Source organism: Struthio camelus, chromosome 2 (genome assembly GCF_040807025.1).
Source record: "Struthio camelus isolate bStrCam1 chromosome 2, bStrCam1.hap1, whole genome shotgun sequence".
In the NCBI taxonomy this organism is placed as follows: domain Eukaryota; kingdom Metazoa; phylum Chordata; class Aves; order Struthioniformes; family Struthionidae; genus Struthio; species Struthio camelus.
The window spans coordinates 89,898,978-89,971,066 of NC_090943.1; the positions used below are offsets into that span (position 1 = coordinate 89,898,978).

Sequence of the window (72,089 nt, forward strand, 5' to 3'; positions counted from 1 at the left end):
TTCAGCCAAATAGATATTCTCAAAGTCTAAAAATAACCACAACGCAATTAAGAAGATTTTCTCCAGTTGTGTTATGCTGAATCATAACCTCAGATGGTATCCAATATTAATCCTCTATTTGCTTTGAATGAAAATAGATTTAGTTTCAATTTATAAAATTTCAGAAACATACATAAAATTATGGTGTATCTGAGACTTCTTATGCTTTTCTGGTACGTAGAGCTAATTCTAAATCAGCCTAATGTAGTCTACAACTTAACAAAATGTGACTTGTGGTTAAACATCTTGTAAGATCCTTGCCTGGAATAAAGGTGCTATTTAAGTTAGCAAATGAGCCTCTTGATTGATACTGTTCCCACATATCACAAGTTTTTTCACCTCAGGGGAGATTTTTCAAAAAAATTTGATATCCAAGAAATGAATACCAAAATTGTGAGAATAGCTTCTAAACTAAGAATTAAGATTAAAAAAAAAGCACAATGCATTCTTATATATGCTTACTTAATAAATGAGCCTTTAAGAGGACATTGCAGTCACATTCACATGTTTTTATTTAAAACTAGGAGATTTAGAAGCACACTTTACTAAAAAAAAGGAAAAAAAGTAAATGTCACATGTAATCACTGGACTTTGAGAACTGGAGCTAGAAAACCCCCTTACTAAATTATCATTTAGCTTGCTATATAATTATAATTATGGACAATCCTCTATGGAATCCTTAGAGTTATATTTTTTCATAGATATTTGTTTTATATGCTGCAAAGTACCTTTTATTTTTATTTTTATTACCTCCATCTAATTGCATTAAGATTAATGTAGCTTCCATATCTGGGATATTTTGTCTCAGTGATGATGGCTGATGATCCCAAGGGAGAGACATGTTTTGAACCTGATGTATCAGAATATAGATATATAAAAACATAAAAATACCTAAAGGACCAGATCCAATATCCACAGAATTGCATCCTGTCTCTGACAATGTCAGTTTGTGGTAGTTTAAGGACATGAGATAAAATTAAGGCAAGTAAAAAGTGATACCTTCCCTCAGCATATACCCAAATATTCCAAAATTGCTCTACTTTTGCATTTCTTATGAATGACTTTACATATATCTTGTGTTTAATTATTGCATTGCACGCAACTAATGCATAAGGACAGACAGAAAGGAGTTTGTTGGCTTTGTCTACATCTATACTTTTGTGAGCATTACATTATTTTGCATACTCATGTCTAATTGATATTAAACTTGTTGACCTCTCTCCCCATGGACCATTTATATGAACCACTGACATTTAACCAGTTGGTCTATTGTTGAAAGCATTGTCACTCTGAGGGTTTCTTCTGAAACTTAATCTATGCTCCTCATTAACTTCATGCATTTTTTTTTGATTTTCACGGATGTGCATAAAGATATGCTTTTACTTACAACACGTGCCATTTGTCTGGAGGTGCATCTATTTTTTATATTTTCCCCTAGGCCATATTTTCAGTTTGGGTCTGCACCCGGCTGATTCTTATACCTCAGTGTTTTTTATGTTTTTATGTTGCCTGCTTCACATACTACTTGCCTATAAATATTAGCTAGGCTTTTGCCTTTTGCATCTTCTTCTAATGCTCAGTGTCTGGATGTACTAGTTTTCAGGGACTTTTGATGAAATGATCTTAAATACTACTTTGCATTATTTCATCCATATATGCAAGGGTGTTTGTAATCCATATATGTAAGGGTTTTAACCATCAGCTTACTCCAGTTCTGGATTGGATGCCAACATTTGCAGGACCAAGAGCTAAGTATTCTAAACTTATAGCTAGAGAATAGGCTTGGGTCTGGGTCCTGTGTCCCTAAAAGGTCTTTAATATGTTAGGAGTTACTCAACCATCTGTACTTCCCCAATGTCCTCTTCTACTCTTTGATCTTTTTTCAAGAATCTCATTTAAATTAATAAAGATATCAGACCTCTTCTGCCTTTGAATGCTTAAAATGTTAACGGTAGTCAAACACTGTTTAGAAAAGTATGAAATGCAGGGATATCTTTTTGCGCCACACATTTTGGTCCATCATATCTATGAATACAATTAGTCAAACTTTTCAAGAAGTCACACCTTTAGTCCTATCTCCTTCATGATCTATCCTTTATTTGGTATGTTTTCTTGATGTAATGCCTGTATGCTTATAAATACCGCAAATGGTGGAGAATAGCAGTGGTCCCCTGAGGCTTCCACTTTTATTCTATTTCCACCTGGAGGAGGAAGACCAACTGAAGGAGATAGGAGGTAGCAATCCCCAGTTTGTGTGTACAATCAGCTGCAGCTAAGAGTGCCCTCTCCCAAAAGTATACACATCTGGTTGCAATAACCTAAATCCTACAAATGATAGGCAGGCAGTCATGCTGACTCTATTCTCCAGCAGATGCATTTGGGAGGGTAGCCTGTAGTATCCAAATTACTCCACTGAATATGCAGGGTAGCATAGATATATTGCTGCTTGTTCCTTGATTCTGCTGGGAGCAAGGAGGTTATCCTTACAATAGGCTTCTTTGAATCTACCTGTAAGAGCCATTTCTGGCATGCCTGGGTATAGTTACCCATCAACACCAGCAGTCTTTTTAAAAATCTTGGGATTGTTGATGTCATAGGGAGACTTGTGGCATTAAGTTCTGGGTTTTACATCTGTTTGAAGAGCAGACTCAAATAGCACTGAACTAGACTTTCACCTCTCCGACCTGGGTTCTCCGTCTCTAGTGGGATTTCAAAGCATCAGAGTTGCTGCAATATGTTTCTAGTAAAAGTGAGTGGTGATGATTATTTTTGGCCAATTCTAAATGCTTTGGGAAATTTCACATTGCTTAGGTTAATGCTATTCTGTGGATAGAACAATACAGTTTCCTAAGCTATCAATTTGACCCACAACCTTTCATTTAAACTAAAATAACCACAAAGTTATAAAATGTAAAATACATTAATTCTCAGAAACCCTTTTAAATAGAAAACAGTGCCCATAAGTGAAGTAAACTAACTTTGTTCTCTGGATGGAACATACTCATTTTGTGATGCAGAAGTAAGCCACCAATAAAACCAGAAGTCTGTCATATATCAAAATATTGTCTAAGTAATATTAAATTATTAAATTATAGGACCACCATGAAACAGACATGTTTCACAATGACTGTTCTGAATTATGTAGTCACCTTCTTAAATTTATTTTGCTCTCTAGCAGAGGCACATTCTTGTTCCTCTCCTTGGGTCAAATTCTACAAGGTACAGAGCATCTTTAGATGGTGCCCAGAATGGTCTATTCTTATCAAGGAAGTTGAGGGTGCTCTTTATCTCACAGCATTAGACGTTATCTAAATTAATAGCATTCCTTCTTAGTTGTTATTCTGCCTTTTTCCTCAACATGCATATTTTATTTTATGGAATCAGATTATGGCAGAGCAGTCAATTGCATGAGTAATATAAACTGAAAATTATATTCAGCAGCGGAGCTAAAGATTTACAAGGGCATTGTTTTTTTTACTGCTACTATAGGTCTGCATTTCACAATAACTATATAAAAGAATTTTACCTGAAAAACCTTAACTTGATTTTTCTTTTTCATCAGTACACGTCTATGGTGAATATAAATCATCTTAAAGTTATTCATAGAAAATTTCTCAGTTACTGCAAAACAGATCTATTTTCTTAATCTCAGTTTATTCAGATTGCTCACATTTGACATGGAAATTTAACAGTGATATTATAGTACTTTAGTACTTTAGAAATATTACACAACAGTAGTTTTATATGCCAGATTCATAAAAATAATACACTGCTCAATTATTTTCAGGAAAATGTATTTTGTCCAAACAACAACCAAGAATGGACAAAGCAGGATTTGTGGTAGCTATACTAAAGCAACCATTACTAGAAACATTTGAACTATAATAAAACTGAGTTTCTACTTGATGTGTAGCATACTATCTACCTGAAAAATATTTGATCTTAAGGATGCAGGGAGCTTGTGGCTCGAATCCTGCAAACCTTCTACCCATGTAAATATTGTTTCTAAAGAAATAGGAATAATATATTTATGTGTATAATGACCAGGTGTGTGTTTGCCTGCATTTTGATATCAAGGCTCTGAAAGATATAATGCAATTGATATTTAAATATAGATTATTTGATACTAAACTTTACCTTTTATGTAAAAATTGAGAGGATTGAAGAAGGTATTAGGTATGCCATTATGTAAATACCAAGCATGTTTGAAAAGTGTTATGGGGTGTCAGGATTTCTATGATCCATCCTAGATGTTTGGGGATGACTAATATAAACATGCAAGGCTGGTCCTTTCAGCATGACTTCAGCTTCAAGTCATATCTGTTTCTGTAGCAGTCTCTGTCACTGCTTTTTATGCCAGGAGATAATATCCTGAAATTTACATTAGTTATGTACACAGCATTACCTTTTTTAAACTCTGTATCACACTGAGACTATGTAACACGTGCTTAAAGAAAATATCTTATCTTCTTTCTGTTTGTAAATCAAATGTAAGGGAGTGGTTTCAACCTACATAGTGCATCTTTACCCTCTAAGGTCCTACACACCCTTGCCACAATTCAGAAAATAAGTTTTCCAGCAGCTCTGGAACTTCCTCCGTGTGCTAAAAGCTGAGGAGGTGCTTATATCCTCTGATGGATGCAGTTCAGAGTGCATCAGGATGCTAGAAGGGAGTGTCACAAAGATCTAATTTGGAAGACCTCTCTAGATCTGGCTGTATTGCATGTGTAGGGAGATGCTCACACGGGATACCTCAGGGGTGATGGTGAATGACTTCCTGTTGCACGATAGCAGTAGCTGCAGTAGCTCTGCAAATAAAGCGTTTTTGGGGGAGCTGCAATAGAGGGTTTTATGCCATACAACTTAATTGACATGCATTGGTGGAGGCAGGCTTCTTCAAGCTGGGCGTTATAGGGCTCTGTAAAGACCAGCTGACCTCAGACTTTCCTCACCTGCTGGCATGCTCGGAGGCCAAGTCAGCATGGTCGGTTGGGGGACCTGACTTCAAATATAGCAGCAGAGATATCATTTCTCTTCTGGGATGGCATAGAGGCAACCCATATGAAGCCTTCCTCTTCTAAATCTGCTCCTTAAAACCTAAGCTGAAAGAACAGGAGTTTCAGAACTATTGACAACTGCTAAGCACATTGATTCATGCAGCCTTCGGAGGCAGAGGGGCTTAATGAGAATTAGGATGGACGGAGACAGAGGCAAAAACTGAGCAGAGTTTTAATGCACTGGGGATTGCTACTAGATTAGCTGCTGCTACTAGATTAGCTGCTGAATCCATTGTCCTCCAGTCCCCACCTTGACTCTGTTCTCCTGTTTTCAAACAGTGAGTCATGACAAAAATCAGCCAGCAGATGAGCAGCTTTTCTTGTTTATAAATAAAAATTAAGATATTTTTAATGTATACATTAGGGTGCGTTATCTGGATGGCAATTCATTTAACAGTGAAAGAATTGGCAAATACAGACTTGGAAATAAATTTCATTATGCACTGATTGCTCTGTGCATAGTGTGCATTGTTTTACTGAAGGATGTGGTTGGTTAATAAGGACGAAAGCTACTTCTTTGTCTTGCCCTGGTTGTGGCATTCTGGGGTAGGAGAAAACTTACAGAGTAAGGAAGGAATTTCGCCTTCTCTGAAAATAGCAGTATGAGCTCACCTGAGAGAGCTATCTTGAGGGCGGGTTGTGAATAAATAGGGTTGTGAAATCCTGAAGGACACAGGGAACCTGGAGCTTCCTGAAAGGAGAACAGAGTTTGCTTGCATCACAGGTAACAAAAAGGAGACTGTTCTGGGGACTCCAAGGGAACTGTGGCATTTTTGCAACCAGTGAAACCTCTAAAAATTGTTGGACTAAAATCAAGATTGGAACAAAAGACCAACCTGCAAGACACTGTTGGCAATGGAAGATTTGTTTTAAACTGTTACGTTCAGTCCTGTTCACCCAGCTTATCTGAGTTTCCCTGTGTAAAAGATTTCACTGCTCTAATGAATTATTTTGTGTTAGCCTTAGCCTTAGAGGTTACATACCTTTTGCTACCTTTTGGGGAACTCCTTTTAGAAAAGAGGTGGTACGGTTCCAAAATTTAAAGTCCCATTACAGGTGTATAATCAGCCAAAGTGGGAGCTATTGTAATCAAATTGTGCTGACTGGAGGAAAAAAATAAAACAAGAACTTTTATTAACTTATATAAATGAAAATTCCATATAGTCATTGGTTAATGTACACACATTTACTAAGTGAAATAAAGTTTTTGGTACAAACGTGTTGTCATGGTCATAATACCTTTATCACTGTATGCCCTTGGAACCTGTGCACACTGTCAACAGCATGTGTCAGACATTTTTCCTTTGGTATCTCTGAGGATTTGAAAGTGGAAATTAATTAAAGCTTACACACAACATTTTCCCCTTGAGCTATTCAATATGTTTAAGTGGCATGATGGGGTACTATCCATTTTTCTGAAGCTGCTCATTAAATAACTCAATTTGGTTTAAACACACATCATCTTTTTTTCATTCTAGCCATAATTTCTCTCCTTGACTGCCTAACCTTATCCCATCAAGAGATGACTTATATAATTATAATTATCTCTCTATCTCCAATGAAAGGACAATACAAAAATGTGAATGTATATTGATGTCAGGGTCCATGAACATAGAAAGTTGCACTTTTTATAGATTCATCTCCAAGATAACTGCCAAGTTTAAATATCTTAGGGAATTCTATAGTATTATCACCCAAAAGGAAAAAAAAAAAACAGTTTTTAAAAAAGTTTAAATTTCCCAAGTTAGTCATTTTGTTATTTGAGTAACTTAAAGAAAAGTTTAGATTAATCATATGGTTAAAATGAAATATATTGTCAAAATTGAAGCCTTGATTAGGTAGTTTTATGCTTGTTTTCAAGAATATGCTATTATGTTGGGTATTGTACATTATTTCATTTGAATCAGAGCATTACATAGAACATATGCAAATAACTTAGCATATGCTGAGTTAAGAGTATGTGCGTTTATTTGAATATACGTATCAGCAAATTCACTAATACCAGTTCTTGATTCAGTGCAGGTCTGGTATTTTCCACATTTCTGCAAATATTCAGGACTCCGGTTTTCCATTCCTGCCAGTAAACTGAACAGTCTGTCCTATCAGTTATTTATCTTCAATAGGATGATTGCTTCTGCATAGCTATGGATGAACTGTCTGGCTGTCATTTTCTAGAGAGATGTCCTTGAACAGAGCTTATTTAATAACAGTATGGGCAGTAGCTAGAGGGATGGAGAATAAAAGAGGATAAGCATACAAACAGAATGAAGGCCTTCCATCTGAAGACAATTATTGTAGTTCTTCAGTGATAAGCTGAAGCTGTGAAGCAGCTGTATGAAGTTTTTTTATTATTATTATTTTGTTTTAAGGTGACTACTGAAATCAGGTACTACTTAAAGTGAATAAAGACACAGTTTGGATCTAGGCAAAGGTTATAGTGGAATCCATAAACAGGTTGTAGAAAATATTATTTCTCATATAAGACTTTATCCCACCACATAAGGAAAGCTGTCATGTTGTTAAATCTTGTGGTCAGATTCTGACCATCTCAATAAACCCTACTTAAACCTGCCAATGCCTAAAAAAAATATAGGCACCTAGTTACAACACAGTGACTCAGAACACTCCCCGAGACTCCTAGGCCTCGTCAATAGAGAGGAAAGCACCTCTGAGGAACAATTCAGAGGTCCTCACTGAATCATCTGTCTCTTTTTAATGCATACCTGCATAGGGCTACTCGGTATAGCTAATTAGGAAACATGATACATACTGATTGGGAAGACAACTGATGAGAGTCTCTTGTTTTTGGGTTCTCCTTTACCCCCTAGCCCAGCTGGGATTCAGAACTCCAAAGTCTCATTGGAAGAACAATATCTGCTGGCTCATGGGATAGAGTGGGTCACTTTTGGATTGGGTTGCATGAAGGTTAGTGCAATTAAATGAGAAATAGAAGCTCTTGATTTTTAGATCAAGAAACTTTGGATCTTTAGGAACTTTAGATCTTTATGGGGTGGATGAGATAGCAGAAACGGGGAGGGAAGGGTTGAATTCAGACTTTAGTTTTCCAGGATACCATTGTGTAGCCCTTATTAGAATAGGCAGGATGAGGACTATTTTCCTGTTGAAGTTCCTGCTCTGCATGTAAGTACGCATAGTTTATGTGGGCAGAGGGAGCAAGCAAAAAGGGACATGGTTCAGTAAATTATTAGTTAGGAGCATCTTAGGTTGTTATCTTTACTCTAGTTGCACTTTGTCCAATTTTTCTTCAACAGAATATGTTTAATCGATTCTCACACTCCCGGACAAGCCCTCATAGGGGAGGTCCTTTCCTCACCAATCTACAGCTTGAGACCTTTTCATACATTTTATCCCCTTTTCCCCCCGTCTTTGGCCCAATAAAATCTTGCACACTTTGATTTGTGTTACTCCATAGCAGCTTTTCAAAAGTTTTTTTCTTCCTTTTTTTTTTTCATATTTTCCTTCATTTTGGGAAATACGTTACCTAGATGTGTTATATGTTCAAGGAGATATAGTTTTCTTTAACACTCATTAATCAAGTTCTAGTTAAGATGAACTTTCAAAAAAATTAGGTGTGGGAGCCCAAAGGTGATCACTTCATTGTTTATGTTTTTTTTTTTTTTAAACTCTGCAAGCTTGGAAGAATTTAACAGTTGTTACTTAGGGCTCTCTTGAACTTCTTGTTGAATATAAATTTGTAACTATTTCTCTTTGGTTGTAAACTTCCATGTAAACATTTAACTCTTCAGATAGCTATGATTCTCATCTCATACCTCTCATGTGCCTCCATATGCCTTAGAATAATTTAGAAAATCCTCCAAAAGGCAGTTGTTTTAGTTCTGTTGACATCTCATACACATAGGTATTGTTAAGGACAAAAACAAATGCACTATCATCTGATGGATGTTAATCTTATGCTACAATATGAATCTACAAAGAAAAATTATGCTCAATTACTTCTTATAAAAGAAGAAATAATATTGTTTTCTTACAGCACGCAAAGGATGTGTTCCTGTGGTTTCATACCCAAAGGGGAAACAGGAGGAATTTCTCTTTCTCCTGACTTTTGAAAATGTTAGCTGGCACCCTATTACCATTCCAAATGGAATTTTGCCTTTATTTACCTACAGGATTTTTTCAAGCTGTAGCCTTATGGCCTTTATTCAAATCGTGAAATGGCTTTTATTTTTGTTTTAATTTCAGTGTGGTATGCACTCTGCATACCAAGTTTCAGGCCAAAGTTAATCTATATGGATAAGAGGGTTTATATTAACTTCTATATTAAAGGCATTTATGTTAATACTGCAACTGTACAAGAAAATATAGATTTTCATGGATCTTCAGAGTCTTTCATTACCAGTCTGCATCCTAGAAGATAATAATGTTGGAGGCCCGTCTGAGATAAAACAGTAACAAACAGAAAAATTATCTACCATGTTCTGTCTTTGAGAGGACTTGAATATATAGCCATTTTGCACAATATAAATGGTAGTAGACATGTGGTAATCAGTTCATTAGAACATGCATTTTCTCCCCTCTTCATCTATGTGGAATTTTTTTGACAATAAAGTCTTAATTATCCTAGAAAGAACCCTTAGCACATAGAATTGTGAAATGCAAATTCTATGCAGCTATTTCAGAGAAAGGTACATCCTTTGGTAAATATTAAAAATCAAATGGCAGCACCCAATTAAATCTAAACTGAACATATACACAGGCACATCCCTGAAAGAGAGGTAGAAATGCAGCATTGCAGGAAAAATATGGCGTATTAATACATCTCCTCTTGTAATCTTGACTTTATTGCAGTTTAGAGTTTGCCTGCAAATCAATCTGTTTGGCATTTTTATTACCATTGTGCAAATGGAAAGAGAGCAAATGAACCATTTTCTGCTTTTATTTTCTGAGTAAAGCCATGCTTTAGTTTTCCATTTGGCTGTAGTCTACCCTTCTTCTTCTTCTTCTTCTTTTTTTTTTTTTTTTTAATCACACAAACATGCAATTCTTGATATCTTTGAGACTGTAAGTATTAGTTATGGCAGGCTTCCTTTCTACGTCCCTGGAAACTGTCCTAATGCTGCACACAAACTACCAAGAGCTGAGCTGTTGTAAATAAAATTTAGTTTAAAGGGTCAGTAAATACACTGTAATGAAACACTCTACGGCAGTTCAGGAACGCTGAGTTACGGAATGTGCCTACCTGGTAGAAGGCATAAACAACTGTTATACTGCACATCCTTTACCTTATAACTATTTAGATTGAAGATTAAGAGACCTAAAGGTAAAAAGAAAACAAGAAAATGCATATAATGAGTGCTTTCTGTACGTGTTCAAGGTCAGAGCAGCATCCATATCTAGTTATTTTGATCTGTTCTGAGAGGAATGAATTTTGAACTCTTTTGTGAATATGAAATCATAATCCATTCCTTGTGCACCATGGCTGAAGCAGACAGAAAGCTTAACTGGGTGTGGTAAAATTGCTCCCTATCCACCTGGCCAAACCAATCAATATTTTCCTTTCTGGCATATTAAGAGAAATAAGCTAATAATATTCAACTTTTAATGCAGATGAAAATTATAAGCTGATGGAGTTTTACTCAGAAAATGTATGTTTGGACTAAAAGATACATTTTCAAAAAGTAAGCCACAGGACAGTAATCATTCCTGAATAGTAGTGGGTATTCACTGACTTCTACACTGCAAAATTCCCTTCTTTTTATGCTCCAAATAGTAGTAATTTAGGAAGGGCCAGATGAGAGAGTTGTAGGAGGCATAAAAGCTTTAACAGAGAATTGTTGCTACATGGTTCAGTGCTGCATTTCAGACACAGACATACTTTTCTTGTCTTCAGAAATAAGCATAGAATCACAGAATAATTTCACTTTTGAGAGGCCTCTGCAAGTCATCTAGTCCAATGCTGCTGTGTCAGGGCAGGTACAATTAGGGCAGTCACTCAGGGCCATGTCCAGTCAAGTTTTGAATATCACCACGGCTGGACACCCCATAACCTTTCTAGGCACATTCCAGTGTTTGATCACCCTCTTAGTGGATTTTTTTTTCCTTACATCTAATCAGAATTTCCCATGTTCCAGTTTGTATCTGCTGCTTTTTGTCCTATCATTGTGCACCTGTCGGAAGAGCCTACCTCCACCTTCCCTGTACTTGCTTGTACCATTAGTTGTTTGCAGACAGCAGTATTACCTCTGTTTGGCCTTCTTTCAGCCTCTCCTCACATGCCACATGTTCCAGCCCCAACTATCTTAGTGGCCGTTCGCTGGACTCGCTCCCGGAAGTCCATGTCTCTCCTTTACTGGGGAGCCCAGAACTAGACGCAGCGCTCCAAGTGGAGCCTCATCAGGGCTGAGTAGAGGAGGAGGATCACCTCTCTCCACCTGCTGGCAACGCTGCCTAATGCACCCCAGGAGACCGTTGGCTACCTTGGCCACAAGGGCACAGTGCTGGCTCATGTTTAACTTGTTGTCCACCAGGAGACCCAGGTCCTTCTCTCTACAGTGGCTTTCCAGTCAGTTGACCCCCAGACTGTATTGATGTGAGGGGTTATCCTTCCCCAGGTGCAGCGCTCTGCATTTCTTTTTATTGAACTCCATGAGGTTCCTGCCAGCTCAAAAGTTTTGATTTAGTAAGGAAGATAGCACTAGAATTATCCAACATACTGTTCCTGGCATCTTTGCCATGCTTTTTGTTAATGGTAACCATTTGTAGATCTAAACTGGGTATGGTGGAGTTGAATGTCTAGTTCTCATTCTCAGTTGTTTGTACCCAGTTGTGTTCAAAACATGTGTGCTGTATGCTTTGATTTTCTTCCCTAAATGGCAATACGGCATACGAAAAGAAATCCCAGACAATCACAGGAGCTGAGGGTAATTTCTAATATACATATATAAAGAGAATTAAAGACAGAGAGCACACAGTGCGCATACTTTAAGTCGTTTCTCAACAACAACAAAACTAATTAAATTGTTTGGATTAATTAACAAACATTATAGAGTGCTTTCAGGAAATTAAAACCTTTCTTCAGCCTCATACAAATCAAATAGCTTTTATAAGAGTTATAGGGGTTTTCTTCATCCTGCTAGTGGTGTGGTTAGGGGAATTTTTTTTTCCTTTTAGGTAAACTGTAATGAAATCCTATTGAACAAAAATTCAGAACAGTAAAAAGGTTCTCTATCCCAGAATGTGTTCTACTGTTTTCCAAATTAGGACTGGTAGAGTTACTGTTATATGATCTTTGTATTAGACAAAGCTTTGAAGTCTCATTTCAAACTTATTTTGAGTGACATCACTAAGACAAAAGACATGTCAGAAATATGCATGTGGCCAGAACAAGAAAATTAAAGTTGACTGGACTGCAATAAATCTGATATTTCCTTATTTCTGAATATCTGACCTCCGTCTCTTGATTTTCTGCTTCTATCATAAGTTTTGATTTATTAGGTAAGCATACACGCATGCAGAAGGTCACTACTTTACTTATTTTACTCAGTATTTCTGAATTTCTGATACATTCAGCTTTTAATATTTTACTGGGTATATAAACACATGACAGCATATTAAAATATCATGCCCCTAAAGGATACAAGAATTTATGCTGAACTATGTACATTTTTATAGTTTAATTTAGAACTGATTGCTGAAAGATTCTGCGGGTACCTTTTTAGAACTAAATAAATTAATAATCGTTATTTGCATCAGTGAATTCTCCTAATATTTCAGCTGCTTTTTTTTAACATTGTTGGGTTAAATATACTGTTTATAATTATATGCCCTCATTTTTTACCTTAAAGAATTCTAGATTTAAATGTCATATTTGAAGTTAGGAATTCAAGGCAGTTCATCCAAGGAAGTAACTTTTGGGCAACTGAACTTCCAGATTAGCTATTAGCCTTAGAGCAAATGAATTTATCTATCTATTTTTAGTTATCTTGTTGTTTTCATACTCTTAACAATTAATGTCATAAGTTTCCGAAGTTTTCATTCCTGACACAGGTAGGAATCTTCTTGCCCCATACATTTTCATTATTAGTTACAACTGGCTTACAATATGGGGGAAGTAAGAAGCTATAACATCAGACAAGGTCTCAGATCCACTCCAATCAAATATTTACCTGTTTTCTTGAATTGGAATTCAGAGCTGAACTTTTAAGTGATTAAAATATTGTGCTTTTTTACATCTAACTTTTTACTTCATTGTCTGATGATCTGCAACATCTAATTGTCCACTTTAGAAAAAATTAAGGTTCTGGAAAATAAAGTAATGAATAATTTTTAAATTCTTTTGGAAAATAAGATTGGCAAGCGAAAAGTTTACTCTTCAGATTCCTGGCACCAACAGACTGTAAAACAGTGCTAAAATTTACACAGTTAAAAAAAAAAAGAGAGAGAGAGAGAGAGAGAATTATGATGAGGATTAGAGGTTCAGAAGTGAACAAAGGCTATAAACATCAGGAAATATAAGGAGATAAACAAATCTGTTTGAGGGAGCCTTTCACAGAGGAAAAGCTGGAGCTGGTGAAGAGTAGGGCTTGGAAAGATTTGGAAACAGTGAATGAAACCTATCTTCAGATCTAGGCAAGGCAAAATAGCTCAAAGCCCAGCTACTGTAAGTTTCTCAGCACATAAGATGCGTCCTTAACTTTCCTGAATTGGTAGAGAGCTTCTGAAAGAGCTCATGAAGCTAATCAGACTTTTGCTTCATAGAGCACACACAACCAAAATTTCTTACCAGTGAATCAACACAAACTTCTATTCAGTTTAAGTGATATTTACTTGCCAGTATGACAAGAACATTCTCACTTTTTTCCATTCCATTTTGTTTTTCATTAAAGATCCCTTCATTAAAAAAAGGAAGAGTATCATAAACCTTCCTTTCATTTTCAGTATTTAGTCTTTATCATTAGACCATGTTTTTCCAAATATTGGATATGATATATATTTGGACCTCAGAACATTGAATTATACTTGATATGATGAAATAGGTAGTCTGAAAGAAATAATGTGTGGTAGGTTGCATTGACCTTTACAATTTTAATCCTTGTCTGCTTAATAATGCATTTTTAAAGACACTATCTAAAACCAGACACACTTAAGACACCTTTCTTTTCTGTCTTTCTCTCTCAAGCATGGCTTAGCCCTTCTACAAGTATTACAATTTAAATTACACAAAAATTCTGTAGATTATATAGGAATATTGCAAGCCTCCACCTCTGTACTTGAAGAAGAAACCTTGTTACCTTTGGGCAGGGTGTGGTCAAAGACCTAAACTTCCTAAGAAAAAGCTGTAGGTAGTCAAGTCAAACCACTTGAAAGAGGGATCACTTTTTGCATAGCCAGTGTACCTGGATTCCAAGCTCGAAAAAGGTCCTTATAAAAGAAGTTAGCTGCAAATATGAGCTATGAAAATGTTTTAAAAATCTTCTCTTCCGCAATTGTGTCTTATTATCTCTAAGATGTCTTCAATTTACTTCATAGAATCTACAGATATTTGTAAAAGGAAAACAATTTATGCTCAGAAAAGGCACCTGGTCACATAAATACTTTTTTGTGGTTAGCGTGTTACACACGCAGTAGCTGTTCCACAAATGCTGCAAAAATGGCCAAATACCATTTAGTTCTTTGTTTCTTCATGTAGTTAGAAGCAGCCAAAGTAAAGCCTAATGCTGGTAAGTAATAACACAGGTTTTGGTACACCAAGTCCAGATTAATAAGTAACTTCACACATATCGTGCAGTAATATCACAAATTGGCATAATAAGTGGCACTCAATGTCCTAAAAATAGGAATGTTTTTTTATTAAGAATGGGAGTATATTTTCTCACAGAGGTTAGGGATTGACTCCTGTTTTAGCTTTGATAATCCTCCTTCTTCCCCTATGCCCACTGAGAAGTGTTTTTCAAATATATGAAGAACAGTGCAACTTACAGTTTTCCCTATTCTTAGCATGCAAGTAATTTCTACTTTAAATGCAACTTCAACTCAGTGGATGCCTATTGTTGTAGAGATATTCTGGGAACATTTACTTACCCTAATGTCGCTCACTTCTATTTGAATCAATTGAGTAAATTAGGGCCAGTCTGTACCTGAATATAGCTGTGAATTATAACTCCTTCACTTTCCTCAAAATATGTTCTCCCACCTTTGTGCTTTTTTCTCTTGTGTCAGTTTGGACAAAGAGTAATAGCCACCTGCCTGCCATCTTTAACTCCTTCCATCTGTTTAGGAGATGAGCAGGAAATCAGCAGGGAGACAAGGTCTAAGGGAAACTCTCCTTCATGGCTAATTTGGCAGGTCTGATGGGAAAAGTAATAATGCCAGTTGTCATCTAATAGAAGGATGAGAGACTTTTTTCTTTTTTTTTCTTTTTTTTCTTTTTTTTCTTTTTTTTTCTTTTTTTATACAAATCTTTGTTTAAAGATTTGAACCAGAAAAATTATTATGATAGAATCATAGTTTTCCCCTTGTCTTGTTTCTTGCGCAGTGTAGCAACATGATGTCCCTCACCTGCGGCATTCAGCTAAGTCTATAGGTAGCTTACTTTACTGTCTTGTAGCAGATAGACATGCAGGATAAGCTAGCGTTATCTTTACTTTCCTCATTTATCTTAAGACACTTTTTTCTGCAGATCATCCAGCCTGGCAACGTTTAAGGTTGTCATGTGCCCCAGGAGTAGCAGCAATGGGATGACCTCTCCTGCAACTTGTTATAGAGGAAAGTCAGCTCGACAGTAAGTGCAAGAAGATGAAAGGACAACCCCTGAACAGAAGCTTATCAGTTGCTCCTAGACATTAGAGGAGTTAAAAAAAGTATCTTTCCAGTCTTCCTGATTACAAACAGCAGCCTCGATGGTGTTCTGCCTTCTTCCTCCCCGCTGCCTGCTATGTGAAGCAAAGAAGGACTTGTCTCTAAGCTCACTTTGATTTGGAAACTCTGTTGGCTGCTGTTGCTGAGGGCCTCCAGAGGTTTCTCTGAGCCACTTCCACTCCATTTCCTACTAAGAGCCACCTCGTTCTTCTTCTGTGTACCCACCGAGTTGAACACATCTCTGCACCTCTTGCTGTCAGTCCTTACAAGCAACGCTTCTTGCTTTGCTTCTGTTTTACATCAAGGTCTGCTACAAATTGTTATGACACATATTTCAGGCTGTTGGAGTTTCAGCCTCCTAAATTCTTTTTATGACCAATGGACTGTATGTTGAGTTTTTGATGAGAGTTAATACCTCACAAAATAGACATCTGATAATGTTTCATATGGAAAATTATTTACCCTCCCCAATCCTGTATACTGTAAGAGAATATATTTGCTTTCAGATGAAGATTTAGAAAAAAAATGAGTTAAATATATTAATGGTTGGAAAGAATAGCTGTCACTGAGATTGGCTTTTTATGTACATTAATAAAATTATACTAAAAATGTTTAGGAAATTTGTCACCCATTATGCATTAGTTTAACTCAGACACTGAATGAAGCAGATTTTTCTTTGTCTCCGTTGCTCTGAGTGGCTGCTAAACGATACAAGGCATCAGTAGTAAAACTAGGAAAATACCACAGGTAATAGGAATAGTGTACTTACAAGCTTTACCAAGGTTAAAGTTCCCCAGAGATACAGAAACAATTGTATCTTCACTCAGTGAACGCCGGCAAAAACTGACAGGCAAAAAGTGCCTCCTGTTGGTTCAGTGGCACCTGACGTTTCTAATAGTTTTCACTTACTGTAAGCAGCGGATGCTAATTATGATACTGGGGGAGGGGGGGAGAGAAGTGAGGCACTGTGTTCCTCACAAAAAAGAGAGAGATGAGAGAGATATTTTCAAATAACGTACAAAAGGGAAAATATAAAAGAGCTTCTGACTGATACAAGTCCAAAAGAACCAATTTTGCAAGTTTGCTATGTGGAGGGCAGCTTGGGGAAGACAGAGGAGAAACGAAAACCTGATAAGAGGGATTGTGACTGAGAGGTAGACTAAGGACGCATGGATTCAATCACCTTGTAAAAGTTGCAAGTGTTTGCCGACGTGCAGCGCATGAAGAAATGAAAGTTGTGCCACTATTTCCAGAGGAAGCACAAGACAAAGTAGCAGCCGAAGTGAATGAACAATTTACCAAAAGTAAATGGAACATTAATTAAATGTTAGACACAAATTGGTGAGGTGAAACAATGATTTTAACATTGAAAGAAAAACAGAGGATAATAGAAAATAAATGCATGAAACTGGGTGCTTACAAAGGTGATTTTATTCCTGCTGAGCAAGGATAGGGATTAAGTGAATGGGTAAAAAGAAAATATATTATTTATGAGTCCAGTTAAACAGAATTTTATCTTGTCAAAGTAAAAAATGGCAAATAAACTGTGTTCTTTGAAAACCAGGAGCCCGAGACAATTGGGGAGGAATCTGAATTCACTTCAAAGTATAGGAGAGGTCTTAAGGAGGTAAGAGCACAACAAACCTATAAATCATATACTTGCTAAACTTTCTTTTTTAACTGAATGCTAAAAGAGGAGCTAAAATGGAGCACGTTCTTGAGGAGTTATGGTTCAAATAGAAGAGCCAGTAGAGTGAATATACGCCTTAGATATTGTGACTGTGATGGAGCAAGCCCAGTGGAAGACGTACAAGGACACTATGTTTCCTGAGTCCAAGTCCAGTGCTATATGTGCTAAAATTCCCTGTAATAGAGAATTTGTATGCTAGTATGCTGAATGCGTGAAAACTTGAAAAGGAAGAATGTCCCTCCTGCCTTTCAGAGATAATATCTTTAATTTTATTACCCATGTTCTGCTACCTGTCAGTGTTATACTTAATCACGTCAAAGTCTTGGCATATTATATGTTTTCTGCATTTTGCATTTGTGTGTCTAGACATGCTACATTGCATTTCATTTTATATTAAGATGATTTATCATGACAAGACTCCTCATGAAACGATTAAGAATACTGTTGTGCATCATAAATATGAAGTGACAAGTCAGAAAAGTGGCATGTCACATCAAAAGCATATACATATATTTGCCAACTAACTATTCTGGCTAAGAGAAGATAGATCTTTTCAAATATTTTTATTTCTATTGCTTCACAGGCACTGACATTTACTACCAGAAATGACCTGTGATCTAGCTCAGTCACTGTCATTCCTGCCCATCAAAGAGAATAGAGATTATGATGAAGAACTATGAGTAAGAAATTATATCTGAAAGGTATGCATGCAGTGTGATTTCACATAAGTGCATCCTGATGTCTCAACTAGTGTCTTACCATAAGCTATGTTTAAAAGTTTGGGGAAAAAGTAATATAAGATTTTTTATTTTTTTCAGTGGAGCAAATGTAATAGTAATTTATCAGTGAAAGCTACCTCAAATATGTACATATCACCATATACACACAGTAACATATCAATGTAAATGATCAGTCACCTATATAAGCAGGCTGTTTATGGACATCAAAGCATGGATCCCCTATACAGCTGTAAGTGTAAATCAGATGCATAACTGAAAACGCAGTTCAGAGAAAACAATTTCATGAATGAAAAACCAAAATGATTACATATTCTAGTTTTAGAGCATGTAGAATTATGGAACATATACACTTAAGTTCCTAGTTGGGGGTCTTCTAAATTTCTATTATATTTATTTTCATTTATCCACTCACTATCATAAGGTTTAAACATTTTGGAAACCCATAACTCTATTAATAAAGAATAAACCCATCAGAATGACAATTCTATTATTCAAATATAAGTTTATCCAATTGTTTAATGAATAAATCTTCTGACAGAAAATTAGATATACCACACCAGGCCTTGGTGTCTAAGAATAACGTCCATTTACATCTATCAACCAACCAGAGGAGCCCACAGTCATTGTGAAGGCCTTGAAAAATAGGTGCATTTTGCAGCAGAGAAGTCAAATAGAGAAAAAAAATTGTTGCCAAGAGCACAATCATTGGTTAATATTTTAGATCATTAATTTTCAATCAAATTATAGCAGGTTGCAAACTCCCATCGCAACAGTTATAACAGCACACTCACAATTTTTCAAAACTTGTTTGCAACATGGAGTCATGGTTTGGATCAAGTTACAAATGATATACTAGACTATTCAAAACAAAAAAGAAGTGTGGAACCTCTTCATCAGTTCTATATTTGTCGCCATTTTTATTTGACTTATGGTTCTGTGCAGAAAACAAGTTATGGTCCTTCCTGCCTTCCCTGAAATATTTCTTTGCTCTGTACGCTTTGAAGTATGTGGGGCTGGATATTCCAGCCTTTATTTAGTCATCAGCCCTGAGAGTTTACAGTGGTTATTACTGCACTTCAGATACAGAAAAAAAAAAAAAAGATAGATTTTATATGCGCTTAAAATAAGTGTTATCCCCAATAACAATAAAATCTTTCATAGAGGCAATTTGTATCTCCTTACACCATCACTAACAGTTTACAGCTATAATAATTTTGCTTCCCCATAGTGAGAAGCTCTGCTAGTTGAATAGGATTTTGCAATGAAATAATATGCCAACAAGCAAGAATTCAACACATCTCAGAAAAAAATAACGAGGTATATCATTATCGGCAGATTTAACATGCAGAGGGAAATGCTATTAAGTCTACCTTCAGAGAAACAGAAATTGGCAGTATTGCTCCTATAAGCTTCAAATAAAATAGTTGCTTTCTCAGTAGCCAAATATTTCTTACAAAGATTAATTATGTCAGAAAAAATCTTCCCACCTTAGCAAGACTGGAAGACACACCACACTCTGCAGACTTGAGCCTTGAGAAACAGATGAAGATTCCCAAGCTGTATTTTCTTACTACTGATTGCAGCCTCTGATCTGATTGTTTTGAACTGATAAGAGGCTATTATCTAAAGATTAGAGTTTATCAAATGTTTTAGCTAAGCAATAAATCTTTCCCAAAGCACCAGAATCCTGAAACAACAAGGGTTATTAGTAAAGGGAAAAGATAGCTAATGTGAATGGTAAAAATGTCTTCATTTCCATCAGCAATAAGATGTGTACTCAGAGTACACTGCTAACATACCACTGATTTCCAGCAAAGAACACAGTAACAGGGTAAATCTAATTTATCTGGACTTCAGAAAGTATCTGATATAGTCCCCCGTGGGAAATTAGTTAAATTAGAGTGCATAAGGGTTAGTGAAAGAATTCTAAGGAATTAACTAAGTTCAGTCAGGTTACACTGAAAGCATAACTATCTGGCTGGCTGGGGGTGACCAGAGCAATTCCTTAAGTTTTAGCCTTGAAATATATCATTTTTAATCTTTTCATTAATGACAATGGCACAGAAAAAAGAAACAAGCTGAGGAAATGTGCTGACACTCTAAGGCTGGGCAGCCCCTCCAGTGCAAAAGGGGGCCTTGAAAACCATATAGAAAGAACTAGATGACCTTGAAGACTCAAATAATATAAATAGGATGAAATTCAATAGTATGTTTCTGCACGTATGGACTAAGAAGAACAGTTAAAAACTCAGAGCTCATTAATTACAAGTGGCAGAGAATGAACCAGATCCGTGAACAATCCTCAGCCATAGGATAATTATGATCCTACAACACATTGCAACTGTAAATGTTTATCACAAAATAGTCAAAATTGGAAAGGACCTCTGGAGATTATCTAGTCCAACTCCTCATATAAATATATAACCCTTAATAAATAGGAGTGAATGAAGTGTTATGTTTCATGCAGTAACAGGGAACTATTGATGACATTGTGCAAGACACTGTTAAGAATTCATACGAAGCAGTGCATACAAGAAACTCCCAAACTGTTCTGGACTGATTGACTATCACCCTTTAAATTTTGTGTATATTACCGGTGTAACCACATGCAATACTGAGTTGTGCGATACTGTTCAAATTAGGACTGCTTATCATAGCTCTGCCTATCACATGTGGACCTCAAAATATACATCGATATCAATTCAGTATGCAGTGATGATTACTTATTAAAAAAAAAGCTAGTAAGAGAATAGGGAAGTAATTGTACGAAAATTTGTAAGCAACACAAAGATTAAAATGAGGATCTTTATGAATAGATTAGGAGAATAAACTCCAGGAAGGGAGAACTACCTAAGCTAAAGAACAACAGTGGTACAGAACAATGGGGAATAACTTGGCCATGAATGAATTTAGGCTGATAGACCATGATTTTAAGCCACAAGAGGAATAAATTCCTGTAACTGTCTTCCAGCAGGAGAAATGGAAGCAAAAAACAACAACAACAACAACAAATCCCTAGATTAAAATTTCTCCAGGTTTAAAGTTGGAGATTCACCAGTTTATGGTGGAAATAATACAAGGGGGATTTTGGGCGTAGCAAGAGCACTTGACCCAAGGCACTCTCCCCTGTAAGTTGTTCAGAGTTCAGAACTTACAGCTCCAGAGCTAACTTGTCTTTGTCTGAAGTCTGAACATTAGGGTCCAGGTCTCCTGATTTTGGATCACCAGACTTGCTGCTCAGCCACACAGGACTGTAATGAGTTTTTGTATTCAGGCAGTTTGTCAACGAAAATAGCCTTTAGTAAGAAGAGTCTATCCATCTGAGGTATTCTTGTTCTTATGTTGTTCTATGCTGACCTTGCTGGCAGTCAGCAGTTCCCTCCCACCCTCTTTCACTTTTAAACAGCAACAAACTCACCCCCCTCCTTTACTCATCTGACACTTCACCAGTTGTCAAACATTTATTTAAGTAGAAAAAAAATAATACTTTCCTTTAAATTAAATATTGGTCAGTAGCAAGGAGTTAGCAAGATGATACCTATCCATGCATATGTAAAGACCATGATAATTAACATGTACTAATTGGTAAGAAATGTTGGTTTAAAAAAACAAAAATGTAGCGGTAGCTTCACTAAATGGAACATGGCTGGAAATATTGACTAAAGCAGCTTTTGTCCTGGCTAGTCCTTTTTGTGCTTGCAGCCCAATGCATCTTCCACTCATGTGTGCTCATATCAGGCAACTCTGCCTTTAGTGAGTTGCTTTTTAAGATAGCAATTAGTTGCCAACCAGCAATCAACAGCTGGAAAACATATTTTATTTTTGAGAGTATATTAACAGCATTTATCAGGTATGCAAATGATTAGAAACTCATAGTGGCTTTGCTACATATCGTTTCTTCCTTTCTTTGTATGCAGAAAATGTTGCAGATGCAGCCTTGAATACCAACCCAGGTCATGAGCACAGTGTGAACATTGTCCCAAGAAATCCATTGCAGCCCAAACATCCTGTATCCTTAGGAATATGCTACATAAAGAATACTAAAGTAAAAGTGTATGTAAAGTCGCAACATCAAACATTCAAAGACTAGAAAGTCTGAATATGATTTTGGCCTTTAATTTTACAGAAGACACTACCTATGCTTGACAATAGGTGCACATATCTTTTCTGCATCTTTGTGTTTCATTTAGGACTCAGAATACACTGTACTCTGAAGATGAAATCACAGTATTTGCTCAGGTCCCAAATATCCATACCATTGCTATCTTTCCTTTTGAAAAAGTGCTTAGATGTGCTGGAGACAGAGAGGAAAATCTCTAATTTTCTGCATATGTAATTCTCCCATCGAGTACAATTTAATGGTTAATCCTTAAAATAATTAAAGCATACAGGAATTCAAGACATGTAGCGTGCGGGGGAAAAAAAGCTACTCGTATGCTTAGCGACCCATACGCAGTGGTAGGATTTGCTGAGATCAGGATCTGAAGCAATTTATCTGCTCTGTTCAATGAGGCTGAAAAATATCACATGAAATAATGATCAGAATGTATAACAGTCTCTTTTAAAAGAAGATTTCAGAATCATATTTTCCTTTGTTTTTATTTTATTATATTTAAGCACCTAATAATAACTTTTATATAACTTGCCTGGTGTTCAAATAGCAAACAATTATAGGCTTGTATGCAATTAGATCTCTTAATATAAGATTAACTCACAAATTGTATCAGTTGAACATGCATATCTAAAAATGTGTTTGTTGTTATTGCTTTAAAAATGAAAAATTTGCAAATGAATTAAATTATACTATAGAATTGTTATACTATAATTTTCCTTATGCTTTTAATTTTAAACATTTCATAAGAAGAACAAATTTACAATACGACCTAATTCTTTTAGAAGCTATCTCTTGAAACATGTCTATAGCAGCAACAGATGGCAAGAAGAAAAAGAACAACAAAATCCTGTTTTGAATATCATCCAGTCTGACAAAGAACCAGCTGTTGAAAAAAGCAGTGTTAACAACAAAAATGTACTTTAAAATGTAACTCACTTATATCTATTAAATGTGGAATGCTTTAAGCAAAATTCATTCAAATAATAGAAGTTCATATTATATTCTCTTCTGTGCCTGTGCTACCTACTAATTTCTATATTATCCGATGACTGTCATCACTTGTCAGGATAATGAGGTCGGATAAATGGAAGAATGACCATATCTGCTTTTCCAAATAAAAAGAAGCTGTGTAGTGCAGGCAGCATACACAAAAATAATACAAATTATAATCAGGTTTCATCTTATAATTCCTTTTCTCTACCACCTAATTTGAAAATGCACTTCAGCTGTTTTTAGAAAAAGTTAATAATTTTTTTCTTTACATACAAATACCTTTCTGAAGTAGGTATTCAAAATGAAAATTTAAAATTTTGTTGTTGATATTTTTAACATGTCATGTTGCATTTTCTGATATCATTCCTATTTTCATTAAGGTAAGCTAATACACAATACCTTATTTTTAGCTTTACCCTAGATTCCATTTGCCTGAATAAAGCAGTTTACTCAGTTTCTATTAGGTTTTGTTTTGACTTTCTTGGGCTCTGTCAAGACATTGAAAAGTTTGGCTAGAGGGAAACTGCATTCATTTTAAAATCAAGAATGATGTTATGCCCTTTAAAGTACAGACCTGTATGGGGAGTTCTGTCCCAGAGGAAATTCAGGAATAATAAAAGGCCTCTAATCAAAAAGCCGAGAGGAAAAGCTCTCCTAAGCCTAGGCGAAAGATGTCATTGTTCTGTAGAGCAACCTGTCGTAGAGCAGTAGAGATTGCTGACAAATACACAAAGATAGTCAAACTCCAAACATAGTGTGTTGCCCTTTACAGAAAGGATCACAAATTCACATAGCAGGTCAGTGACAGAGCTAGAAATACAACACAGCTCTTTTGATTCTGAGCCTTAGGAACTACACAGCATCGACTCTTTTATCCCTCCTTACTTATTTTGCAGAAGCTGGCAGTACTAGAATTGCACATAAGAAGAAAGATGCTGTTTGCAGTCTCTCTCACATATACACTGCAGAATGTGATTTGCTCTTAATCTTTTACAAACTGACAATAGCAATCACGCAAGCATAAGCCTGCTTTCAGATATTATTAGCACCACCAGAAGTCAAATTCAAATTCTAAAGATTTCACATCGAAACGTGAAACAAAATTAGTTTGGACTTCCATACAAAAAGCAGAGAAACAAATCAGACGCTATTCCCCACTTTTTAAGAGATAACAGTGAGTTAAGAAAGAAGTTAAAAAAAAAAAAAAACTCTTTTGTGAAGTTTTGATGAGAGAACCCAGCAGTAGTTTTGGAAAATACAGCCAAATTGCATCAAGAGTGTGCATGGAGCAAGTAAAACCCTGAATAGTATCTTTGGTAGGCAGACAGAAGCACTGTGTACTTGTCGAAGCCTTATTGCCATGGAAAACTGACAGTGTGAGGTCAGTACTGGATATAAAAAGCTCCCCCTCACCCCCAGCTCTCTCTTAGAAAACAGTGCCTGACAACATTTCTGTAGCAGTTGTTCATAATTTCTTCCTTCTACCTCAGCTGCCACTGCCTATAGTGTACCATCGGCATTCATAGTAAATTAGAAGTCAGGGTTCCCACAGAGCCTCCTTGGCAGCTCTGCCACCAGACTGGCCCTGCTGCAGAGCCTTTAGCACTCCCCACGCCTGGAAGCACTCAAACCTGCTGTCCCTGGGCAGCCTGGGGCCGGAGATACCCACACTTTCAGATTTCCCGGCTACCAGCCCTGTCAGAGCTTATGGTCTCGCAGAAGGAATGCGTAAGCCCTAGGTAGGGCCCACTTGCAACAGTCTTGTCTCTCAGCCTTGCAACGGGTTGCTTGGGAGCACTTAAAAAGCCACTGAGAAGAAAGCTATGGGGGTGTTCCAGCTACAGGAACCAGAGGTCAGAGCCTGGAAATCCTGGAGTAGGATTGAGGTCTAAGGATTCTTCTGCAGACCCCACTGGGGGGAGTTTCTGTAGCCTACTGAGCACTAGTCAAAGAAAGAAAACCAACAGATTTTGCCTTACAGGCAGGAGGCAGGTATTTTGTTGTCAATTTGTTTCTCAAAACTTCTGTTCTGAGATTTAAAATTTTTAAATATTTAATTTCAATCAGATCAAAACTTCACCAGCATTTCCTGTGAACCAAAATAATGAATTTAAGTCATCTGTAAATAATTGACTTTTTCAGTCTAACCTACTCCTTTATATGCCTGTAGATACATACTTTTGGGAAGTGTATGTAACTGGGTAACGCAGAAGCAGAAACACTTGCACGTTGTAACTTAAAAATATTAGAGTAAATTTGTTCTCAAAAAATAAAAAAGGAAAAAGTAATACTCTGGGCTCAGTGATTTAGTGCAATAGAGGGAATAAATAATCTGGAAAAAACTGCATTATGAATAATGAAAAGGACATTTAAGCTAGGTTATGGGACAAAATATCTCAAAAAGGAAAGAATGTAGAACAGAAATTCCTGGGCTAATGCTGCCTTAAGCAAGCTGATATAATACTTTTTCTAGAATCTGCATACGTTGACAAACGGAATCAGGAAGAGTTAATCTACAACTTGGAAATTTTCCTCACAGGTAATGGAGTGCTCCTTGCAGAATACCCCATTGGTTTACAGACAAAATGGCCATCTAGTCTGATCACCTGTCTGACCCAGGCAGAACATCTGCAGATAAATTGTTCTTAAACTTAGTTACCGAAACCGATGACATGATTTTGTTAAGTTTCTTGCTTATGTGAACTCTATTTCCTGAATTTTTATTTTTGTGTGCTGGAATAGGTGTTTGAATCACATTAAATTGAAATACTTCATCAAATCCAGATATGGGTAACCAAAGTATTTACTAAGATAGGTAAAGCTAAAAGGAGAGAAAGGACTAATGAAGAACAGAGATCCATGACAAAAACTCAGCGTTGGAGGACCAACATAAATTTTTCTCTGTTTCATCTTTTTAGTTGCAAACACAGTATCTCGCTCTTTCTTAAGCCAACTTCCAGACTATCTTACTTAGAGAAGAGGCATCAGTTAGTGCTTTTTGCTGACAAGCACAAGCGAGACAGTACCGGTGGGATTCTTTCAAAGACATGAAATCTCTCTTTACTTGGGTACTTAGGGAATTCATTATCAACTTCATGCCTTGCCTCTAATGACAGACTTCCTTCAGGGAAGGGAAGCTTCAATACGTTGTTGAAACTATGGTAAGTCCCTCAGAGACTACTTCCACATAGGTGCTACATACTCTGAAACGCTAATTAAAATATCATTTTATTGCTTTCTGTTACTATACTGTACTGACTGTACAGAGATGGTTTCTGTTTTCAAGTTAATAGTTCAGTCACTACCATTTTAGGCATAATACTAGTTGAGATATCCTAACTATTATCATCATTAGTTATTTTACAAGAATACCTAGCAGCTCCCGGATCACTTTTTTCCGTGTTTTATGAAAACACAACAAATAATGATCTTTATCATGAAAAGTGCACACTGGAAGCATGGGAAAAAAGGCAAGTTGTTACAACAAGCAACAGATTGAACAGCAAACAATAAAAATAAGGTTGTTGTGATCACGGCAATAGAGGCAGGCTCATTGCAGGAAATATTTTTAAAAGAAGAACAGAGCAACATATTACATATTTTGTTTGAATTACTACAGAAAAGTTTTCTTTAGTGTATGCATCCTAGACTAGTTAAGAGAGTTACTTAAAATATGACATACAAAGGCCAAAAAAACAAAAAAAAAGCTGAGCCTTGAGGAATTCTGCAGCAAAGATGGCAGTAAAATGAAATTCAATGAAATAAATAGATGCTTACAATTAGGCACTACAATCTCTACCTTCTGCACATTCACCCCAGTGTGGAATATACAGCGCTGGTGCCAAGCCTCTCTGAACAGTGCGCACTGTTCCTACAAGAGGTAAATGTCTCTGGATAGGATTTGGAGGAGCTACTGTGTTGAGCAAAGGGTCATGCTAGAGCTGTCAATAAGGAAATGTCAAGTACAAGCACAAATCTAAGATCCTGCACTTGTGATCCATCCCTCAGATTTGCAGAAGTAGGTATTTTCCCTCAAAGAACCAAGCAGAGGTCAAACATTTCTCTAGAAACCCATCTGCTGGAAACTCCCCCTTTCCTCTCTTTATGCAGGAGCATGACAGACAAAGTACTTACTGAGGCGGTAAGAGACCTAGATATAATTGTTTTATTAATCTGAAGGTAGTTCACATCTATGTTTACTGATCAGATATTGCGCTGACTTCCAGGATATAGCCCATACTGGGTGAAAGATCTCTCTGTGTGCCTTGAAGGAGCTGTGCCAACATTCAATGTAAAAACTAAAGATGTATAGAGCAAGAAAAATGGAAGATAAGAAAGAGTCTGATTTTGCTACTGATTAATGAATTTCCTTCTCATACAAAGTCTCTGAGCACATCATCAACCTTTAATCACTAATCTCTTAAGCAAAAAGTAGATTGAATGATAAACCACAATTTTGGTGGCATAAAAAATACTGACCACAAAGGCATTTTGTGGCAGCCTGTCTCCTAAGTGGGTGTTGCAGGATACCTTCCAGACTGGCACACTAGGATAAATAAATGACATGTTTTACCACTAGAGGGGACATGGTATTAAGCTGCTTACCCTGGGATAGTGCCAAGGACGAGCAGAGGTGCGACTCAAAATGCTTGAAAGAAGAAAATAAATCAGCAGGTTTTGGAGCACTGGCACCCTCAGGCTTGGACTTCAAAAGTTTTGAATCAGCATTTCTCTGTGAACATTTTGGTACCAAACTCTGGTCAAGCTCCACTTTTGGCATGTAGTCCTGTATTTAGGCAATCTTTTCTACAGTACCTAGGAAGAACATGATATTATTTATTCTTAGTTTTCAGTCACTCAGCAGGTAAGTTGCACAGGTTGCTGTCTTGCCAAAATCGTCATATGTTCCAAATGATTCTTTTAGAGCTCATCAAATGAAAAGGCATGTTATGCTCCCCTTCATAAAAAAGCCACTCATTTATTTTACAGTAAGCATGTTCCTTCAATTGGCTTATAAATCCTTTGTTTGAGGATGGCACTTCAGAATGCTTATGAAAGCTACTTTCTTAGGAAGTGTGAAAGAAAATATTTCATTACAAAAATTGCTATAAAAAAAGAAAACAGGCATCAATTTTTGTCTTCTCAGTATATTGTAAATTATGCTGAGCAGCTAATGCCAGCTATTGCCACGTACTTTGAGATAATTGCTCTGTTATAGAGAAATGAACTTTAAATACATTCTTAAAAATCAAACTATTCTAGTAAGTGTTGGTCAAATTTATCTAACCATTATACCTATATAAAATGATTCAGATGAAACAAGCACCGAACCTTTCTTGACATAAGGATAAAAAACGGACAGAATGGGAGTTAAACTACTCTAAAAAGAGAGGAAATAAAAGAACAGTTTAATTTAGAATTGGATTTATGGAAATGTACATAAATCTTAACACTTTTATGTCTTTCAGCTTGTTCCTCTTGTTTATCTTTTTCCTCTTTCATCTCTGTGTTTGTACGGGTTGCATCAACATGGAGAGAATGAAGACATACATGCTAGGACAGAAAAGAAACAGATTAAAGGTATGTAAAGGTCAAGCATTATAAGCCAAAGCAAGCCCTGTTTATTTATTAGATTAAAATGCTAACAGAAAACAGCTAGTTTTAAGCAGCCTGTTAAATTTTAGTGTGCAAATCAGATTTTATGTGACCTGATTCAGACTGAAAATTTGATTCCTTTGATATATTGGCAGATGAGTGGTCCGTATAGCAATGATACCCAGTGAGACTTAAATGATTAGGTCTGGCTGGATGTCTTACTCCTAAAAGACATATAAGAACCTTACAAATGATGATAGGAAGGATTGGGGGGGGGAAAAAAGGACTATTGGGAATGGCAAAATAAAAACATAGTCAAAATTCAGGAAAAAAAAAAAAAGAAGTGAGGATCAGGTGCACTGGCATCTGCTGCAGCAGTTCAAGCTACATGCTGTTAAAGGACTAGTGCCACAGAGACTCAGTGTGTCTGCACTACAGGAGCTCTCAGTGTGTCTGCACTACAGGAGCTGGTGACTGCTTTCTGGCCACCAGTTAAGCTTCAGAGCATTTCCTGCCTTGGTCAGTCCAGATTTATTGCAGCATCTGTGTCTTTGTACTTCCTTTGTTCCGTTCTTGCCTTGCCCACTCTCTGCTCCTATGCTCAGAACCATGGAAGTCTCAACAATTGTTAAAAATAGTCTGCAAAGAGATATAAATATGAATTAGAGGTTAAATACTTGCTCACCATTACCTGTTAGCTTGAAAAAAAAATTACAAATGTAAAGGGCATCCATATGAAAAAGTTTCAGATTCAGTAAACTTATCTATCTAATGCAACCCGTTCTCTTCCTTTCTGAAATGCCATTTTACAAGAACATGAGCATTAGAGTCATTATCAAAAATGGTGTGGTTGCCTTAGTCTAAATTGTGGGAGGTAATCTGTAGACTAGTGACTTTTTGCTTAGAGACATTCCTTTACTTCGAGGTGCTTGTCTAGCACAGAGGGCTGCATGATGAACAGGAACCCTTTTTGCAATCTCTTCGAATCTGTACACCACCTAGTGCAGTGCTAAAAACTAATTATGTCTATACAAGGAATCATCCATTTTGATTGCAGCACTAAAAATCGTAAGTAGAACAACCTTTAACCAGCTGTTTTCACAAAAGTAAATGACTATTTACTATATTCTTTATAATTAATGAAGACCAAATTACTTACTATGATGAATGCTGTTAAATACCCTTTAATACGCAAAAACTTTACCCACCATTTACATTTTAATGAGATTTGAAATGTTAATGAATGAAGGGAGTCTACTAATTACCTCGGTGAGTGTCTGAAACAAAAGTGAACTTTGTTAGATGAATTAATATTAGTTCCTCATTAGGGAGTTCTAATAGCTGAAAGCAATTAATGCTTTAGCTAATATGCTGAAAATAAATAAGTATTTGTTTTTTTTCATAGTTTGACAAATATTTTTAATGATAAACAATGAGCTGATCAGTAATAGGGATGATCTTTCAAAGTGTTTCACACATAGCCTCAATAACAAGGTTTCTAAATCACATCTTTCTGGCATAATAAAGGATATTTTTTTAAGAAAAAAATTGTATTTGTCTGCTTCCCATTGGAGTGCTAGGCAGACAGGCACTGATAGAATCAGGCTCAGTCTGAGCTCTATTATTTTTAAACCTTGGACCCACATTTTTTTCCAATAATACATTTAATGTAAAAATAAAAGTCACTAAAGATAGCTGGCTGTTTTCATAAGTATATATTCTGTGAAAAGTGCACTTTCTACAGCACAACAGTCTTATGACTCCCACTGTTTAGCTCAGTGACTAGTATTAAGTGGGTCATATTCCAGACAATAAATTCAATCCACCCATCCCAGCCCATGAAAGACAAACAGAAGAGGAGATAACCATTTGCTGATCTCATTTTACATCGTAGCAGCTCACTGCCAAACTGACTTGGGAAAAAAAAATGGAAAAAAGCATTTTCGACTGAGTTCCCCCTTACTCCCTCCCAAGGATAAACATTTTTGAAATAAACAACAGCATTTCCCTATTGGAAAAGCGTGTTTTATAAACAACAACAACAGCAGCAGCAGCAGCAGCAACAGCAACAACAACAACAAACAATTTTGATGTTGAAAAGTGCATTGATAGACAATTTCAGAAAGAGGATGGGTTATAATTTCCAAGAGTGCACATAACATTGTATGAAATTGTAGGGGACAGATGCCACAGACTTGCTTGCCTCTCATTAAGGACTTGGTAAAAACTGCATAGACTCTAGCAGAACTATTTCCTAAAGAAACTTGAAAACATAAAGGTCACATTATGGACACATAAAAATGCTAATTCACATATATATTCAGGAAAGAATACATACAATTTACTGTAACATCAAAAATAAAATTTATATCCATTATTTTAACCATTTTTCTCAGTATAAAAATGTATTTATAGCTAAGCTGTTTAAAATGTAATGTGTCCTCCCTACTGCCCTAAATGAATAAATAAATGATCTGTTCAGCCTCAATTTGTAACAATAGTTGATTGCAACATCTCAAATACTACTTACCATAACTTCTTACTGAACAAGGTTGCTGATGTGTACCTCCAAGGAATATATCGATGGGCGTATTTGTCATGTTCAGTCTCTGATCTACAGAAGCAAAACCGGGAGGTTAGCAAGGCTTAACATGCTCTGGAGCACTCAATCCCAGTGGCAGTTAACAAATAGTTCCTTCTAAAACACTTGTATTGAAAGGTCAAAGTACACCTTTTTGCTTGTTGTCTTAACTTTACAACTTAGTGTGCTGCTGGGTACAGAAGCAAGGAATATATACATATTATATCTGTCTTTCACATTTCAGATCAGTTAAACAGCTATGTATAAAGGCACGTGACCTGTAAATAGTGTGATTATCATACCTCTGGAGTCATTAGGGGCATCTTCAATTTTTTCCCACTCTGCCCCCAAAACAGACACATAAATCAGATATCTGACTTTTAATGGTGTTTTCTTTAATGGGTAGTCTCTATGTCATAGAGACTATGACATATGTCATAGTTTATAAAATTGTTTATAAACTAACTAAATGACTTAGTTTATAAAATTAGTCATATTAAGTAAGTTTCTGTTTAAATTTGACCAGATAGCACCGAAATTTTGGCAACAGTGTCAGAAGGGTGTGCATATGGTGCTTCTGCTCGGTGGGAAAGAACTTGGAGGGCCCTTTGCTGCTTCTTAATTTCCCAGGAATTTCCTCTATTTCTGCTCTGTGACTGGAAGAGATTGTTGCCAAAATGCCACTTCTGCTTCCCACATCCGAATAGCTGAAACTGCCCGAGACTGGCAGGGATGTATTGTGAAAGGCCTGCATATGCTCAGGAGTACTGAAAATTTTCAACAAGTTACTCGCAAAAGTCAAGGCTGTTAACATCCTGAGGATATCAGGGAGTCGTGACACTGAAAAAGCAGACGTGGTTGCGGGTGGTTATCAAGATTTCTGTGGACTTTGCAAATCCTTGGCGTTCTCCCTTCCAGGCTCAGAGAGCTTCTTTTCATGGGCTGCAGGCTGAGCACGGATGGCCAAGAGCTGAGTGCTGTGACATCCCACTGATGCTCACAAGTGATGATTGTTGAAAGAAGCTATGTATCAGCACGGGCCTCCCTCAGGACAGAGCTCACGTTTCAACTACTCATGCTGCTGATACGTCAACATGTAACAGACAACTGGGACTGCATGACTCTATGTTTAAGAATATTAACGACACAGCATTTTTAAATCTTATCAATCTATCGGGTAATTATATATTATTATCGTATTATAGTGCTAAACCTCTTGATTAATGTTTATATGAGACTCTTTGGAATATCAAGGAATCAAAAAGATGCTAATGCTAATTAATCTATGCTATTACAAAAGCTGTTGGGCCATGGAGGAAATTATATTTACAGGTGATAGTGGCCTAAGAAACATGCCTTCCTATTCCCACAACAAAACAAAACAAAACAAAAAAAGCAAAAATTCCATCATTCTCTGAAAAGTAGAAAAGGCATGGATAACAATATATATTTTATCTACACATTGCAGAATCAGTTTTGAAAGATCCCTGTTCTTAGTAGACCTGTTTTGCTACAAATACAAATGCATAGTACAAAGCATTAAGGGCAGTGAGGCACTAACCTCCCAATCTAACAGTGCTTTGGCTTTTGAAAAATGTATCCAGTTAGCTGAAAGGGAATAGAAATTAGTAGTCTCCAACTCACATTGTCACTCCTACAGTAATGCGCACCACTTTCTGCATGACCGGAATAGGAAAGACGCCCTTCTCTCTGCCACTCTTCAGCTATCAGTAAAGGCAGCATTCCTCTTCTTTTCCCCTCCAGCTGCCCAGCTCTCTGCCTTTCTGCTGACTGATGAAAAACTCAAATGAAGTGAGAAAATCAACAGCGGGAAAAGCATAGTTAAGAAATGCATTGTTCTTTGAAATTCTTCCCAGTCCCTGGAACAGCATTAGCCTCTGAATGGAGTGAAACATGACCTCAACAGAACTTCTCTGTTTTGCTCGTTTTTTTCCCCTTGCTTGCTTGCTGCTTTCTTGCTTCTTTCCTTCCTTCTGAATAGGCAAGAAAGTAGCAGTGAGACATGCTTTTCCCTAACCAAGAGAAAAGGGAGACCTTGTAACAGACTTTCCCAGCTTTATCCAGACTGCCGGAGGGAGACTGATCTTATTAATACTTTTCTCCCATCCCAGTTGTCAGGCACTTAGGTATGGGATCTCAGGTAGCATGGTCTGGCAATTGAGGGCAAGTTTCTCTGTGTGGTACCAGATGTGTTTGTTGCCTTAAACTGTACTTCTGGAAAAATTCATCATTCCTTTTTCTTCTCAGCAGCAATTGTGTCACTTCATGATATGATGTTAAAACCTGCAGACATGGAGCGTTGAGCTCTCCATATCTCTTTTATATTATATTAATATGTTATATATATAATATAACATATATATGTCTCATATTATTTATATTGACTTGATTCAGCAGTGAATACATCATCTCACCAATACCTTACCGGAGTAAGAAAGTAACTTGTTGTTTGTATGATCGATACTTAGCTGAGTAGTCATCTCTCTTCAGGTATAACTGATCTAAAAAGACATCAAGCTAAAGACAATTTAAATCAGTAAAGAAATAAAGTAAAATGGAAGTGAGATGTACCATTTATGCTGAGGATAAACAATACTTTTGAGGCTTACAAATTGACGTAGCATGTCTAAAACCAGCCTTTGTATCCCATATATGATAAATAATTAGTCAAATTCTAAGAATGCTCTGAAAAAGATGTTCAGATTATGATCTTTTGAGTCCTTTCAGATAAGATGTTTTTCTCTAGACCTATCCTACAGATTTCACTGCATGTTCAATAATTTATAGCATTCTGTTCCAGAACGGTCCTTGAAGCATGTAGACACCTTTTATATCTGCAGAAAAGCTAACAGTAAGTGCTTTCGGCTTTGGTTGCCAATTCACCATTCCTGTTTACAGAACTCGCTCAAGCTTTGATTCATAGGACATCTTTCATGCCCTCCACTTTTACTAAAGCAAAAGAAGAGTAGAAGTGGAGGACAACACGTTGAGATTTACTGTGTTTACAGGAAACATTTTTTCCCACTGATTTGCAGTGACTGATGCCAGTGGGAGTGTAATTCCATTCCCAGTATTTATGTGGTTAGTATAGAAGCTTCTCTGTCAAATATACTTTACTGGAGTGAGTAGAAAGATTGGGAGAGACAATAAATTCTGCCTTGATCACTTTGTTTTTTGAGTTGTTTTCAAGCCTGAAGCAGTTATTTACTTTTAGGAAGAACTGTTACTTTAGGAACTGCGAGATCTGATTTGGTGTGTGTGTATGTGTGTGTTCTCTCTTTGTATATAATTTTGGCAAGTCTTCTTTTTGTAATTCCTAATAACAGTTAGCACTTCTTAAAGACAAAGAAGGCATATGCATGTATGTATATGGGGGTGAACATATACACAAGCATACACAAACTCCTGACCACGAGAGTGTAATGCTTACAAAGCAACACTAATTGTTTTCTTTTTTGTCATAATTTTCATTTTTTCATCATCTATCGTTGGTTGTGACACGATTCCACAAATATTCTTTTTACCTATGTGAGTAACTGCACTGAAGAAATTTGCTTTGGTTGCAAGTTCTGGCCTAATTAGGAGTCAGCATTTATATGGTTAATTTTACTCAAATTAATAGGCAATTTTAAATGTGGGATGTGAATTACTGAGGCTATGACCATGATGTGCTGCTCAAAGATAGGCGATTCTGGGTCCTATGTTTCATAGCTGCAGGAGGAAGATAAAAGCTATACATTTAGAGAGTTCAGAATTACATCTTAATACAAATACACAAAATGCAGAGAATTTCAAGGAGCATGAAGAAGTCTTCTATGTAACTAAGGAGCCAGGAAGCAGCACTACAGAATATGTAGCATATCCTGAGTGATCTCCTGCTATACCCTACAAAGCACTTCCTTCCTCTGCTCTGCTATTGATACTGGCTTCCAGTACAGAAACAGTGATCCTTTCCATTCTTTGCTGTACCTTACCTAAAGCAGTAAGTTGCTCCAGGTAAGACTGTGAACATCTTGACGTTTATGTCACAGTGCAAACCTAAAGAAGCATTTATGAAAACTGGAACATCTTCAGGATCCTGTTGAGAACTCACATAGCCTGAAAAACTAAGAGGAGTGGCAAAGGTAAGGGTTAATTCCTGTGATAAATATGATAAATTTACTAGTGTTTCATCTGGAACTGTGATTGCATATGCATCTAAAATTTGGTTAATGTAAATTCCCTTCAAAGAAAAGTTGTGTCTCAGAGAAATTTCTGCCACAAGATTTTCCAGTACTTTACATGCAAGTAGAGGTATGCAATTACTAATAGGAAATATATTTTCCAATTTTACTTATTTTACTTTGCAAAAATGAAGTTGGTTCTTTCCTGCTCACTCACTCTTACTGCTCCTCAAAGGACTTGAGAATGCCAGCTGTCAGCCAGCCAGTATTCTGGCTGCTGAAATATATCACAATGCAGTATTTTGTTTATTAGTCTTTTGAATCCTACTTTAGATACCCCAATTAACTACCGAAGCTGTGTCTAGCTGTTGGCTATGTAATCTGGATACTTTAATAGTGTCTAGATGCAATAGATGATTAATTAGCTTGCTTTTTTTGCTTATGTGCCGTGTGAGGGCCTATCTTGGCTATTCATATAATGTCACATAGATTATCAATATTTTAGAATTTGAGTAAAGTCTAAAACTTCAGATTTGTTGCGAAGCAAAGTTATTTTTACTTAGAATATTTTTGTTTAAAAAAAGAAAACTATTTTACACTCTCTTAAAATACCCTTCCTTTCCACAGCATATTTTCTACAACGTTTACAAAGTACAGCCTTTGTCAAATATAGAAATATGGAACTATTATGAGAATAAATTAAAAAAAAAACACACACACATTTTGTTTGAACATTAGAGGTGGCCTATTTAAAGAAAAAACACTTTTGACATCTTCCTCAGCAGCTATCAAAATTTGGCATTACAGTCAGTTTCTTCTACTTGAAGAAACTAGCAATGTCATAAAGGAGAAATGCATTTCAAGCTGTTTCCTTTACAGGCTGTAACTTTTGAGATAATGAGCTCATTGCCAGTTGCATGGTGGTCAGCTGGTGCTGTCAATGTATTATAAAAAGGACTTTAAAAGTTTTTCAAATGTGTCTTGATGTGTCCTGATGAAACAGAAGGAAATCTCTGAAAGTGCAATACCATAGTGTGCCCGCAGATCTTGTTTACAAAGAAAGGTATGCCTCCCAGTCCGGTGTCGTGATGAGACATGTTCACTCCACGACTCAGCATTGCCTCCTGCCTCTTCTGCCATGGCATTAGAAGTAGGTGGGTTTCTGCAGCATAGTTTAAATAAAAGAGAGAGTAGAAAATCCTAGCTCTAGATAAAAATTCAGGACAAAGTATCGACCTCAAAACTTTCCTTGGCATGTCAAGACAGTTCACCTCCATTAATCCCAGAGGTGTGGTCATCTTCGACATACATCCAGGTGGCACATGTCTGTGTTTTTCACACAGTCAGAGACAGGATTCATTCAAGTCTTGGTCCACCTTGTTATAGCAGCAGTATCTTTATTTTACAAGCAAGAATAAAAAGATTTCTCTAGCACTGTCCTAATCTACGGTTCCAAGACATCCTATCATAAAAAATCATCCGTCTGATGCTGTTGAACCTGTAGGGAAACAGCTAGCTGAAATGCCAAGGTGAAGCTGTTTGTAGGCAGCAGCCTGCAGCCCTGGTTCTAGGCTCTGTTACAACTCAGACTTCCCAAAGGAGAACAGAGCTATCCTGTCCTGAAAACACATTCACACCATTCTTCCACCCAAACTCAGGCTCGTTTCAACACAGATTTGAAGTCCACAGAGATTCCAAATCCAACAGAGTTTACAGAACAGAATACTGGTAACGGTAGACATATCAGTGCGGTCCTGGCCCAACTTGGAAGCGACGTGCTCCCACGCACCCTGCTGAAGCCCACAAGGGCGGGGAGCTCGCAGCATTAGGCCCAAAACACCACAAAACGGTGTGCTAAGAATTGTCTCCTGGTTAGGAACAAAGTGGGCCTCGAAGCTATCAACTTCTAACTGCCCTAATATTTCAGGCATTAGAACTACTTTCCAAGTGATGAGATGAGAAAGGAGGGGAAAAAAGCAGTGGGATTTTGATGAGGAAATAAAAAAATCATAGGTTTGTTTTCCTTAACTGATTGACACTGTTGCATTCTGAACAGGAATATTTTTATTAATATAATTTGCACATATTTGCACAATTTGCATATTTATTCACAGTTTCGTAACTGCAAACTGTTAAAGCTTTTCCATCACCTGTTCTTCAGTGGCTTTGAGGAACCAGAAGTTAATGGATTGTCATGTAAAGGGAATAATATCTTTTTATTCAAATAGCCTCAGAGAGTTGTCAGCTTATACTTTTTAATTTCAGTTAATAGTTCCAAAAGCACTAATGAAAAACAGGTACACACTTATGATTGCTAACTATGAAAGAAAAGTTACATTTTTATTTTCCTCATTCTGAAGAAGAATTAGAATGGGTTTGAGATCATTCTAACTATATTAATGAAACTTTTTTACAGTACAATGAATGCTGTTTTAAATTCTTGGGTTTAAAAATAATACATAAGTGGTATTTGTTTAAAATCATTTATATAGGGTTGTTCAGCTCTAGAGAAAATACCATTTTAATTTTGAAGTTTTCATTTCTAATTCAAATTAAGCAATATATTGAAAGTGAATACTAAAGGAAGGCAAACAAAACTCCACATGCAATTTTCTAGATAAAGTATGCATTTCTTACTTTACCTAGCACTACAGAGTTCATGAACATTAGAATTTGTATCTACTTTTCACAATATCCAGATGAGATGCTTAATAATCCATTTTGCTGTATATCAGTAGTACGGCTAACAGATCACCTATGGTAATATATATTCAGTTAAGTATTCATGTCCTACACTTTATAGACCTTTGTGGATTTCTATTGTCAGTTTTACAACCAGTTTCATTGTTCCGCGCTACTCTTTCTTTACATGTTATAAAATCATACCCATAAATGTGTGGAGGTAGAATTGATGGCTCAGCCTGAAGTCAAAGATGCACAGACTTCTAGAATACAGTACTGAATAGTAAGTTATAAATACTAGAAAGGAAATAATAATGTACCTGGTTCTGCATAGGACTTCCTTTTAAAGAATATCTTCCAGGACAACACTAATTGTTTCAAACAAAGGACTTCTACTTCTCACATTGGGAGAGTGTTATACTGTTTGAGATATTTTATGGTTACTATCTAGCAGAGATTGGGATTCATTTGGTAAGTCTTAGCTATAGTTCAACTGATGCCAACTTAAATAAATTCATCTTTTCTCTAGGATGATGCAAATATGTAAATACAAAGACAAAAAAGTTATGCCACTAAAAGATTTGGATTTTTGCTTGTATATCTGTACTTCAGGAAATGCACACATATTAAAATTTCTTAGACAACCCATACTTTCAGGAAATAAATACACATGTCAACAGAACATAGAACTGAGAGATAAGGGGCTTTTGGAATTAGAACAATGAGATTATAAAGGATCTACATATCAGGACTATTGGGGAAAAGGAAGCTGAGATTAACATCTTCCTTTATTACCAGAAAATATGCATATAACCTGTACAGCTTCTGAATTTCAAAGGGTTATTCAGTGATTGAAAAAGAAATTGCAGGTCACTTGTGGAAATAAAATGCGTTACCTTGATTTTATATAAAGAAGATCAAATTTCAGAATAGACTTGGCTATTTTGTTCTATTTGATAATTTTTCCTAATTACGACAACATTTCAAGCTCCAATTCTGCCATTTGACATGCAGCTTGCCAAACAGTAAGGAACAAAAATGGGCAGCAACGGCACTAAGCAGAGTTTACAATCACAGATCCAATGATAGGACCATTTCCTTAAACCAAGCAATGTGGTTTGTATTTTTACAGCTAGTCATTCAGAAACTGAAGTCATTCACTTTCCTAACTTATTTCTACAAGAAAATTCTGAAATTGTGGATATTCTTAATACTCAACACTATATTTCGCACAAAGTGTGCAGACAAAATCACCACTAGAAGACATTATGTATCTTTTAAACACTACGACTCAGGAACACCAAAACTATGGTACTAAATTGTTAAGAACCTTAGGTTTGTCTCCTTTAATGTGTGTGAAAAAATAGGTCCACAGTGTTGTACAGATAGTCAAGTAGAAAGACGCGTATTTAAAAAAAATTCAGAACAAAATTCAGAAATAATTTGAGAAAAAAAGACAACTGTTTAATTTATAAAGTATATAAATGGCATATAATGTCCATTAATAAAGCTCAACCTGTTGTCAGAACTTCATTTCATCCTGTGATTTTGAAAAAAAAAAATATAACCCTAACCTTTAAAGTTTTGTCAGACCTTTACTGAAAGACCAGTTCAATTAAACAACCAATATTTGCTATTATTGAATCCCTGTAACTGTGAGTAACATTTAGTAAGTTTGCATAATCAATATTTTTTTCTCTGAGCTGATTGACTTATAAAAGCTTTTCCCTGTACAAAAAGGTCTGAAACATTAAGTGAAATCCCTGTGAAGGCAGGCACACAAATGAAAATATTTACCACTCAATAAATTCAATCATACTGCTTTCTGTTTACAAATCAGGTCATATGCTGTAGGTCGCCCAAGTCAAATTGTTCTCAGTTTTAAAATGTTTTTCAGTAATGTCAAATGAAAAATCTATTTTATGTCTCAGTCAATATCAACAGTCCAGTAAAATTACACATTTCATGTTAAATAATATGCTCTTTCACTTTTCCTTTCCAATCCTCTATCCCTTAATGATATTTTATAGCTATTAATTTATAGTTCTGTGAAACAAAACATTTCGTGTTTTCTTTGGAACTTTAAAATTTAGCTTGGTTCATACTGACTGCCATCCTTCTAGATATTTAATTATTGTCACTTCACGAGGTGAGTTTTTTCAGCTTTCATGACTCTGAAATGATTTCTTTCTACCTGCTTTGGTTATCATGAAAGAGACAGTATGTTTCAAAGATTTTTTAGATAGAATAAATCTTTTCAAACTCTTAGCCACCATTGTAAGGTTTTGAGTTATTGACACTGGCAGAAGGATCTACTAATTTCTCTTCAATGCCAACAGAGTGGGGCAGAAGCCTGAAAACCTGGCTCTGGGAGCCAGGTATGGGCAGTGGGAGCGCTCATGTTACTTGAAACTTTAGAGTCCCCTCTACCATATCTGCCTAACTTTAATTGCTAAAGCTGCATGAAAATAGTTTGAACGTGAAAAGGGAGTTGTAAGGCTGTCCAAAGCATACCTCTTCCAAAGCTATCTAAATGCATTTCCAAACATTTCAACTAGATTTGTACAAGTTTTTTTTTTTTTTTTAATCAATTTTTTCTATCAAATAGTTTTTATACCTGAAACTAAACTACTTTGCAAGAACGTATTTCTCTTCAGTGACATTTTCATTTAGAAAGGTGTCTATCAACAACTGATAGCAAAGCAGTTAGTTATCTGCAGTGGGAGTGATTCAAATTCATTGCAAGGTAAAATCTTGAAAGGGGGTCATCCATACCCCTGATTAACTGTAAGAAAACAAGTTCTTTAGGAGTCTTACTCTGAAATACAGCATTCTCCAGAATGTTTTGATACAGACTCCTTGCTTTTAGACAATTAACAGTTTGAATGAAACAGGCACAGATCCTTTTCTTTCCTAACAAGTTCTTTCCCCTAGTATTTCTTACTGTAATTCCTTAATATCAATAACATTATAGCTATAAGCTTGGAGTCAAACTCCTCATTAATGGAGAAATTATAACACTATATGTTAGCTTATAAAATCAATCTGTTCATAAGATTTATTTTAAATACAAAAACTATCTTTTAGTGAGACAAAACAGGCTTTTGTGTCCTGAGAGTCATGTTGTGAACACAGGCCCTGTTTCCCAAAGGAGCTAGCCAGTTCTGCTCAATGCACAGTTTCTTTCAGGAAAAGAGTAACAGGAAAAAAAAACACACACACACAGAAAACAAGAGAAACTAGTGCTATTGCAAAACCTTCTGTGAGATTATATTTTGAAGTGGAAGTGTTTGTTAAATTGATATTTAACCTCCTTTAAAGGAGAGCTCAAGAAACACATAAGGCTAGCTAGGTCTGTCCTAGCTACTCACACAGTTCACCTCATTATCTTATTATCCCGCAATGTTTATTTTTAATTCCCATTTTATAGGTGAGGAAGAGAGGCATCTAAGCAAACTAGGGTTTAGATGGAGAAAGGAACTAATGAATCTTAACAGTTAGGGCTGCAGCTCCTATCGCATGTGCTTATATATAAACACACACACACACACACATATATATGCCATATATATGATCTATAGACCCAGATCTTTGTTGTATACACAATATATGGAGAGTACGTCAGTACACAGCCAATCACATTTGGTAGTATTAGGTGAGGCCCATATGAACTAGTTAGCTGCAAAAACAGAAGATAAGGCTTTCACTTTACGCACTGCCCCTCTGATATTTGACTACCTTATTCTGCAGCTGTCCACAAAGGGCTTTCTGCCATGAACTTTTTCTGGAAGGAATTAATTTGAATTGATTTTTAAAGAGCATGAGAAGGGGCAACCCCTTCATTTCAAGACCCAACAGCCTCCTTTTCTGTGGCAGATTGATGGATAAAAAATTTGCTGAACATGAGCTAGGGAAAAGATGAATACCATTTAGGTTATCTGGATGAGAGTTTAAATCTATCCTTCTTATCCGTTATCTGCTTTTTTTATCTGTTTCTTATAAGAAATATGCCTGATCAATAAACAATACCTATCCTTTTCTGGGGAATGGGACACTTGTCCTTCCAAGTGCTTTTGGTATGTTTAATCTATTGGTTCTAAACTGCAGAATTATCACATGACAGAGGGAAGCCTTGAGCTTCTAGTGAGCACATTCCAACTACTATTCAAGCATTTTTTTCTGGTTTCTATGTAGTACATTTTACAGTAGACTATATATTATAGTAAATGCATAAACAGCCCTTCTGTATCTTTCCTACCAATATGCAAGCATCTGATGATTTGGGCATTTGTACATGCATGCATAATGCTATGTTTATATTTTAAAATCAAATTAAATAACTAAATGCTTGAACAGTTTGTTTTGATATCCATCAACCCCCAAACTAGGGTAGCATTTTCTGTTAACAGAGTTACACTAGTCTTATGAGAAATTTATTCCTTGAATTCTTAGGAGAACAGCAAAGAGCAAGATACAGGAAACAATCTAATACTGAAAATTACTTACAATTAGAAGGGAACCTCTTAGAATCAAGCAGATTCCAATATATGTATTAGAAAAGATTTGATTTACATGCAGGAATAAGTTAAATTTTCATTTTTTTTTAATAAAGGAGAAGTACACCATTGAAACAGTAAGGCCATAGGTTGTATTTCCCCCCCCCAAAAAAAAAAAAGGGAAGAATATCATCAGATTCCATTGTTCTTGAACACATAACCAGCAGTACAGGAGTAAGAGGGAAGTGAGGAGGCAGAAGAAAGTTACGTATTTCTTTTTATTTTCTTAAACCAATAGTTTACAACTTCTTCATTAATACACATAAATATCATCCCTTTCCAGTGACATAAAACCTGCACAAAAAGCTTTTTTTCCATGATGTAATGAATCCCTTGTTGATATAAGATGATCAAAAGACTGAGATGAAAGCTTTAAACTCTATGATAAAACATTGATAATTGTGCTGTAATATTCAATACTGTGACCCAAAAAAAGTAGTTTTCTCTTCTGAATCCGACTTTAAAGCTTTATAAAAGCTGTATACAATCTTTTGTAAGTCTTATTGTATCAACAGTTCTAAAACCAGCAATTATCTACATAACATTTTGTGTTAAAACTGACAATAAAGCTTGCAATTCCAGCTGCAATGAAGTATTCCATTTTGATTAAATAGCAAATATAATTAGTTAAATCAATGTGAATTGTTTGAAGTCATACATAAATGCTTATGAAGCTTGAATTAGTGTTGTCCAGGGCTTTTTCCACATTTTTGATCTGATTCTGATTTGTATAATGTGTCAGTACAATTAGGAAATTCATTAAAATGCATATAACTTAAGCTCATGGACAAACTGCAATAAAAGTCTACTATACAATATCTCACTACAAGCTCTTAATTGCTTAATTAGCTGATTTAATTCATGAAAATACCACATTACTTAAATTAAATATTTAATATTATTTTTTATGCTTTTATGCCATTCAGCAGTATACATATGTGAGTTCAGCCACAGAGCCACGAAACCTCAGGAGAAAAAATTAGCATTTTTAATAGTTCTGAAGTTCAGGGTTTTTTCTGTAGTACCATGATTTTGTTTATGCTAAGCAGAACTAACCAGTCATTTCTAACTAAAAAATAGACATTAGCGGAGATCTCCCACAGAACTGAATAGTGACTAGAAAGTTTGATGTCATCTGCTTTAGGGTGGATTCAGCTTATTGAGTTCAAATGTTTTGTGAGAAAGACTCTTGGATATGAAATATCTCCCTTTTTTTTTTCACATCTGAAGCAGGACCTTATGAAAAGTGACATCTTATTTTATGAATAGATATAAAACTGTTTAATGTTTGTTTTTAAACTTTGTTGTTGTCACTATGGATACCTTTATGTTTAGACTTCAGGGTGTATTTTCAAAGCTGTGTGCAGGAGTTGAGAAATTATACATCTGAATTCATTATTTGCTAACAGGATCTGAATGCATATATTTGCCCTAAGATTTAATTATACTTCTTTGCAAATGTAGATCAATTAGCCAACTTAAAAGGCTATTCTTTGGGGAAATAACTTGGGAAAATAATTGACAGTTTTCCATTTTCCTAGAGTGTCATAATTATACCGTAAAGTTTGCTGTACCACTTTTTCTTGACTTTCATTTGCATAGTAGAAAATATAGATATTTATAAGGTCTTTTAAATTAGTGAACCTAGGATTATAGAGTAGAGCTGGAAGGGACCTCAGGAGGTCATTGGTTCATTTCTTTACTTCAAGATAGAAAGAACTATAATTGTGTGCATCCTCATGGATGTTTGTGTTGCCTGTTTTTAAAGACTTTCTACACTGGAGACTCCACAGCCATCAAAGCTGGCATATTTTAGTGCTTCACTCACTGTAGTATTTCAACACCTAAGTTAGATTGCTATTTAAATCTGTTGATTACCTATTGTCCTCACATCACTAACATGGAGAACTGACAACTACTTTCCTCTTTCAATTAGAATTTTACATATTTGAATACTCTTAAGTCTTTCTTCAGCCTTCTTTCAAAAAACCTATCTCAAGTCACTCAGTTTTTCCTCACAGGAGATATCATCTAACTCTCTGATTCATATTTTTTCCTCCTGAATTATTTGCAGTATTAGTCCATACCTTTCTTGAAGGGTTCAAAAGTTCCCCAAAATAGCTTACTAGCTCCAGCAAAGGCTTCATATACGATGAACAAAGCAGAAGGATTACTTAGCATTTCTTGTGAGCTGTATGTTTACATATCCCAGTATGATATACAATGCTCTTCTTTACCAGTAGTGTGGCACTGCTGATTGATGTATGGCTTATGCGCTACTGAGGATTATCCTCATATCCTTTGATACACAATAGCTATCTAACCAAACCATGTAGAACTGCTGTCTTGTATTCATGTTACCCACATAGTACTTCCCAAAAGTAGAAGGTCTTGTGATGAGTTTTGCTATGATGCTATGACAATATCATCTGCACCATATCTGTTAAGCTTAATTATGGTAATAGATAAAACTGTCAGAAGTCTTACTAAGGTCATTATAGATAGTATCTTTTGATCCTTTACTATACATAAAACTCATTACCTGGCATCAAGGGGAAATACATTTCTTCAATCCATATGGGCTGTTACTTCATTATTTTTTACAATCTTGCAAATCATTTGATTTTTTTGTGATAGTATTTGGAGGAAAGGAAAGTGTTGAATAGAGTGAAAAACTGAACTAAATAATTTCCCAACTCTTCTTCCCATCTCTCTTAAAAATATGACTATATTTTCTGTTTTCCAGACTTCAAACACTTCATCATCTTCCAGTTATCCTCAGAAATAATGACCAACAATTATGACATTACTTTAGATGGTTCCTAAAGCATTCTAATGTAAGTATAATGAGGAAAAAGAGATTTGAGAAGATTCTTCTCTAAATATGTTCCAGCTTATACTTTCTCTGTTTCAGAGTAAGAGCTTTTCATTGACACCAGCTATGCAGGAAGTTGAGCATTTTACTGAACACTGATGTAAAGAAAAGTCATTTATCCTGCATTGATTGATCATTGCCATTTCTGTCTGGCTTTCTTTTTTCTGAGAAAATATATTTGCAGAATGATTTCTTAACACTCTTGTATGTCACTTCCTAATTGTATTTTCTTGAGCAATATCTCTTCTGCTGTTGTTCCTACCTATATGAGCTACTTTTTGCATCTTTCCACGTTATGATGTGACCTATTTTCCATAGTCTGTATGATTTCTTTTATGTTTAAGGTCATTTGATTTCTTAATATACTTCTTATTACTCCTCTGTGATTGGACAGCTTGCACTTGTGCCCTTAGTAATGTCAGCTGCCTCTCCTTGGCTCCTTTTTCACTAAGATTTGTTTCTAACAGTGCCCTGAGTTTGTTCAAGGGCACCCTTTTGAAGTCTATTATTTCTATTCTGCTTTTCTTTTTCACAGGGATTGCAAACTCTATCACCTTCCAAACACTCAGGCACTTCCTTCCTACTAGTTAACATGAAATCCAGAAGAGCTTCCCCTTTGACTTTTTTCCTTTTTCTGTATATAAAAATAGCCATTCATACATTCCAGGAACTAACAAGAGTATACAAAATGATTGCTTAGAAACTTACAAACTTACAGATTTTTTTTTAATGATATGTTAGGCATAGTAATGCTTGAGGCTATTGCATATTTTCTTATCAGTAATTTTAAATACTGCAGCATGAAAAAGAATTTGTAATTTAGCTAATGAATATGACCTATTTTTTCTGCTTTTAAATTATTCATGATGAGTTTATGTCAAATTACTAAACCTTACTCGTCATTCAGGACTGCTGAGAAATTGCCCTCTCTTTCTTAGTCTGTGATTTGTTTGAAAGAAGCTCTTTGTAAATACCAAGTGAGATCACAGTCCTGAGTGCTTATTCACAGAATCACAGAAACACAGAATGGTTGAGGTTGGAAGGCATCTCTGGAGATCACCGAGTTCAACCCCCCCTGCTCAAGCAGGGTCACCTAGAGCTCATTGTCCAGGATATCTCCGAGGATGAAGGTTCCACAATTGTTTTGGGCAACCTGTTCCACTCCTCAACCACCTTCACATTAAAAAAGGTTTTTCATGTGTTTAAATAGAATTCACTCTGTTTCAGTTGGTGCCCATTGCCTCTCATCCTGTCACCAGGTACTGCTGAAAAAAGTTTGGCTCCATTTTCTTTACTGCCCCCCATCAGGTATTTAGACACATTGCTAAGATCCCCCCTGAGCCTCCTCTTCTCCAGGCTAAACAGTCCCTGCTCTCTCAACCTTCCTTCATATAAGAGATGCTCTAGTCCCTGGGACCTTCACTAGGCTCACTCCAGCAGGTCCACATCTCTCTTTGACTGTGGAGTTCAGCACACAGCACTCCAGGTGTGGTCCCACCAGGGCTGAGCAGAGGGGAAGGACCATCCCTTGACCTGCTGATGATGCTTTTCCTAATGCTGCTCAGGATACTGTTGGCCTGTTCTGCAGATGCCACAGCAGTAAAGCTTTCCTTGATCAACGTTCCTATGGACATTGGATAGCCATCAGTAATGCATGTAAAGTAAACATATAATGCTCACAGATCAGAATAGTAACATTTTATAAATATATCGCCCTAGTGTAAATTACTGCATATTTTGAAGAACATTTAATTAAGCCTCAAGCCCTTTATCTTGAGGAGCTCATGAAATAACTTAGTCATAAACTTACTTACTGTTTATGTCAAATTACATAAAGTTCATGAACTGAGAGCAAGAGCAATACATAGTATTTGTAGTATTGTACCTTAGTGCAATATATGATGAATTATATAATTTATGCCTCAGTGGATGATATATGTAAACAATCAAGAAAATACTGTATTCAAACGAATTTTACATATTCAGTATTACCGTTTATGCAGCTATTTTAAATAATTTTCATAAAACTTGCAAATTATTTATAAATAACACTTTAATATTCTTGAATAATCAAGTTTTTACTTCTTTCATGAACTTTACAGATTTTTTTATCTCTTCAGTCAGTACATTTCCTAAAAAAAAAAAATTTTAAGTTGAAGTTTAAAAAGTTTTCACTTCTAAAGACTGCTAAGTCTTCAAGTAAACTTTCTTAATCAGTGACTTTGTGTAATGTATTACAGTTTAAAATTCTTGGCTAAAATCATTCCATTGTGTAACTTAACTAAACATCAGGAGAAGTACTCTAGGAACAAATATGAATCAAAAATAGCTTAGATCTATTTTGTATTTGCCATCTATCTTTGCTAGAAATTACATTTTCAACTCAAAATAACAATACTAAACAATGTTAGTAGGTAGCATAAGAGCAAAAAAATGGTTTATTTCCTTCAGACAGGTCAAATGTATCCACTGCCTGACTTTCTCTGGGCAAGGAATAGCATATTAATAGCTGAATAAGTGTAGCATAATAGTTTGTTATATTTGTTTGTGTGACATGTTATTACTGAGATAAAACCTTGTATTATAGTATACAGGATGCACTTTCTAGATGTAATGTTAAGAGAAAGGCATCTTACTGAAATCACATTATTTCTTGCAATTCATCCAAGTCCAGAGCTTACTGCAGAATTCATCAATGTGTTGTAGTCACAGTGTTGTAGTCATGTGTTTCAAACCAGAGAGATGTTTTGGTAGTACTTAAAACTGGAAAGTGAGTCAGCTACTCTGGGAAAAGCTAGATATACTCTGTCTAAGGCCCTAATAATGAATAATGACAATCATAACAGCAGTCTCGATCTTGGCTGGCATTCTATGTCTCTGATGTCTAACCATGGATAGCCATGATGTCAGTGCTGTTTTTCATGATTTCTAAACTTAGGCAAAAGGCTCCTGACTACCTTTCTTCTCCGTAATCTCAAATAGTTATGTATGATTATGACCTCATTCCAGTTAATGACCTAATACTGAACCAGGCAATAAGGAACAAGAGACTTCTAAAAACCAGGTCAGCTGAAAACTAAAATATCAAATAAGTGCATTCTATGAAAACTAATGCAAGTTTTATTTAAGTGATAAACATGTGAAGAAACATAATGCTCCAATTGAAAACTTTGAGCTCAGGTTGGTCTCATGACTTCCAGACATTCCTTCCAAACCGAATTATTCTGTCATTCTGTGATTGCTCTTGAAAAACAGAATTTTTGAAAGGAATTTCTTGTATTTATTATAACAGTCTACATTAACCAAGCAAGTTAATTCAGTAAAATTGAAATGAAAGCATGCAGCTTGAGTAAAACACCAGTAAGAAATTTAATTTATTTCTATCTTATTGAAATATCAAAATTCCAACTGCATTTTCTAGGATGGCTTTGTTTCCTTTTATAATTGCTGCCTACAGTGCTTGCAGAGCATGTAGGAGACTGGTTTCTATCTGAGAAGCTCTAAATACACATACCTCCTCTGCAGAGCATCTTCCCAGCCATTAAGCCACAGCTTACGCTAATATATGTGTTTGTGAAGATGGGGTAGAAACCCCTTAGTTTTGGTTCACTTTGTTTTTCACAATATTCTGCTAATTCTAGGCATCTTTTTTTTTTTATGTGACTGCCATTGCCATCATGCCGGAAAGAGAATTTTTAAATAATTTTATATGAAATACCTCATGCCCATCAGGGAACCTTGAGAAAGACTCTTCTTCAAGTACATATCGTGTCTGGATAGAAAAGTGTGGTTTAAATACCTGTGCTGAATTAAAGAAGACTGGAATGGGACCAGTCAGCAATAAGGTTTGAATCTTGAGCATGAAAGGTACTATCCTTTGAGTATACCCTCAGATTCTGCTGTTAAGTTTGGTCAGTAAGCATAAGGTACTCGTCTCTTCTTGGAGAAAAGGAAAGAACGACTGGTCAGAGCACTCACATTGGAGGTGTAGCAATTTGACCTAGCTTATATTCCAGTAAATTTGTAGTGAACAGCATTAGTGGGAAAAACAAGGTCTCTTCCTGCTTCCAGATGCCTTGAGAGTTTTCTAGGAGTTGGGAGATGTCAGTTAAAATTTTTGAGAGAGAAGAAAGGAGAAAAATAGAACTCCCACATTTTGGAATTGCAAATGGAGCACTGGGTCATATTTGCTGCTGAAATAACTGAAATTTCACATTTTCGAGGTAGAGAGCAAGCAACACATTTTCACCAAACTCTCTTGAATTAAAACTCATTTGAAGTCATTGCCACGCTTTCCTGTTGAAGTCTCACGTTACCCATTTCTTCTTTTTTTTATAATATGCATGGAATAATTTTCATGTGAAACACCATTCTCCATCTCTATATTCCATGGACATGAAGTCTGGCTCTGTACCAGCTCCGGCTTTGTTTATGTATAGTGATTCAATTAGGTGAATACATTAAATTAACTGCCCTAAATAAGCTTAACACGTTCCACTGGGAATTAAAGCATAGTTAAGCTGTTAATTAATATTAATTATTGAAACAGACTTGAAGTTTAACAACTGTAGTTAGATTTATTTCACGCACTCCTTAGCTTTTATCTGGAATGATTTTTTAAAAATTGCTGTTATTTATTGTCTGACTTATTTTTAAACAACTTTGATGGGATGCAGTTTGAACTATACTATCTGACAGTGAGCGGAAACGCTAGGAAATGTTAACGATCTACCATTGTCTTTATACGTAACTTATTACAAGTCTCTGAATGTCACATTTTTTTCCTTCCTAAAGCAAATGAAAAAAGTGCCTCTTTATACCTCTATTTCTCGTTCTGCTGTGTGTATATGAAAATGCTTTCCTACCTCGATGAAGTGGCTTCAAATCTAGTATCTCATTTGTTATTTCAGCTGAGACTATACTGATGAGTTTCAAGTTGAATGAAATCTATATGTCTAAATTCAACAATCTTTCTGTTCACATTATGTTCACTAAATTCATTAGTCATTGAACTTGATGGAGAGTTGTTGTTTGCCATTTATAAGAGTAGAGATATTTAAGCTTAATAATCAGTTCTTTCTATTTAACATAGGAATATTTAATTATTCAGTTATGGCTTTATCCTCTAACATACTACAAAAAGAAAGAAAAATAAAGCTACGTTTTGATTCATTTGATTTCTTGCACTTCTAGTACTTTGAAGTACAGCAATCTTGGCTAGTCAGACTGATCTTGATTCACTCTCCACAGGTGTATTGTAATTAATTACTTCCTTGCAGCCAATTTTGTCTCTGAAACATGTATATAGATACGTTAGAGCTCCCACATTTTCTTATATTCTTCTACTTTTATCACAAATTTTTAAATTGTGTCTTGAGATGGAATATTGACAACAGTTTGTTGCTGATTCATTTTATTTTATTAATAATCATAAAATTCTTACTTTTAAAAGCCAAGATCCACTAACTGCACTGCCCCATCCTGATTTGAAAAGTGGAATAAAACTAGATACATTAATTATATAATATTTTTGGGCTAATGCTGTCAGCTGCATCTAGACTATGCTATCTAGAAAGATGATACATGATATATTTGTCTTATAATTTGAATGGGGGCTCCATCATTTTCAAATCAGTCAGACTACGATTATTGTTATTGATTTTTAAACCGCGCATACAGACAACTGTGTTAACTAATGAAAACAGCATTCCAGAGTTTGGCAATACTGTCTCTAAGAGCATGCCAGCTAAATACAAGCATCAAGAAAAGACCTTAAACACTGCCAGCTGAAAATATTAGAGAAGATAGTTTAAAACAATTTCGGTAAGCAAGATTCTTATATTTTATTTTAGGCCAGCTACAGTCAGGCATACAAACAGTTAAAGATCTTGAAAATTCTCCACCAGGAAAACAAAGCTTACAAAAGCGTACTGAGGTGGCATTTCTAAACATTTCCATGAATATCTCTTATACTATTATACCATTATTAAAAGTCTCTTAAATTTCTCTTATTATTTAAAGTCTTTTAGGGCTTTTAATGGTTCCAAAATAGATAGTGGAGTCCTGTGCCAAAGTAGGGGATAGGTTGTTCCAATCACTTCTCCCTTCTGTTATTTAAAGCTATTTGCTCACTCTCTTGAAAATTTTTTTTCCCCTGAAAACCCGATCCTAAAAAGAAGCTCACAGTAACAAGAAAATTAATTTTGTTTTTAAATTTCAATCTGTCTTGATAAATATTGCTTCATTTTAAGTGCATGTTATTTTAAAGATATAAGGCAGAGGTACCTAGTGGGCCTTCCACAAAGACTGGTCCCCCAAACTCCAAGATACATTCAGTTGCCATGACTGAACTCTTTCATGTCTTTAATGAATGCTAACTGACTAGTAAGCAGGGACCAGGTACTGACTCAGTTATATCACAGACAGTTTTCTTTTCATCTAGAGGGATAAGGGTTTTATTCTGGGTGAACATCAAAAAATCTAATGGTGTAAACTCAGCTTTATCTCCGCATTTGACTGTCCTATTATTCTGAGCTTTGTTCAAAGTGACTACTGCAGTAGAGTCCCAGTTGACAACTGTGATTCCTTGGTTATATTACAAGAAAAATAGTTCATCATAAACAATTAGTAAGAATTACTATTTTTATAAGAATGATCAGTTCCATTACAACAACTTATGTTCTATTTTGCAAAGACTTAAGGTATTGTTATAAGCTGCATGGGCAACTACTACTTATTAATGAGCTGAACTACGGAACTGTAAAAACAATAAAGATCTCCTGATGAAGCTTCATCATAGCTTTCTGATATCAAACCAACAGGTTTGTGTTAGCCTAAATTTTAAAGGGTATGAATTCCTAAAATATCTATCAGTAATTTCAGGGTACTCTTAGCCAACTAGTCTTCATCACACATGCTCCTGTTTGCACATCATCTATGTGCTTCCTCTAGCTTCATAAAACTAAAGCAATACTTTTCTGCAAGCTAAGGGAGTTGGAAGTGTTCAGAAAAACAAAACAAGATAAGAGTATGGCAAGATGAGGACGAGTGGCCAAGCTGAACACGTGTCACAATAAAGGCAAATTCTGTATTCTTATTACTGTCAAAGCATATGTCCAGTATGTTGTCTCCAGAGACATGTATGCCACTGGTGGAAAAACATTGCTCTCTATCTTCTGATTAATGTGACGTCATTCAGTTACTACAGATACCACTTTCATCTTCAAACACAGGTGTGGTTTGTAATGTTTAAGTAGAGTAGCTATGAGCAGGCTATAGTTACTAAAGAATGGACTATAAAATTCTCAGAGGTTTAGCTTGGTTTAAATAAGTTTTTTCAGGGTTTCTTGTTGGCCTTTTAAAGATAATGAAGTGATTATGAAAAGCTGTAGATAAATTTAAAAAATATTTTAAAAAATGTAAATTTAATTTTTTAAGCTATTGAAACTTACCTAGAGCTCTTCAATCTCTACACAAAGCTTGAAACCTCATGGGTTTCATCATCTTCTAGCAAAATTTCTTACATTTTTCATTGTATTTCCACCTTGAGAAAGATAAGAAAAATCTTAAAGAGTATGCACATTTAACTGTTTTTTGTTTTTGACAGTGACAGCCAGAGGCCTGAGCATTTGTTACATAAAGTGATCAATAGAAATATGTAAATGTTGACTTCATTTTTAAAATTCTGACAAAAATATTTTGTCAGTTATTCTAGCCTCTCTTCTAGCCTTCCCAGAATCATAAGGGGGTTTGTTGTTATTTTGCTTTTGGGAAGCAGAAAGGAGGAAGGGCAGACAGGTAAACGGGGATTCTTTTACTATTTGCCTCACTCTCTGAAACTGACTGTCCTTTAGAGCATGATGGGGAGATCACTCAAGTTAGTTGTCCCCTGCTGCTAGTTTTCTTGCAAATTACATTTCTGAGCAGCTCAGGAATCAGCTTGTGCTAAGACACAGACTACTACAGAAATTGTGAAATTTGATTTTCTTCACCTTTTTGCAGCACTTACCACTTAAACTGAAAGGGGCTAAAGTCTCTGTGGTGTGGCACTTAATTATTATATTGGCAGCCTTTCCAGACTTCTTGATTGCCATCACCAATCACCATAATATAGAGTCTTGATAGTTTCCTGCTTCTCTCTTCCATGTCTCCAATGCCAAGAAACTCTCAAAAATTAGTTTTATATTCTTTTAGGGACGTCACACTCTCAAATGCATTTCTCATCTTTCTTCATCATTATCTGAATATCTGAACTATTAGTTTGTTGCTATGTAATATTAAAAAGAACATAAATTAAAGCAGTTCTGGGCCTACAATTAGGCACATTTGGGTTTTGGCATTTCTAGTCCAATCAGAAAAATAGTGATACAACCATGACCGATCAGGTCACTGTAAGACAAATGGATACTCCAAGATATAAAACTAGACTGCATTATTATATTGACAGATAAAAAATGAGCTGTCCATAAAAAAAATCAGGCATGGTTCTTGTAAATCCTAATAAATTCTGACATGTTTTGAAATTGTTGTTCCTGGTGGAAGCTTGATCCCTGTGACACGTTCTCTTAGAAAAAGATAACAATACAAAAGGATGATATTAACTAGTATGAGGCAACAACTCTTACTATTAAAAGGTTATGGGCACACATAAACAAAAAAGTTGTCGTGGCGTTATGTTGGAAGGAACATAGTCCACGAAGCCAGTAATAAACTAGCAATTTGAAATACTGAGAGACTCGGTCATTGTGGTCCAGGACTTCCTATAGTATTGACTGAAACAAACAGGAAGCTTTCCATGACCTTTGCCTGTTTTCTGGGTGTGGGCCATTCAAAGTGTTTCTTCTTTAAATTATTTAGATTCTGCATACTAACATTCTTGGAATAGGAAAAGTGTTGTGTGTTTGATATTTATCTAAAGGGAGTACGCAGGAACAAAAGTATTGTACGGATCATTATTACAGAGCGATAGGGAAAAAAGTCAAAAAAACACATACATTTCAGTGTGGGAACCATTTAAAGAAGTAGCCAGCCCAAACAGTGATTATGTTCTTCTTTTACATAATTACGTTGTCGACAACTCATGGAGCTAATTTAGTGAGATTAGGCTTTGACCTCAGTTAAGGGTAATTTTAAAGCTATTTTCATGATTTTTTTTCCACTTTATATGATTTTAAATAATATTTCTAAGGATATGTACAATAAGCTTCCTTCTCAACTTCTAAATCTTCCTTAAATTACTGATACCATTCCTTTATAAGTCTCATTCATATGATTTACTTTCATCATTCTCCTCTGCAAAATCTTATTGCTCCTGTTTGTTTACTTCCTTTCATTATTTGCTCTGTCATGCTTTTTGCCATGTAGATTGTGAAAATAGCGTACGATGTTAAACACGTAATGCAACTGTGATTCGTACATGTTCCAGACATTTAGCTTCTGTTCTTTTACCCAAGACATCTACCAGAAGGCAGCCAACCCAGGAGGTGCTGAAACAACCCTTCTAGCACCACAGGACTTGTATGGTGCTAATTTGCCAGTCTGCAGTTCTTGATGGGTGACTAGAGATGACCCACTTTCCTGTGATGTGATGTATTATTACTACTACCTGCTAAATAGTAACCAAAGTGCTAATTTTTATGAGTTAGCAGCTGAGGTAATGTGCTTCCTTTCCTCAGTAAGCACCTGGTTTGTCAAGTCCAGGTTCCCACAGATAGTTCTGTGGCAGATCTAAAGCCCAGAAGGTGCATATTCAGTGGGGTTCAAAATCTCACTATTGCCTCTGCAACAGTAACGAATGCTTTGTGATTATAAAGAATTCAGCATTATCAATTTCTTGCATACGTGCATGAATTACATCTAAAAACACATCTAAACAGCAGAAAATTACTAATCTGTTGGTTTTGATCTTTGCATCATAGCTTTAGAATGAAAATTTCTTGACATCCTTCCACGCCTAATCCCCCCAAAGGCCAAACCCCACACGTTTATGGAGTTCCCTGCACACAAACAACCCCCGGCAGCATATGTGAGGGCCCCCAGTCCGTCGGGGGTGTGGGGCCCCCAGCATAGCCCTCCTGCAGGAGCTGGGGAAGCTCCAGCTCTGCCCTGGCCCCGGCTCCTTTCTGCACTCACCAAGGCCTTGCCAGTGGGGACGTCCCCGAGCTCCCTGGATAGCGTTTAATATGGCTGACGGTTACCTCACGCAGACTTTGCTATTGTTAAAGTCCTCTTCAGTGTTACCAGTATGGGGGCAAACGCCCTCTCAGGCAGTTCTGGGTGTCCTCCTCACGCTCCGGATCACAGATCCCACTCCGTATATATCCTTCACAAATCTGCCTGGCTGCTGCTGTTCCCCAGGACACTACCAATGCGGGTGGGTAGGGAAGAGGCTGCACAGGTTCCCCGCCACATAGCTGCTCTGTGCTCTTTGAACTTAAATCGATAGGAAATAAATGCACGCACCACCATTAAGTGGACTTTCGATAAAAGCTTCTGTTGAATTATTTTTATCTTGCATCCAATGAGGAAAAATCAGTACAGATGGAGTATCTAAATATATCTTTTGATGTTGCCCTTTTTCAGTGAATGCATTACCACAAAATTAGGATGGGTCTACTTTGCTTTTCCTATCTTAAAATACACATTTTATCAAGCTTAAAAATAAAACTCCTTTCTCTTCCCATTTACAGTGCTTTAACTGACTATTCCTTTAATGGCTAAGTGTAATTTCTTGATTGCATACTTTTACATAGGTTATAGCTCCTTTTTAAGAGGACAATGATAGGTTGGAATACCTTAGAAAATAATGAGCACCACCTACTTTTCACCAAATTGAAACAGCACGAACTTTGAAGAGCAAACAGAAGCAATATAGAGACAGCAATATCCTAACCTTTCTTTAACTATTTATTCATGAAAGGCACCTCACTGTCAAATTTATAATTCTGTGTTGATACTACTTTTGGAATTTGCATTAAATGACATTTTGATTATACTATTCAGATGCATGTGCCCTTAAAACTTTGCCATTTATTTTGTATGCAAAAATCTTCCAGCTAAATGTCCCCATTTCCATTTTGCTCTGGATTCCACTGAGACTATACAGGAGAGAAAAGCTAAATTTTTCTTGTACCCAAAAATTATTGTCAGGCAAAAGAAATTAAAATTATAATAAGTATACTATACACCATCTGTTTGATTCTTAGCTCTAAATTACAGCATTGAACAAATTAACTATTTTTCTTACGATGAAATTATATTTTTTTTGTTTTAAAACTAACTTTGCTTCTAATAATTCAGGAAAAGTCCCAGCTTGACATACTTATACAAAATCTCTGACCGTGGATTTGAGCCATAAATTTTAGAAGCCATTGGGAGTTTCATCCCGAAACAATTAGACACTTTCAGGGAGGGGAAAAAAAAATACCAGTGCTATTAAAACAGCAGTAGGGGTTTAAGGTCAGGAAGTTCTTAAGCTAGAAAATGTTTGCATCTGGGTGGGTCTGACTGACACAGGAAACTGTTACTACATGATTGCTCTGTCTTTCTTTCCTTAAGAGTCTGCCACAGGATAGTTCCAAAGACAGAACAGTAAGTTAGGTGGTCCATAGATCTCATGCAGAACGGTCATTTTTCTGAGCAGAATTAAGCCTATGTTTCTATTAAGCCTTAGTATAAATAATTTTTTCTTCAAGTCAGATGGAATACATTTTTCTTCCTCTAAAATTGTCCCTTGCAATTATAAAAATTCAGATCATAAGGCCTGAGTCTGCAGTTTGTAAAATATTTTGCATCTGCAGTGGATTGGCATCTCCCAGTTTGCATTCTTCAGTCAGCCGCACATTTCCCTCATAGTTCACTGTAGCAACCAGAAGCAAAAAGCAAAATAAAACTATGGTTGTTAAAGTCATGGTAAGCCCAAGAGGCACAAATGAGAAAAATTAAGATTTAAAGTCATGTCAAATATGCCCATTAACTTTTAATACATATGTGTATTTCCCTACTTGAATATAAAAGCTGAGTTTCAAAAGCACATGGTGAATATTGCATTTAAAAGTCAAATCCATTTGCTTGGCAACAGAGTGTTACCTTAGGTACAGAATATTAAAGGGTTAGTTACTGTAAAGCACTGAGAGCTTTCGAATTGCTGGAATCCAATGCAGCATACAATTTAAGCATATACTTATGTCTTAAAATATGGGCAAACCCACTGTGTTAATCATCTGCCTAAATATTTTACTGGACCCAGGTCCCATTAATCCACTGTCTTTCAAGATCAAGTCCTACACGTGGTTAGATCCTTTAATGAGTTGTGCTGAAGGACACCTCTATGGCTTCTAATGGGTCGGAGAAGACGACCTGATTTGCCTTCGGTGGACGATAGAAAGCTAGTTGTAAGAGACGGAGAGACAATCCTGAGGAAAGGTACTACTGCCTACAGTATAGTAGTACAATTTTCTGAATTTTGTCATACTTTCTGATGCAATGGAGTCATGTTTGTGCATTTCTCATCACAAAACAAGTTGGCACAACCTTTACTGACTCTGTTGTCAGTGAAGCAAAAATATCAATACTAAAAAAATAAAAGTTTTTACAGGGAAGAAATAGTTCAAAAATTCCATTCCATACCACCTCAGAAGTACTTAGATGAAGTAATTAAGATTTTAAACAATAATTTTGGAAAACTTTAAATAATCTATTTAGCACTAAATGCAGTTGTTTAAGCTTGTATTACAGATTTTATAGCAAATATTTTAAGGAGTTCTAATCTGGACTGTTTTATTTGCTCAAAAGGAAAGTAAACATGGAAAGTCCTGGTTGACATGATAATAGGTTTGCTCATAAAATACACACTGTAAATCAACCAAATTACTTTATAGTTGAACATTTCTGCAGGAAGATGAAATGCAAGCATATTTAAATTAAAGATGTCATTTTTCGAAGTGCTGATCAAGGCTTAAAATATTTTTCCAAGAGTTCTTCATTAATATTGTAAAAAAATTCCTGTTATCAATTAGATGCATTAGAAAGAAGATGGAGAAATCACAATACACAATCACAATATTGTACAGCTCTTGTATAGGTCTAAATCTACATTGTTGTCACGGAATATTGGCTTGTTTCTATCTGTTTACACTCTAATGGCCATCAAGAACACTACACTGGGTAGAAACAAGCCGTTGGGTATGCTAAGGGGTGTAGCCCAATACATATGATCTTCCTGTCACTAGTAAAAGGCCACAAGGCTTGTCAAGTCTCCTCTAATTCCTCTGTCTTCCATGGTACTGCTTTCAGATAGCTGAAAAAGGATTGACCTTTTGCTGGAGCAATATTGGCCTTCTAATGCATTTTTCAACACTCCTTCATGCAATGTCTTTCTTCTCCTTTACATTCACATGCAACATCTTTCTACAAAAATACTTCCACAACACGATATCATTGCCACTGTCAGGAATGGGCCGCAAATTACCCCCACACCTCAGGATTGAGACTACATATTACATTCCTTGTCAAACACCTAAAATGTTCATACTATCACAAGGTTGCCAGCACCTCCTAAAATGATAAAGGGAGTATGCACCCTCTTGCCTGAAGCTGAGTAAATCCATCATGATTTCTACCAGTCCATAGAGGAGCTCACCCTCAAAGTGGCTGAGCAGGAAAGAGAACCCAGCAACCATAATGCAGTGAAACAGTTCCTTTAGTGACTTCTATGCTTGGAGGATAAGCTCAGCTAGATCTTCTAAGGGTAGCACCAGTGGCAAAGGAAGTACCTGGCTGTCCATCAGGACACCTTTAGTTTGACCACTGGCTTCAGCAGCAGATTCATGGCTTGCTACTGCATCATGAACCACCTCACCAACAAGCCCCTGCGAGCAGTTGGGGGGTGGTCACATGGATGACATTAACAGCTGAATTTGCAGGCACCCACATCCCTGAAATAGGGAGTCTAGTCAAACTTTGTATTGAAGGAAACTTTCAAGGCTCCCAAAAACTGAAAATGGTCGCTCCTGGCACAAAGCATTCTTTACTGTAGAAAAAGGTCAGCAAAGGAGCTCAGAGGGTGAGGAAGGAATGGAATTTAGCACTGGAATGTAGCCTAAAAAAGGCTTCGGAGTACATTACTTCTGAATAAACTAAGAGTTTGCAGAAGGCTTGCTGCTCTGACCCTTGTTTACAAGGACCAGTTTCTCAGGTTGTGTTCTGTGTGCCTACTTCATAGCAGAGATTGTCTTGGCCAAGAATGTTTTCTTACTGGATCCTCTGACTTCTTCTCAGGAACTTCATTGCAACCAATCTGTAGGATCACAACCATCTGCAAGATCTGATGTAATTAATCTTGTATCTAGAGTAGAAGTAATATCTGGTAACTGTCAGCGGTAATATAACCATGTTTATTGGTAAGTGATTGGAAATGAAAACATTTAATTTAATCTTCTTACAGAATCATGACTACAAGACTAATTCATCATGTATTACCAGAGAATACATCAATTAATAATAATTAAACTATATAATGGACTTGCAGAGATATTTGAAAGATGAATGTTCCTACTTAAATCACTCAGAAGCCATAAGCTCAGTATGGATGTCTCCTAAATCTGTGTAAGAAACAAGTTATAAGAAGAGTTAATACTGAAAGATCTTTTTTGAATTTGAGAGCCAAAATAGAAAACCAGCTTCCTTCTTATGTATATAATTAGAGTCCCTATTATAGAAACACTGGAATTTATTCTGGTGACTGACAACCATGAAATTCTAACTGACACTCTGAGAACTCTGTCATTTATTTTCCTTCAGTCCAGCTGCATTTTACTAACTGTCCTTCAGTTTCTCAATATGAATACATTTAAACATTGACTAATGTATCATTCTTGACATCTATTCACCTTTAGCAGTGTATTAAAAAATAAAGACAATAAATTTAAAGCAAAGTCAAGGGGCATACTTATCTGACGCACAATAAAATACAGCAATGCAACAGCATGAAGTGAGTGTAAGGGTGAAACCTATACAACACCTCTAAGTCTTTACTCCCTTTCAAGCTGTAATGCTAGGTTATATCAAGGTTTATCTTTATTTTAAGGGCAGTGCTGCAGTACATTACGAGTGCATGCGTCGTTACACACTCCAAAGCTCCTGAAAGCATATCCAAAGTACCAATTCCTTTTGGAGTAAACTGTACCCTTAGTTCAGCCAGTAAAACTGTCTTTATTGTCACCACCTGTTCTAAATAGGATTAGCTCCACAATCTGGTTCTATGCTCTTAAATTTCTTCTATTTTATATTTTTTTTCTGAATATCCTACTTTAAATTGTTAAGCACTTTACACGTTCTCAAAGCAGAGGTGAGAATATCTGTTGAGAATATTACACATGCATAAGCAAGGTTTATAAGTCACAGAAATAAAATCATTGTATGGTAAAATTTGCTTTCGGTAAGTATTATGCAAGTATTATGCTTTATCAGATATATGCCATAAAGTAGCACTACAGGAAGCAAAAGTCAATTACAAATAAAACATAGGTAAATTTAACAAAGACATCTGTAGCAAAGCTTGCATTGTTCTTAAGCATTATATACAAATTAAGCTTTAGCCCCTACTATGTTCTGTTCAAACCATCATGATCTCTCTTCTTGCATGGCTTCTGGTCCCAAGTGGTTTCCTTTGCTGATGGCAAATTCTTTATCTTCCTTCCTACGTAATATATGACAGTCATGGATGCCCCTTTGGTCTTTCTGTGCGCTATTGAGGTTGTTTGTGCTGGTCTCTGGAGCGCAGCGTCTGCCTCCCAAACTGGGAGACAGCCAGGCTATCTGTTTCTGTGAAAATTTGGAGCCAGACTTAGGTACCTCAGATCGCTAGGGAGTCATGAAAATATGACTTCATTTTTCAGATCTTCTGCCTCTGAATTAGGAGAATAAAGTCACACAGTGAGGGCTGACATTGCCTTACTACAGTTCTGCTGGGAATTATAAATATTTTTAAAATAATTGTCCCCAAAAGGATTCCTGCACAGAACAAGGGAAAACAAAGATTTCAGTACCATTAAATCTGATATATTCTAGTATCCAACATATTCCTGATATAAGGTGGTAGAAAATGTTGTTTAAAAGCTTAACTAACTCTAATATAGCCAAAGCTTTTTGCAGAACACAGCATCCTCTATCACAAAAACTTTTTTTTATTCCCCCAATTCCCATTCTTTCAGATTTCAAATCTCTCTTGCTATTACTAACAGGCTCGTGTGGATAGAGAAATTCGTTATAATAACCAATGGGTGACATTTCCTTTTTCTAAACTTCTAGTCAAAAGTTGAATGATTTGTATTCAGAGCAGTTAAGCAGAATGCTAGGAAGACTCTCTTACTCCTAACAAATTCAATTGATTAAAAAAAAAAAAAAAGATTAAAATGTAAATCCTTTTATTCCTGGTATCTGTCATAATTATTTTACAAAACTTTCTAGAATCTTGTGTACACATGCATACAACAATTTAAGTCTACTGTGAGTGAAGCAGGTATATCCAACTTAAATGTATTGACTTATATGAGACATGAAGCTTATCTAACTTGAAATGACTCAGAAACTCATGAATATCTGCATATTAAGCCCTAATGGAAAAATTGGAAAAAAGAAAAAAAATTTTGAAACTATATGAAAATCAGTCTGAGATTATAAGAAGACTATTAAATGTTTCTTTATCTTTATTTTCATAGTCAAATAATTCATTTTCCAGAACCTAAGAAATCAATACTTCCTTTTAATGTTTTCTATTGAGTATATGCTTAAAAGAAAATGAATTGCTTAGAGAATAATCATTTCATATTTCAAATATATTACTAACAGCTGAGACAATGTGACAAGACATCCAAGTCATAAATCAAAGGAAAGAGAAACAGTAGAAAAGGCAACTTATTAACCCTCAAATTCCCTTGTGTACACGTTATTTTACATAAACTGGTTTGAAATTTCTCCTGCACTGATATTTGGTGCAAAGGGAGGTATGAATACTGTAAGAGGAACTTAGAGCTTTGTATTCAGTCACCTATATTCTAAAGACTGATATCTGGGCAGGTATAAAATTCTGATATAATCTGCTCTACATAGTAAGCAGTGCAACATCAAATGAGGAACAGTTTGCATGTGCAAAGAGCAGCTAGCTGGAACATTCACAGTACAGAAATAATCATGAAAATGCATTTTGGAGAGATTATACTGCATAAAGAAGTCAAATCTCCATTCTGGCCCTTCCAGTTTGACTTGGCTCTAAAATACAGGTGGTGCACTGATTTGACAGACAGCTTCTCAAAAATAGAAAGAAACAGCATTTCTGAAATACCGCACCCCCAGGCACATTCCATTTTATTCTTTTCTACTTGAAAATAAATTTGTGTCCTATTTGTGAGGGAGAAGGTATATCTAAGACAGTTTTGCAATTCTTACATTAGAGGTGAGGCTAATCAAAACTTAAAAGTGTATTACTCCATGCCAAAGTTGACAAGCCATGTATTACATCCTCTCATTAAGTGGTATGAATGTTACCTAGTGGTAGCTCAGTCAGATTAAGCATTCAGTGTAACTGGTGGTATGGGGCACATTAATCAAATGAGAAGCAGTTAGATGTTCTTTACTTTGTAAATTTTAATAAACAAATAGCATTCCAACTTGTATTTATCTACCTTCAAACTTTAATGAATATTTCTAGTGCTAATTGCTGATTTTCTGTATTTAGAGGGAGCAGGCACATATGGAGATAATAGCACAACGTGATATATATGAGGTGCCAGTTCCCTTACAAATATAGAAATTGAGTAATTAGCACTAGAAATATTCATTGAAATTTGAATGCACACTTTGGGATTTGAAATTGAATTGATCTAAAGTTGATGATCCTTGTCATAAATTAATATTTGGGGGATTTGGAACTTAACTCACTAGAGATGTGCTTTCAACTGCTGAATAATTCAAATAAAAGAAACATTGGACATAGTGAGCACATTCAGTAAAAGGAAAATGCATCAAAGATCAATTATAGCTATTTGACAGTGTAGGATAGTTGTTATCACTTATGCAGTTTTCAATGCATTTGTTATCTCCTAGTATATCAGTCTATTTCATTCCTTCGCTACCTCTAGCAGAAGACAGAGGATGTAAAACAGTGATGGGACTTACATATTTTCCAGGTCAAGCCAGTATCAACAAAGGTATGAATCAGTGATGACACAGTTATAAATTACACTGTGTATAAACTAAATGCTAAATGAGAGATTTCATTGACATAGAGCTTGATTCTTTCAAACCTCTAATAAACACTTTAATAATAATTAATATCAAAACAAAGCTGCTTATAAAGCTTTAAAGTTGTGGTAACTAACTAGTGCATTCTTAAAGTATAACATGCAATAAAATCTCAACTTTTGAAAATTCATCAGTAATAACTCAAATGATTGAAAATGAGGAAACACAAAATGTCTATACAATCTTGATTCTTTCCTAACTTGTCACAGAGCACAGAGAGGATCACTGGCAAGCTTTGTAGATGTTCTTATTATTTTGGGTGTTGATATATTGATCAGATCCAGCGAAGGGCCGCGAAGAGAGCTAAGGGACTGCAGGATCTGACATAGAAGGAAAGACTGAAAGATCCTGGATTGTTTAGCCTTGAGAAGAAAAGGCTCGTGAGGGATTTTATCAATGTGTATAAATACCTGATGGAAGGGACTAAAGAGGATGGAGCCAGATTTTTCCCGATGGTGCTGCATGAAAGTGCAAGAGGCAATGTGCACAAGTTGGAATACAGGAAATTCCATTTAAATACACGAAAACGAAAAACATTTTCTTTTTGTGAGGGTGGTCAAACACTGGAACAGGTTTGCCCTGAGAGGCTGTGAGTCTTCATCCTTTGAGATATTCAATGCCTTGAGCAATCTGCTCCCTATTTGGCCCTGCTACGAGAAGTGGGGTTGGACTAGACAATCTCCAGCGGTCCCTTCCAACCTCAAACATTCTCAATCATAAGAAAGAAGTTGTTCTCAACTTTCCAGTTAACGTAAGCTATCTCTATGAAGTGTGAAGTTGCTATGGGCAGCAGAATGCAAATAAGAGACACCTTCATCTACCACAGGTATATTTTTCTGCAGGGGATGGATGATTTCAAATGTTTTAGGAGGGCTATTAATGCATCATAAGTCCAAAAGAGATAATTACCTGGGCGAATTTCCTACTTTTGTACTCCAGGTACTGGCATAGCTTCTTTAAATGGATGTGAGTTTTTCTATCTTTTCTCATAACATTCGTTAACCCAGTATGGTTACCTGCTTTTATCTATCAATGTCATTTATTCTAAAGGCCAAGACTGGAGACTCGTTAGAATTTGTGATTGTATTATGAAAAATAATTACAGCAATCAATACAAGAATATATTGATTTTTTATGTGAAAATATTTACTTTGTGAAGAAATTAAAGTTAAAAACATAAATTAATCACTTCTTGAGATGCCTGCTTAACTATGCAAAAGTGCAATAAATCATAAAGTGATTATTTATGCTAAGTAGCTTGGGTTTTATAAGTAACTCACTAAGTGACTTCTTATGAAAGTTAAGAGTTTGGGAGCTTTTACTTTCATTAAATGTTATCCACATTCACATGAACAAAATCATACATAAATTCCTATTAATCAGTTTAAAATAGATGTTAATAAAAGCACTAAGCAATATGAATAAGAAAATGTTTTTAGTATACTGTAGACTTTTAACTGATGAATATTGCTGCCTATATATGATAGTGGATTTATAAGCTCTAAAACTGAATGCACCTGATTATTGAATGGAATTTGAATTGAATGGAAGCTCTGAAGAACCTTTGTCATTAAAATTGGATCTGGACACTACGGTTGATTTTCTAATTAAAGTGAATTTAACTGGATGTAATTCAAGCATGATACTTTAGAATCTAGGTAGTGAGCTCAGAAATCATGTACCTCTATAGAAGAATCATATTTTTCTAGCATAAGTTGGTACACTTCATTACAAGAAAGGTATATATCATGTCTTCGTTGCAGAGGTTATGGCTGAAATTTAAAGAAATAGCACATGTTCTCATAATGAAGATCTCAAAATATGAGATATTTTTATACCATCCATCTCATGTTTACATTGCATGTTTACTTTCCATGTTTATAGTCCTTCCGTATTAATTATGCACGTGGCAACAGTATTCAAAAGCATATAGTCATCAAAGCAATCCTGTGCCATTATATACTATTTTCACATTTCACAGTTATATGAAATGAGCTCTTCTATCTGTAATATTCAAAGTGAATACAGAGATACATATGTCACATCATTTAAAAATACCATGACATTCCTCATCTTCATACACACTGTGAAGTCTAATATTTTTAGGAGAGTTCTCTTAATTCTATAATTACTTGTGTTAAAGGTGGTAAATGGTTCCCACAGATACTTGCTAGGTTTCTAGAGAAGTAGAAAATTATATTATATTTCTTCCATGATTTTAGCCTAAAATAATATCAAGAACCCAAGCAGATTTCATGCAAAAGTGTTACATTTGAAGAACATTGTTTTCCAAATCAAATGATGAAAAAGTAGAAAGTATCAGAGCTATATCATCACAAATAATTCTTTAATTCATCATATTTGTGTATATGTAGTAGGGACCCCAAATCAATATATATTTCTAACTTTAATGTAGTTGTTATTTCCTCTCTTTGCAGTAAAAACTAAGAAATCCATCCAAGGCACTCAGTAGTCAACTGTTAAATATATCAGGAATGTGCAGGAAGAAATTCATACTTCATAACAGAGAGCAAAGTCTGAACAATGTGGACGAAACCAAGACTAGAGCCACACACTGAGCAAAGAGGAGATCAGCTCTGGAACAGGTGTTGATTTTACAGACACTGTCTATCCTACAAAGTCAGTAAGGAACAAATAGAAGGTAAGGTAATAAACTCATTTAAACATGAATGTAATGAACAAACATAACATCGTAATAATAATGTGGAAGAAAATTATCGCTTCCTGATTCGGATACCTCACTCCTTTTCTCTTTATTATTTTTTTTAGTAAGAAATTTCGTAGAAACCTTATGATAAATGTTTCTGTCACATTTCCAGATATATTAATTATCAAGAGGAATTGGTCTTCAAGAAGCTAAGAACTTTTAGATGCTTAGTACTTAATCCCCTGAGGTAACAGGGTAGACGTTCACAATCAAAGATTCTCACAATTTACCCGACTTATGCAGCAGATGGTAACAGGAAATGTTTTCTAGTAGCTATCATTTCTAGTAGCTATCATACTATTTCTAACAGGAAAATGCTGAGGCATTAGAGTGCTGATTGCGCCTTCTTTGCTCTTGCCTTCACCCCCCATTTATCTCTCCTTTTCTCCCTGCCAGCAGCTCAGACCCTTTACCATTCCACTCACTTCCCCCCACTCCTCCCAGGCTGTAGTTTTACGACCACAATACATAGATGAAAGCCATGCAGAAGTAGCAATCTTAAACCTTTCCTCCTTCACCCTGGCTCTCATCTCCATTCCTAAGGTCCAGTGCTAGGTTAATTAATTAATTAATTAATCAATCTTATGTTAGGATGAAACAGCCCAAATTTTGGCCCATCTGAAAAAGCCTTGTTTCCTATCTGAAGTCCTGGTATTTCTCCCATCAGTGCAGGCCTCTCTCCCAGATCCATTTTCCTGAGCTACCTCGCTCCTCAGCTCCTCACTTCCCTCCGTCCCCTAAAGTGCTTCTCCCCTCTGGACTCCAGTTGCCTTATTTCCACTCCTTCTCTATAGAGGTTTCTCTGATGAGGGCAAGGGGGAGAAAGCTCTGCCCCAACTCTAATTCTCACAACAACATTGTGTCACCTCCACTTCTGTCATGCGATCAGCACCGTGACCAGCCACCAGTTTGTTTCATATAAATCCTGCTCAGGACCTCCAGTCCAAGTTTCGGCCAATGTGATTAAAACCTCCGAATATTTTATTACTTGCTTTAATTGTTTGTGTGCAGCAGGTTTTCTTAGGGTTACCTATTGAAAAAAATGTTATTGTCTTTTCATTTGCAAAAAAGGAACAAAGGAAAAAGACACAGTTGACACTACAATGACCGCATTTTAAGTATTTGTTTCTAGGTATAGAAGTATTTTGGTAAAAGAGGTGCAAAGTTAACTGCTGGACAAAACACCTCCTATTTTTCACTTTCTCTTTACGAGAAACTACAAGTCAATCCGGCAAAGACACCTCATCCAAAAGCTTCATCCCAAGCAGTTAAATATGGCTAACATAAACAAGGAAAACAAGGTGCAGTGGTATTTTGGACAATTTTTCACTTTATTGACAGCTCTCCCTTCAATAAAAATAGCACTTTTACATAACGAACACAGAATTGTGGAATATATTCCTGTCAACACATTGTACTTTTTTAAAAAATGCCAATTTCAAAGCCCTACATAAAACTATACTGAATGTAAAGACCATATAAACTGTGTAAGGATTTGTTAGGTCCCCGAGGGCACCCCCAGGCCTGAAGAAAGCTCAGTACAGAACGGAACTTCCTCCATCCCCTCCATTGATAAGCAAGAGCTAAAGCTGCTTGTATTGATTACAAGTGCTGTATAGTAGGATCACAGAGACTAAGTTCTGTCTTGTAGACAATCATGCTTCTAGGCAGGGCTAGTGAAAAAAGAGCAGGATCCCAGTATTTACTATGAGAATCTTCCCCCTGATCTTTCAGTAGAATTGAAGAAGTATCCTACTCCAGTGTCTTGCAACACACAAAACTGGGTCCATCAGGAAGGGAATGAAGTCTCCACCAATATATCCACAGATCCAGTTCTACTCACTATTAAAAAGTATTTCAACAACTAATTACATTGGTATCCCAGTCTATCTTTCCAGGAGAACCGAGAAACATAAGAGCAAATAATTAGGTCATGTTGCCTAGCTGTACAAGGCCCGCTGAGAAATTTAAAAGGTGGAAACTCTCTAATGGATATCATGAGATATCTGCACAGTGTTGTTCAGACCTTCCTAACTGCCTAGAGTGACTGTTAATAGAAATTAATTTCACTTTTTACTTGCCTGAAACAGAAGCTATTGAAAACCTAAAGTATGCAGCCAGGGCTCAAACCTAATTCAAGACCAGAAGTTTTTACTTTTCCACTCACCAGAAGATATAAGGGGAGCAGCATTTGATATATTTTGCACAAGTAAGCAGGTTTAATGTTCATACTTAACAAATTAAAAGACGTCATAATATAGGAAGGCTTAATATAACTCTCAGTTTCTTGCTTTAGCTAAGAGAAAACAAATCACCACCACACACAGGAGTTCCCTTTAATAGAAACTGATTATCACCTATAGGAGTTAGGTTTCAGAAGGATTCACCTAGCCTCAGTTAAAACAAAATTAATGAAGAAGCAGACATCTCCTGGCATATCTTGGCATGTCACCTCAACATGAATTGCTCCATCCTGATGTTTTCACTGAAATTAATTTAATTAACTCATCCATTAATAATGAATGATCTACAAGCTAGAAAATAACCATGGATAATTGGTTTTGACTGGAATTTTCCAGTACGCTGCCACAGAAATTGATATTTTCGCTCCAGGGCAGCTTTATGATATTAAAACAATATTAACTGGGGCATACATAGTCTGCTGGAGTTCATAAACATCTTCGGTCTAAGATATTTGAAAACAAAGAAGAAAAATATCTATTTGTTCTTCCAGGCATGAAAATGGGAACTGATATTACAGTGCGTCTATCAGGTCATTAAATCATAAGTTTCAATTTACCTTCCCACAGACTGTTCTTTCCTCCAGTCTGAAGGATTATAAATCTGCGTTAGATTTGCCACAAATTATTTCAAGTCAAACAGCTCTTACGATAACCAGATCAAAAGCTTAAATCTCTTGCTTGACCTAATCTTAATCCCAGTGGCCATGAATAATGTTAATGGAAATAAATTTTAGAAAGAGCATTTAGGAGTAAATGTGAAAAGAAGGTTAACAATCAAATTTATATCAATCTTGAACTGAAAAGCTGTAAGTGTAATGCCTAATTTCTCATAAGCAGCATATCAACAACTTTATTCTGTATCAAAACTACAGACAAATTTAATGACACTTTAAATATTAAAAAAATAATTAGTAATTTATTGATAATTCATCTCCCTCTGTGCTTCACTTTACTCATATCAAGATAATTTACTCTTTATTATTAAAGTCTGTCTTGAGTATAGCCAGGCACTGATTTAATTTTCCCTCTTTCAGGAATTCTCCTGGAAGCTGACTGAGTAATTCAGACTGTTTTTGCATCTGACTGTGTTCAGTTGCTGTGACAGATTGTGATCAGCCTGTATCACACTGGGAGCTCCATTTTACGCAGAAGCTTCCATTTTGAACTTCATGCTGAAAACATATTTAAATGTAATCAACACAGATTTACTTTGCACACCCATTGGTAATAGCTCCTTCTAAGGTGAGGAAACATCAACACGTGGACCTTGTGTCTCGGTTTATAAACCCAGTTACATTACATAGTGGACATTTTGCCTAGAACTTCCAAGCCAAAAGAAATAATTGAAGAGATTGAAACCATCCAGGGCAGGGAGAATCTATGTGACATTGGGGTATGGCTCTTGAAAGGAAGATAGTTGCCATCATATAGAATCAGTACATTGCTGATTGATAGACATAAGTTGCCTATTAAGAATTCAGGGCATTTGATTCAAAGAAACCAAGCTCTTCAGTGAACTGCTTCCAAAAGTTTCTGAAAATATTAATTCTGCAATACAGCAAATGAACACAATAGAAATACAAAATAAAATACAATATTGGAGATTTAACAGAAAAAAAAGGATTCTTAATGCTAAGACTTATAAGTTCTAACAACCACAAGTTGGTTATCTCCTGTTAAGTCTTGCCCAAGCTTTAGATGTTAGCATGCAAAAGATAAAGGGTCTCTTCTCTGTCTCTGAGGTGTCTCACCTCAGAGTGAATATGGGGAACATCATGCCAGTCCTTCTTTTATTACCTAATCCCTAAAACAAAACTACTTTCATATAAAGTGACAAATGGATATCTCTAACTTGTTATATGCCTTTAGGAAGATTAGCCCAATTTTTAGTCTAATTTTGTAACCATGAAATTTTCTAAAGTAAATTTTATATCTGTGGTTAGTTGAAGCTATTATAGCCAAAAAGTACACTGCTTTTGATTCTTCTTTCCTGGATATCTCTTGGGGCCTCATTTCAGGTAAAAGACTTAATTTATCATTTCTAAAGTATTAAATATATATTCCTACAAAGCATCTAAAGACCAAACAAAAAGTCTACAGAAGTCCATTAGCTGTTTTGTTCCTTATTTGCATTTTTGGTTAGGAAACATCTTTTGGATCTGTTTTTATACAGCACCTAGTGCAATAGCATCTTGGTCCGTAGCTAGGGCTTTTGGGTGATATTACAGAAGTCTGAACTATACAGGAAAAAGAATGGGACTTTTGTCTGAACTGAAATGCTGAGGAGGCTGAACGAAAGAGATGAAAGGTTAGAGAGTTAGATAAGCCCTTTTGTTAATTTTCAGTTGGCTAACTCTCAAGAGGGTTAAAGAAAAATGTGGAAGTGATGAGAAGATTCTTCTGCTAAGTCTCTGTTCCTTGCTTTCCTGCCAAGTTGCCCCAGAGTTAAAGGAGGAGTCTGGAGCACCCGAGGGTGTTGGTGGAATGATGAGGAAAGCAGCAATAAATTGCTGGAAAGCAAAGGGAAGGCCAGAGGCACTCCTTTTGTGGTTCTGGGATGTGGTTCTCTCAGAGAGATTGCTGAGTCTCTCATCCCCACAAAATGCATTGCTTTACATTGAACCTGACAGTGTATCGTAAAGCCCAGAAACAGAAACTAAGAGTAGTTGCCTCTCAATGACGTCTAGCTTAGAAACACTTGCAATTACAATGCTTCTTTTGACGTAGAGGAAGATGAGGAATACTTGAATAAAATGGGTCAGATGCACAGCTCAAATTCTACTAGATTTTCAGATAGAAATAAAAGTAATAGATATTTATTTAAAAATGTAGTCAATATTGGCCTGAGATCTAAGATAGATACGCCCACCACTCTC

General features: G+C 36.0%; 1 long non-coding RNA gene across 4 annotated transcripts; it reads right to left on the reverse strand.

Annotated features, from left to right (window-relative positions):
• Positions 1–22,261: 22,261 nt before the first annotated feature.
• LOC104140630 (uncharacterized) lies at positions 22,262–33,942 on the reverse strand. Of its 4 annotated transcripts, none has more exons than XR_011138979.1 (4): positions 33,290–33,942; positions 31,595–31,678; positions 28,075–29,703; positions 22,262–22,875 (listed from the first exon to the last, which is right to left on the reverse strand). It is a non-coding gene; the product is annotated as an uncharacterized lncRNA (long non-coding RNA). The 4 variants fall into 4 exon arrangements; XR_011138978.1 differs by lacking the exon at positions 22,262–22,875 and adding an exon at positions 22,943–24,163; XR_011138977.1 differs by lacking the exon at positions 22,262–22,875 and having other exon boundaries at positions 24,222–29,703; positions 33,290–33,935.
• Between the last annotated feature and the right edge of the window lie 38,147 nt (positions 33,943–72,089).